General features: G+C 47.1%; 1 long non-coding RNA gene across 4 annotated transcripts; it reads right to left on the bottom strand.

Annotated features, from left to right (window-relative positions):
• Nucleotides 1-31,261: 31,261 nt before the first annotated feature.
• Nucleotides 31,262-67,261, bottom strand: LOC119153958. 4 transcript variants are annotated; one of them, XR_005106272.1, is made up of 6 exons: nt 48,000-48,242; nt 46,947-47,045; nt 39,723-39,897; nt 35,145-35,499; nt 33,485-33,650; nt 31,262-31,963 (listed from the first exon to the last, which is right to left on the bottom strand). It is a non-coding gene; the product is annotated as an uncharacterized LOC119153958 (long non-coding RNA). The 4 variants fall into 4 exon arrangements; XR_005106273.1 differs by having other exon boundaries at nt 33,532-33,650; XR_005106274.1 differs by lacking the exons at nt 46,947-47,045; nt 48,000-48,242 and adding an exon at nt 67,076-67,261.
• Nucleotides 67,262-72,089: the final 4,828 nt, after the last annotated feature.

Genomic DNA, 72,089 nt, shown 5'->3' with positions numbered 1-72,089 from the left:
TTCCTCCAGCTCCGAGGTGTGGAGTGTAACCTCTGGCTGAAGATCAGCACGAGGCCATCACATTTCACGCTACTGCAGATGTTTGCTGCGTAAATGTGTGCTCAGGGTCTTACAAAACATGGCTTTTGGGCTATAAGCTTTGGCAGTCTATTATACATGAACTGTGAGCTGGGGCTTCAGTCATACAGCATCACGCTGCTCTCTGCCTACATGCAGGAAAATCTAGAAATCCAGGGGAAGAAAGCATGCATCAGTATAACCTCACATCCCATCGGCGTGCAATGAAGAGGGCATTCAGGCTGGTCTGGAAGCATCTGTGTAGGCAGAAGTTGACTCATAGGGAAAAAGGGGTGGGAAGGAAGGGGGGCTGAGCTGGGAAACAATTTGTCACTTGCCAGAACATTTGTCCAACATCCCTTGTGGTGATACTGGAAGCCCAGTTTGGGAGGGGGTGGTGAAGTGACCCTCCATGACTGATGCTCGGCTCTCATTCCCACCACCCTCCTCCTCCAGAAGTGCAGTACAGACATGCGCGTGTCCTGCTCTGCACCCCTGGGATGTCTCAGGAGCCCCCTGAGAAGCAGCACTCTGGGAAGCTGTGCCCTAGCGGGAGTGTGGTTTGAGGGACAGCTTCCCAATCAGGAAGGCTGGTCGCTGGGACACGCCACCCCCCAGACCTTAGCGGTGCTACTTTGGGAATCGGGACGTCTGACACACACTCCACTGGCTGAATCATGGACAGCTTTTGGTTGTGTGCAGTATGTCTATTTATCTACCAGGAAGGGGGAAAATATTTATTTGGACTGATTTTGAAAAATCCTGGGCACCTGAACCCATAGGGCTTAGAGATCCACAAAACAGCTTTGCCTTTAGAAATTGTTCCACCAGGGGATGTCAGTCCTAGAGAAACTGATCCCTGTGCAGCCATGGTGTTCCTGTCGTACCACTTGAGCCTACAGACAACAAGCTGCTGAAGCTGCTGCTCCATTTTTATCCCAAGAACCCTAGGAACTGACAACCCATAAAGAACAACTAAAGCTTTTCCAGGAATAAAACACATTTGTGGTATTGCCTGCCTGCTTCTGGGGCTGTGCCTGGCACTGCAATGAGCTATGAATGCATGGAGAAAGGGGGTCTCTTTTCTGTACCTATATCACCAGGATGGCAGCAGCACTCCCTGTGCATCATGTGCTGCTAGCTATCCAGAAATACCATCAGACCATATAGGTGTCCCACCAAGAAGCACACACATGGTGTGATGCCTCTGAACACAAACCTCCAGAGGTAGGGAGGGAAGGCAGCCAGGGATGTGGAAAGGTCAGAGCTTCCCAGGGGTTCCCTCCATCCGCTCCCTTCTTGTGGTGGGATGGCAAAGGAACAGGAAAGTCATAGCCACGGAAGTACAGCAGCAGGATGAGACAGGCCTGGAGAGTCACAACTTGGCATGTATTTCCCATACGGTGGCACCATGTGGTGACTCTACCTTGCCACAAGGTTGGTGTGACAAGACTGCCTGTGCATTTTCTACTGATGTGTTTAAAGAGGGGAGAAACCAACCTGACTACAGCAGGGAGACCACTGGAGAGCTATTCGCGCATTTTGGCAATACCCCAACATCATTCCCAAAGGCAGGTTAAGTATCTGCTCCCCTTTCCCAAGGCCTGGCCAAGCCCTCTCCTGAAGGTGGCCTGGAGCCGCACAGAGCTCCTTGCAGGGGCCACGAGCAGAGGTGTGAGTCCTCCCTGCCTAGGGCAGACCTACAGTAAGTTTGGGACAAGGAAGATTTCCCTGTGGGATCGCACTCTGTTTGACACAGGTTAGACCATCGTTTCCAGAGGGCTGAGCTTGACCTCTTTGTCTCTTTGACTTTGGACCTTCTTTGCCCTTTCCATGCTGCAGCTTTAAGCCCAGAGAGATGTGACGGTGTGTCTGCTTCATGCTGGCCGTCCATCCTGGCGTGGCGTAGGCGGCTCTATTTTAAGATAATTCCCAGGTAAAAAAAAAACCAACATCCCAGGTGAGAGGTAGATGCATCTGCTTCTGCTGCTCTTGCTGCGGGGACAGAAACCTCAAAAGGGAGATGGCGTGGAGAGCAGGGGGCAATCCCTTCCCGCAATTAACACTCACCTTTCTACTATTTAGATAGGCCCCAGGGGCTGGGGCTGGAAGGTGTTGTGAGGCTCAGCCTCCTCCCTACAGGCTTACTCCTTAACAAGAGGGCATTGTCCGTGCCTGTGGGAAGCCTGGCCTCATGATGCTGAGCAGGACAAAGGCTTGATTTACCCGGTGAAAGAGCTGGAAACGGGAAGGGGCCGGAGGCAGCCAAAGCCCTGCTCTCCCTGTCTAAGAGACTTTGAATTTTGATGCCATAGGGTGACCAGCTGTGGGCACAAGTGACTGGGGCTCCAGGCTGCCTGCCTTCAGCAGGAAGCGCCCTGGGACAGTGTGGAAGTGGGAGGTGTCGGAGCCTCATTGCTCCCATCCTCTCCGTTTCCCATAGCATAAATAAACAAAAGAAGCATTCCAGATACTTCGCAGCCAGACACCAATAGTCATTTTGCATTTCACTTGACATTTCACTTAATGCCTCCTTCATTGCACATTCACCGTAGTGCACAAGAGTTAAAAATGGGGCCTGATGTTTGGAAAAGCCACCTGTGATGGTTTAGATTGGATATTAGGAAAAATTTCTTTACGGAAAGGGTGGTCAAGCATCGGAACAGGCCACCCAGGGAGGTGGTGGAATCACCATCCCTGGAAGTGTTCAGAAAATGTGTAGATGCTTAGGGACATGGCTTAGCGATGGGCTTGGCGGATCTTGGTCAATGATTGGACCTGATGATTTTAAAGGTCTTTTCCAACCTGAATGATTCTATGGTTCTGTGATAATGGTCTGCCTGTTTCAGAGGACAACACACAGTTTGTTACTCTTTCCAAATGGTTTCTGTACTCCAAAACCTCCTGCCTCCTGCCACGCAGTGAGATAACCAAGACAGGAATTACAGGGGACACTAAAACATCCCTCTGAATGCAGGCAAGGACCTGCAGCAAGAGAGGAGGGATCCCATGCCCAAAGCCATCAGATACATGTGACCAAACACAGGACTGTCTCTTCCAGGACAAGCCATGCCAGTCAGTGACAGCAGCAAGACTCTTTGACTGCCCTCCTGGAGGACAGAAAGGACCCCTTGCTCCACCACCTTTGACTTAAAAGAGTCAAAAAGGATCCATATGAAGAAAATAAGGGGAAAATTGTGGCATTGTCTGAGGGAAGGTGGGAACAGATCACTTTGAACATCTTCAGAGAGGGCGTAGCTCAGGGCAGGCAGTGATGGGGACCATGCAGGCATCTCACCCGGAGCGAGTTTCAAAACTGTTGTGAGAAAAGCCTTCCTCCAGCCATCAATGGGGCAGCTTTCTAGCTCTCCAGATGATGACTTGGGCAGGTTGATCCTGCCATCCTCCAGGCTGCTGTCTCTGGACACAGACACACAGACATGCAAAAAACGTCCCACAGCCAAAAGAAAAAAATCCCACTGCAAATCCAAATGCCAAAGCACTTAATTTGGGCCAGGATTTAGCACCCACTGTTTTTCACAGCAGGTAATTTTATCCATTTATGCAGCTTCCATTTTTGCCTGCAAATTCAGGACTTGGGTAGAAAGCATTTCTCCAGTCCGGTCATGACTGGCAGGATCATTAGAATACATATTTATTGCTGTGTATTGTAGCTGTCAGCCTAAATCAGATCATTTTGGACACCCTGGGAGAAGCTGCAGTGAGTGTCTGTCACATTGGCTACCATGCAGACGTGGTGCAGGGAGGCAGGAGGTGATGTGACATGCTGAGCTCAGTGCAGAAGGAGGTGGCCGCACAGCCAGAAATAAACCCTGTCTTGTGGTGGACGCTCATTAAATACTTTGCTGCAAATGATTCCCTCCTCCCCTTCCAGGCAATTCAGGCACCCACGTCAGCTGGAAACTAGATGAATGATTGACATGAGTTTTGACCCTGAGATCTGGTATTGTGAGGCATTATGAGTGCATTGCTGTCACATCAAATACCATCCCATTAACTGTTCGGTAAGCACAGGTCAGTGGGAGACGAAGCCCATCAGCAAGCAGTGACAGTGTTGATATCTCCTTGCTGTTACATGCTAATAGCTCCAGCTTGTAACTTTAGTCTCATTACCACACTGCAAAAACATCCATCCAGGTATGGGAATTCTCTCTTTCAGCTCCTTTTTTCTTCTCTTTTTAGATCAGAGTTCAAGAAAGGATACAGAAGTAGAGAGAGATTTGATGTCAGATTTTGGTTACAGCAGGCTTTTGTGTATGTGATTAATTGCAAGGTTGTTTTAGCTGAAACATGCATCACAAAGAATTTATAGAAACAACTGTAATTAAACTCATATTGAGGCATTTTCTCTTGCTTTCACACAGAACTGGATTGCATCTGTACAGCAAGCTGTCAGCCAGCTTATTCTGCAGAAATGAAAAAGATGCTCTTGCTGTGGGCCTGACTTATGAAAGTTCCTCCTAACAATGCAATCCCAGCTTGAATAGCTTACATAGTGCCTATTCCTGAAAAGGGATTTTTCTATTTCTGTTTCTTCCTTCAGTGGGGGATTCCCTCTTAATTAGCTGCAGAAGAAACATTGCAACAGAATTGGAGGCTGAAAGGGATGAGAGTGTGGAGGTCAATTATTTCAAGAAAGAAGAGTTATTCCTCACCAGCCGCTGCAAAATATTTTGTCCAGCACTTCCCTGGAGAAGATAAGTTGCAATTCTATGTAAAATTCTGCAGAATTACTAGAATTTGAACTTGAAATGCTCTCAGCCATCTGGCCTGCTTCCACTGCACATGGTGGATGAGACCAGCACAAAAAGGCAGCAATGGGAAGCAAAAGCCAACCAAGTTCACGTGAAAAATGGGACTCACATTTTCAGTAGCAAGGCTGATTTAACCACTGGAACAAACTACCAAAGGAAGTGGTGGAGTTTCCTTCTCTTGATGTCTCCAAATAAAAAGAAATGCTCTGGTCAAGTGGTCGTTACAGGGTTTGGCTCAGGAATTGCTGGATCAGATCGTCACGCCTTAAAACCGATGAAAGCACTTGCATGATGTGAAGATGCAGGGATCACATGGCTGTCCCATGTTCAGACACGCTGCTTGAAACCTATTAGCAACTCCCTGTATTGTAGCTACAAATAAGCCGTATTTGTAATGGTTCAGACTGGCCCTTTTATCGCTGTGACACGAGTAGGCAGGAGGGTGCATCCTTTGATGGGTAAGCGAGTGCGCTCTCCTGGGAAAGCAGCTATTTTACAGGTATATAAGTGTTTAAAAGCTGACAAGGACGTCTTCCTGCGCGTTTGCAGCACCAACCCTAAACTAAATCAATAGTTTTAAGATAAACTCACAACGTGTCATCAAAGCAACTGGTATTTGCAACAGCAAGTGAAAAAAAGGTGTATGGGAAGGGAACACCATGCTTTCACACTGAATCCACGCAGAGATCAAAGTGCTTACAGAATGGGAATAGAGAAGGAAAAAGATGCCATCCTGCAGAGCTGGGGGGGAGCAGAGGTGCCTTGGGTGATCAAGTGAGGGGCTGGAGGCAGGGATCCCTGATCCCCAGGCCAGGGTCTGCACCAAGCAGCACAGTGGGACGGTGTCACTAGCCCTCTTCTAGGAGGGAGCCGATCTCCCCAGCCCTCATGGTGGGAATGGCGGTCCCCGAAGCCACCGCTCAGTCAGGATCCAACTCACTATGGCCACTGTCACCTCAAAGGACAATGCTCACACACAGCTGACCCAACAGACTTGAAAAATGCTTCCAGTCTCAGCATGTCTGAACAACGGAGGATTTGTCCGTGGTGGGTCCCTATCAGCATGGTTCCCCTTGGTCTGCTGCGGTAGGTAGACCTGGGGCTCTGCAGCCCCAGGGCCCAAGCACAAGGAGTGCAGCTCAGACCCTTGGGCAATACAGAAAAACAGGAAGAAAGCCGGGTATTTATACCTGTGGTGGCTACAGCCCACTCGACAATAGCAGCTGTTAAAACAGTCTTCGAAGTACAGCCCTGCTTCGGCCCAGACCAGGGACCACCTTGCCCTTATGGGGAGATCATGCTCTTCAACTTCGCATCTGGTGTGAAGAGCATTCAGATGTGAGAGTCTGCAAGTCTCCTGCGTTTCCATGCATAGAGAGATCACCAGTGCACTATTAACCGACTCTGGATTAATTGTCCATTTCTTCAAATGATTTGGGTTGACACAACGTAAGATCCTTCAGCAAGTTGTCCTCCACTGAGTAGGAGAAGCTCTGCCATACTAGAGACAAACAGAAAGCTCAACAGGGTTACTTACACTTGCACTTCCAATTAAGCCTTAGCCAGCAAGTGGGATAAAGGGGTAACTTTGCTTTGACCAGTACTCTCCCAAAGGTCAGCAGTGTGCCTTGTGCCTTGGAGATCCCTGAGCAGGTGGATAGGATGGATGTGGTGAACCCCAGGTGGGCCTGCCATTGACCTCCTCATCAGAGGGATGGTACAGCCTGTCACCTCGGGCAGCTGCCATGCTCACACCCCCATGCTGGCAGCAGAACACCTCCATGGCCCTGCTTCCTTCATCTCTCTTCAACGGCCAACCTCCGCACCGGCATCCTGGGAGAGGTAATGCACACGCTGAATCTGCCCAGAATGGAAGCACATGGCCCCTGCCCCAGGGCCACCACGCTCTGTGTCACCTGGCCGGTCAGCAGCAGAGCTTGTGACTTGCTGCAGCTGCACGCTGAGTACGGGGGGGAAACATGTCCCCGAGGGGAGCAGCATGCGGGTCCAGTTCAGGCCGTGACTGATACTTCAGTTACCTTTGATTTCACTCAAGCAAATTCAGAAGGATTTAATTGTTCATCAAGTGCTCAGCATTGCTTCAAGAGCTGTATCAGCCTCCCAGGCCATATCTGGGCTTGTTTGCAAACACCAACCCTTCCCACTTTAACCCAGGGTGCCTGTCAGCAGGGGAGACGTGCCCTCCTGGGCAGGGGAAATGCTTCGCTTTCCCCAAGGCTGCAGCTTGCAGGAAGGCTGGAGGTCGAACAGTATATACAGGTCATGCTTCCCGCATTTCTTCCCCATGCGCAGGAGGAGAGACAAATGCACTCTGCCATCCGCTGGGGAAGAACCGGAGTAGCTCAGCCTGCAGAGATCCAGGGTGCTCACACCACGGGAAGCCCTAGCAGGGCATGAGAGCAGAGGCAGCAGCCTCAAGCACATATACTTGAACTGGCTAAACATGCTTGGGAAGATTTCTTCAGCATGTAGTCTGTACCGGGCCTCATCGAGAGCGGGGTCTCAAGTGTGCTAATGAAAACTGTCTCCAAACAAAGGCAATCTCCAGGACATCTCCCTGCCGAGGGTTCCCTGGACCCCCTCCCCACGTGCTGCTGCACAGCCCACCTAACTAGCTGCTCTCCTGCTCCCCACTATAGACCATCGAGCAATTGCTTGCCCAGTGTAACAGCAGCAAGACATTACCATGGATGTGGGCATCTTCTGATGCAATTTAATTGCTGGAAACAATGCGGAAGTTTTCCCTATAAATTCAGGGAGTTTCCAGGGATCACATGCATTTTAGAGCTCTCCAGCGGGCTCTCCTTACAGTTTGTGAGCACAGAATGAAACACTGCAAGTAGTGGAAAGAGAGGCAGAGAGGCAGTGCCAGAGATAACGAGATAAGAAAAGCAGGGTGTCATCATCCACCTGATCCTGCAATCGTTATCTTGGATGGCAATTCCCATTACTTTCATCAGGATCTCAGGCAAGAGCAGGAATGCCGGATCTGGCCCAGCGTGTGTGATGATATCAGTGGTTCATTGTCACAGAGCTGGAAATTACTGCCAGCATGTTAACATCCCCTGCCACCCACGCTTTTATTCTATAACATCACACGCTCTGGGAAGTGCTTGCTGCTGCTGCACTGCTCGAAACACCATGGCCATAAAGCTTTGGTGACGGGTCCCCAGCTTTGGATTTCCTCCTGCCATTCAAGCCACTTTGAGCTCCTACCAAACCAAGCTATAGGGCCCATGTGTGCCAAAAGCCCACGGCAGGTTCAGCAGCCAGAGGCGTGGGGAGGGGAGATTAGTCAGCAGGCAGAGTGGCTGGGCTCCCCAGCCTGCTGATTTGTTTGTCTGATTTCAAGCGTGATGCAATCCGACAGCGGCACAAGGTTGCAGGGGTTTCATTATACACCCACTTGCCACCTACATTTTGTGCCCCTGACCTGCTGAGGTGCAGCACACCTGCAGCACCGACAAACATCAGCAGGTTTGGGAGCATTTGACACCCACAGCTGTATCTCTTGGTGCTATGCAGATCTGTAGTCAGACAGTCAGATTGCACTTTTTTATAAAAAATAAGAAGCAGGAAAGAGCTTGCATCTTCTATCACTGTTCATACCTGGGCTTTATATCTCTCAAGGCAGAGGAGAATTGGTTCTTGCTCTCCCTCCCCTGAGGGGTCACAGCGCTTGCTGGGAAGTGACCCGCGGGACCAGGCTCTGGTTGTGTGTGCACATGGGACACACACACACAGAGGATGAGCCTGTGCATCACCGGTTTTGCTGTTGCAGCTCAGACCTTGAAACGTTCCACACACCTATTTATTGTCAGGGACTGCCAGCCCCTCGGCTCCTGGGATTTTGCCTCTGTTTCCAGTGAGAAGAGCTGTGGTACCATGGCTGGTGCAGACACAGGATTCCCAGCGAGCATGGTGAGCGTGACAGGGAGCCGTGCATGCTGCTCCCCTCCCCAGCTTTCAGCAATGCTCCCGGTGACTCTGCAGCAAGCAGGTAGCTCTCAACAACAAAGTGAGGAGGAAAGGACATAGCCTGATTGAATTTGCTTGTGGTCAACAGCAAACTTGACCTCTCACGACTACTCTTCATATGGTAATCTACCCTTACTTTTCTCCCCCGCCCTCCCTGAGGTGGACTCTCTCCTGGATCTGATAAGAGCCTCACCCTCATTAGGACAATTAATTAGCTGGAGAAACACAGCACTAAAGAACCCAAAACCCAAATAAGCTTTACATACCCTTCCAGTGATTCTGGTGTCAGGCTTTGCTGAGACTCGTGTTTTTCTGCTGTGCATGTGACTCTCCACTGCTGCTCCCCTCCCCTGCCCGCTGATCCTCCATGGATATACCTAAAAACAAGGGTGAGAAGTGATATTGCTTTAGGCCTTCTCATTAAAGCACAGTTGAAAGGGCAGAGCAATGCCCATCAAAGCCATGTCCCTCCAAGGAGCTCTCCCTCCCAAAGCTGCGTGCAGAACTGAGAAGTTTTGGGCCCCTTTGCACTACAGTTGTAGCTCTGCTGGGCGCTCTGCTGGGCAGCACTGGGACCAGTAAGCACAGCCTGCCCGTCTCCCAGGTGGTCTAGCCTTCTGTGTGCCCCAGTTTTGTAAAGAATGAAATCAGGGGAGTGAAACCACAGATGAGTCAACACTTACGAGCCTTATAGGACCCAGGGGAGGTGAACTGAGGACTTGACCCTGAAAGCAGATATGACAGGGCAAACAAGTGGCTGCCTTGGCAGAGCAAGGGGCAGGCTGGCAGGGGACAACTCCATCACCTGGAGACTGGCAGACTGAGATGAATGGAACACTGGCTCTTGGAGCTGGAAGAATGTGGTAGGTCAACAGAACCTGGAAATAAGTACAAAGCCATGGGTGGCCTTTCAAATTTGGCACCCAAAATGAACAACAAAGCAAAGTCAACAAGCTCCTGGGGGTACCTGGTTTCCAGGCAGCTGGGTCTACAAACTCATACTGCACTCAAAGGCACTCTAAGATGCTAATTCAGCTCAGTGCTGTGCGAACACTGCAGGGTTCGGGTAGCGAAAGGTTCTGGAAACTGAATCCCACCATGTGCTTTGCAGCAGGAGGAAGCAAACCCACAGCTGCAGCTCTCGGTCTGCCAGGGTCTTGGAGGGGCACCTCGCACTGCCCCTCCATGTGCACATGATGGCAGGGTGCCTGGGCAGGGTGGATGGGGGACATGGAGCGGCAGTTCTCCACCAAATCCTGCCTACCACCTAAAGATATTCTGCTATCCATGCAGCTCCAGGTCCAAGAGCCATCCTGCAGTCGCAAATCCTGCCGTGCAGCATGTGGCTGCTCAGCTCCCTCCTCACCCTCAGCAGGAGCACAGCCAGCAGCGTGCTGTTCAATAACCCAGAGGAGGATTACAGCCACTTCAGAGGAGGTTTTCCCTGGAGACTCACAGTAGACTGAATTCGTTATACGTTTCCCGTTTGGTGAGTCCTTGGTGCTCTTCCACGCTGAGAGGTTACGGCCACCCCCTGACCACAGTGCTGCCAGCAGCCCAAAATCCAAAGATAAGTTGGTCTCATGTGAACTACCCCAAGGACCCCACTTGCTGGGGTGCTGATGGAGGGATCAGGTGGGGACAGACCCCCCACAGACAGGGAGGTGCAGGAGGGACATGGCTGGCTTTTTCCCACTGGCAGCTGATGTCCTGTTTCCTGTTTCAAGGCTGTTTTAATACCCCTGAGGCAAACTAGAAAGGGGGATGATGTTTCAGCCCACATCCCTGTGTACATGGGAAGCCCTAATTCATGCCAGTGCTGCACTGAATGATGCCCTTCCTCCACATCCCAGTCGCTCCATGGCTGCTGGTGGGCTTTGGCAGCTGCTTCTTGCAGTGGGGGCTTCCTCCCTTCGGTGCCCCCGCGTTACCCCCACGCACGGCGCCGAGGGCGGGCAGCCAGGTCCGTGAGCTGCAAACACTCACCCTGGCCCGCCGTGCTGCCCCGTGGCTCTAATTGGCAGCAGATGAAGCCAGACTATTTCCTGAGAGACAAGAGTTTTAACAATCCCTAAAGCCTCTTAGGCAGCAGCAATATCCTAAATGGGAGCTTTATTCCCCGCACCGCTCAACAGAGCCTGTATTCAGACATGAAATGCTGAAATACTCACCCAGGAGCCCTGCTTGGGATGGAAAGCTTCCCCGCAGGCCTGGGGTGTTCCGGATCACCCCCGGGGAACCGCGGAAAGCACTCTCATGCTGATGAGCTGTAAGGGCCAGGGGGAACGGGATGCCCCAGACCAGAAAGCTCCGTGCTGGATTCAGAGCCCCCCTCAAGCTCTGGATCCCAAACCCTGCTGAGCCTCCCTGCTCACAGGGCCACCAGCTTTGGTGTCCCGACCCATCTCCTGCGCAGGGAGGCAGTGGCACATGGACATGCCTAGTGCTGGTGGTGAAACCCAAGAGTGCACCCTTGGTGCACCAGGACATTTTGCTTTCTGGGAAGCCAGAGGCTTCCCTACACTTGCAAACCAGGAAGAGGGAAGTCAAAGCACTCTACTTATACCCCATCTCGTGCACAGGAGCAGAGGGCATGTTGTTGATGGGGGCAGCAGGAATGAATCTGGGTTCGCTGCAGCTACCTCCTCCCAGCTTCGTGTACCTCCCGGCCAGGGATGCACAGCCCCTGCCGCCGAAGGGCAAGGGAGCCAGCAGCTGCCAAGGGCTCACGTGAGCTCACAGCATTCCTCTAGAAGCTCCTCTAATCTCAGTGACCTGAGTGGGCGGATGGCAGCCAGCTGCCATCACTGCATCCTAAGCAGACCTCGCTGCAAAGCCAAGGCAGTGTTACCACTGGGGGAGTTAAAAGGGGGGGGGGGGGGGATGGGGGGGTGGAGGAGGGGAAAAAATAAAAGAAAGAAAAAAAAGTTGCCTGGCCAGTCTAACTGCATTTAGTTGATCTGATTTCAGGCGTCTGCTAAGACACAGCATCCCTCTTTATCATAATCAGCTTACTGCACAAGGACAGCGTTAACTAGGCTTTACTGGATTAAACCCTGCCAACTAATTCATAGTACCTACCCAACCAGCACAAGTGAGCTGAGTCTCTGTGCTTTGTTTAAAACTTTTTGGCTGTCATTTAAAAAAGGGTAACACCTGTGGAAGGTGGAAGGGTACAAAGGCTCTATTGATCTGTCAGCATTACAAGCAATCCCACAATGAAAAAGCATGGGGAAATAAAAAGGCTCATGGTTCAAGTGCAGGCAGAGTAAGAGCTGAAAAAGCACTGAGCACAAACTGTGTCTTGACAGGTTCCCTCTCATACAAACTGCTCAAGGCTCTATCTGAAATCAGCTGCAATATGGCTTAGCATCAGCTGAAAAATTCAGACTAAACTGGAATTGCAGATAAAACACATTAAACCAGCCTGGAGGTTCTAATATAGATGGGTATGTTGAGGGGCTAGGGGGTAAAGTAATGCAATATTTACTTTAAAAGTCCCAAAGAGCAAATGATAACTGCAGTGGAGCCACATCATATAATACTGGTGTAAGCAAAAGTGGAATTTCACCAGTTCTACAAAAGGAAATGTTAAAATAAAGCTATGGTTACAGAAAACCCATAAGAGAAATCCTTGCACTGGAGTATGGTTGGAAACCCTCAGCATCCATGACAACACTCTGGGGCAAACACAAGTCCCTCTGCCCCCTGGGCCACGGGGCATCACACATGCTGTAACTTCTCATCTAAGACTCGTCTATCTGGAGTCCCTATAAAGCGCAAGACATCTGATATGAATATTTAAGGTGCTCCCTGTGAATGTGATTTCTCTATAAAGAACTGCTCCACATCACAGTAAACTTCTGCTGGTCATTTCTCCAAGGACTCCTAGGACCATTTGAGATAAGTTTCCAAACAGGACCAGCCATTCCTAAGTGCTAGGAATCCTTGCTTAGAAGAAAACCAACACATCCTAATCCAGATGCCTTCCTACCATGATACACATGAGTAATATCTCATCCATCCTCCTCAGGGAAGCAGTGGACAGATCGTGAAGCAGAAGGGGCTGCAGCCTTACCAGCAAGTTGTTCAGAGCCGTGATGAACTCCACTGCCCAGCCCTCCCATCATCACATCTCCACCTGTACATGGTGTTTTACCCCCAGTACTCTTGTTGCTGCAGGGTTCTGGGACCCTGTATTTAAACACAAAATCCCAGGAACCCAGCTGGCAGGATCTGACTCAGAGTTTTTGATTAGCTTGTGAGGTGCTCTCCAAGCCCAGCTCCTGTGGTTCTACAGGTTACCTCAGAGCAGCTGCTTTGCTTAAAGATGAATGCAAACCATGTCCCCTGAAGGTGTCGACATAAGAAGGAAACAAGATTCCCAGTGTATTCTCTTTGCATGGAAATCCCACACTGGGGGACAAGGAGAAATGGGTTGACTCAGGATTTTTGCATGTTTGAGGTTGGCAGAGCCGATATTTGTGCATTGACACATTAGATAATCAAACACAGAGTCAGGTGTTGGCTTCTCCTTCCTCCATTCAGTCCTCCACCTCCTAAAACAGGGGATGACCTTTGATTTCCCAGTGACACCCGCATCCTTATATAAAGATAGGAGCCGCTCCTCACTGGGGTGGACAAGGAGCTACTGCAGCTGCCCTGGGTTGGCTATGGCTCCTACCCACACGCTGTAACACAATACCTGGTGACTCCTCTTCGATGGGCCCTGCTCCCTATACCACAGAAGTCCCCAGATCCTGGAAAAGAGAAGCGGATGTAGATGAGCTAGAGCAAACCAGCAAAAATATAGGCCCAGGAATGTATTAACCTACTCTAAGGACCTGCAAGATGGCAAAAGGCTTCCTGCATCAGCCATCCCTCTTTAGCCAGCTGAGCCCTTACAGTGGTCAGTGGTGCTTGCCTTGGTCCAGGCACCCCCCAGAAGGGGGTGTAGGAAATAGTAAATGAAGGACCATGACCAGGCGTTAAGCCCGACACTGTACCGACTGCATTAACCCAAACTGGCAAGTTGCACATTCCTGGCTGAATCCCTTGGCAAGGGTTGCCAGCCGGCCGGCTCGAGGACCGAGCGTTTATCATCCAGCTTCCACTCTGTTTGGTGGGACTCTGTCCTGGCAGATAAAGCACATTTGCTGCCACCTCCCTGTTTATGCTGCTGCTTAATTTGCACATGAGCAATGTGTTGAGGTAAAGCCTCCAACTGCTTCCCTTAGCAGCAGCCAAGCAGCCTTTGCTGTGGTTGAAAGGAACAGGGAGGGGATGTGACAGGGCTGGAGCAGGAGGTGGAAGGCACCAACCCCAAATATTTTTTCTCTCCCACCCACTCATGCTACTGCTGGCACGTTTATTCCTGCAAGCACTGATGCCTTATGACTCAAGCAACACAAAACAGACCTGGCTCCTCTGTAACACCCACATCAAGGACTCCCTCCTACAGGAAAGCCAGTCCATGTGTTAGGCCTTTACAACAACACTCCTCTCTCAGTCCTTGAGTCCTCAAATGCGTCACTGACACCTCTGCTGCCAGCATGGGCAGTGGGGTCTTATCAGCTGGGGCAAAGCAGCTGCGGGGGAGTTGGTCCTGACACCCCCAGGAGGATGCATCCTGCTCTCCAGCCCTCCTGCAGCAGCAGCAAAGGGCTACGGTACAACCAGCTCTCGGTAGCCTGCAAAACTATACCTGGGAGGCTTCCAGGACTTAGGACACAGTGACGGGGAGCTGCAGGGCAGGCAGCATAAAGGTCCAAACAATTAATTTTTTTCCCTCTCTCACTTGCCAGTTATAGTCTTCTTCCCACTCTGCATCTCAGTTTCCCCATCCGTACAAAGGGGCCAGTGATGCTCAGAGCACAAACCACGCTGTGTTGGCAAAGTGCTTCTTCTGGAAAGCTCGAGCACAGCACAGGAGACAGTTAACTGCGCTTCAAAAGTTGTACATGATACTCAGTGCTTAATGTGCATGGAAAATGTGGACTTTTTGTACTGGGGCACTGTAAAGTCACACCCTGCTGACAGATCTCCTGTATGCACTGGTACTACAGAGGTGTGGGAAGGATTCATCACCTAGACATGCAAGAGGCTGTGGATTGTTATGATTAATCTTTCTCTGTTATATGCAGGTACTAAGGGACTCTAGCCTTTGGCCAGACTGGCAGGAAGCCAGATACTGGATAAACACAGACCCAAAAGACCATTTCTGTCTCAAGGCATTTATAACTTCAGATGCTCAACAGGAATCTTATATGCAGCAGTGGAAAATCCGAAAGGAAGGTGTAGTAGTTACATGTGAATGTGGGAAATGTTGTGAGCTATTGCCAAGTCAGCTTTGCATACTGCGGTGAAGAATCTGGGGGGGGATAAAGCTAATGATAGTTTGTAATGACTATGTAGGAAGCATTCAGCATCCATCCGAAGCTGGGGCTATGTACTCCAGGATTCCCAGGGTATTCAGAATATAAAGCACTAGGTCACCCTTCAGTGAACCCTGGTTAACATCTACCTCTTGCAGAACATGCTCAGCCAGGCCATCTGCCCTCCCACCACGCCAGGCAGCCCTGAGCTAAGCACAGAGCCACCCTTGCCACCCAGGAGGCTGCTGACGGAGAAGGCAGACACCTCAAGGGGCAGCTTTGCAGCTGCACTGATTTAACAGCTGGCTGCTTCCCCCCAGCCCCGGCACAGTGCAAATACAGAGCCACCCCCTGCACAGCGGAGCAAAATGAACCGAACTCTTCTTAGCCCACACGACATAGCAGATGGACAAAGATGTGCCCTACACGCCCCTGCCAGCTCCAGTTCACACCAGCAGCACGTGAACCACACTGGTAAACCAGACAGCTACCTACCAGAAATAAATATTATGCACAGCCGTGAAACTGTACGGATGGAAAGCTCCTGTTTCCTCTGTGGCACTGTCTGGGATCGTTCCAGCAGCAGACACACCAGAGATCAGTTGTTGTTAGGTTGGTTTTAGTGTACACTCTTCAAAAAATCCCTTAATTACATCCTAAATTAGACTATAGATCGGAGGGCTTAAAACCAGGAAAATTCAAACCACTTTTGCTTCTCAGTTGAAGAGGAACTCTTGAAAATCTCTTAGACTATAAAAAAAACCATCCCAGAAACAGTGTCCACCTTTCACCCTCTGTTTCCTTGCATGGCATTTCAGGTGTTCAGGTACTGATTCCCTCTCCTGTTGTACGGGGCTTTCCCAGGACTGAGCAGGCAAGCTCAAAATCCAGTCAATCACTGGTCTGAGCTTTCCAAAATTTCTTACAAGGCAATGATTCATGAGAATAATTCTTTTACCTGGTGAATAATCTTTGCAGGGAAGATAGACTGGCTGTCAGGAGACCTGTGCTTTGCTCCTGAATCTGCTTGTGACTTGGTATAATTTTCATCTTCCTGTCAGCAAGTCACTTTTTACTTCTCCACTTCTGTTATGTTTCCTTAATTTTTCTTTTTAGGTGGGTAAAATCGTCTCATGCTATCTCCTCCATAATGGGGCTGGGCTGTGGTTCCTGGAAACTGCTGCGCTGTTTTCCCTTTTCAAATGAAAGGGGGAACTGGGACTGCAATTTAATGTCCCTCCCTTTAAAATGTCACAAAGCCTCTTAATTTGCCTCCTTTGAGGGTGCTATTTTTGTATCATAAAATAATCTAGTGAGAGGATAAGTCAGTAAAAGTTATTACTAAACTCAGAGGGATGTGGTGCTGTAATGGCTCAGAAAGGCTGTGTCAGATCATTTGTCCCCAGAGCAAGGGACCGAACCTCTTCTGAGTGAAGATTTTAGCAGTGCTCTGAACATCCTCTGTTCAGAGGAAACCCTGTTCATTAATATCTTACACAACATAAAAGCCTTTTGCTTTTCTTTTGGTGGGGTGGAGAACAAAAGTTATTCCAGTTACATAAGCAGGATCCCAAGATAGCTATTTTTTCCATAAGGAAATATGTGAGTTGAAGGCTTTTATTTTTAATACAGAAGGAGCTGTATTGGACTATCTAACAGAATACAACATGAAAACAGCCACCCTGGGAGACACCAAAGATCTCTTTTACCCAGTATCCCGTCTCCAGCGGTTGCCCACAGCAGATGCCTAAGGGAAAAGTGTGAGGCTGAGCAGGTGGCAAAGCTTACCCAGCACGCTCTCCCCTTCTGTGGCCAAAAGGTTTCCCAAGCCAGAGATGCTGTGCTTACAGCTAAACACCCTGGATAGATTTTTTTTTTTTTTTTTTTTTTGTCCTGCACCTATATCCCTGCAGGCCCTGGGCTGGTGTGATGCATCTTGCAGGAGGCAGGAGCATGAAGGCTGAGATTCTGTGCGAGCCCAGGACCACTCCTCCCATCCCTGAGATGCTGTTCAGCCTCTGCTGTGATAAATGCCCCTCTCACATCTGTCCCCAACCTTCTGACCTGAGCAAGTGTCCAATAACCATAAATCATCTGAGATCTCCCTTCCTGAGGGTCTCCCCCTTCAGCCACTACCTTCAATGGCGACTGAAATAGGTCAATGCAGAGAAACTAATGAAAATCCCTCCCTTCATTAACAGTTGCTTATGATCTTGGCTCATCCTGAGTCATGACATAACTCTACCTGGTAACCCACATATTGTACACAGGATATGTTTGCGCTGCAATCAAAGAAATAATTATTGAGATGTTTACTGCAACCAGACATTATATAATACTTGTGGCTAGTCTTACTGGCTACATTGGTCACATAATTTAATATCTCCATGCTGATAACATAAGAGTAACAGGAAACAAACAAGCAAAAAAAAGTGCAGAAATCCAGTCAACAAAAACCCCTTCAAACGAGTTTGCACTGACGTTGCTTTTCTGCCTCATAACTTCCTCCTGTATATCTCACCAGAGAATCTGGAGCATTCCCTGGGACCATCTCTGACCAGATCGCCAAAACATTCAGGCACAGACAGCCAGAACAGGCTGTCTGCTCAGGGTTTTGAGAGCACTTGACTTTTTCAGGTTAAGAATATGATACAGAAATTTTAGCCATGGGCTGAGTTCCCAAGAAGCCATGTCATTAGGGTGGGATCCTTCGCCCATGCCTGTTCGTTATTTAGGACTTTGGTCTTTCCCAGTTACCTAAGCCCCTAAGCTAAGGTACCTCCAAAGAATGCCTTAAACTATCTTAAGATGGCAGATAAGAGGATCAGGGCTTTTATAGGTGCTTCTGCCCTTTAACTACAGGAAGAATTATACAACTAGTTTACTCTTCATGTTTGGGCGATTAATACCAGGTGAGAGGAATTTCATTACTAGGCACTCACATTTGTGTGCTAAATGTGACTTAAATACTGAGGAGTTCTGCTTCCAGTTAACAGGACTTTGGTTTTAAGCTGCTGTTGGAAATAGCCCTCTAAACACGTGTTAACTGTGTCTGCAAGGCGGGGTGGGAGGCAGCAGAGCAACGTTCCCTCCCTAGCTCTGCCCAGGAGCTCTGTGTGTATTTCAGCAAACTGCGTGAACACCTGATGCCTTATGTACGTCCTCACGCAGCACCGAGCTTCCTCTCTCCAGCTCGGTCACTAGCAGGTGGCAAGTCCTCATCAGGAAGGGTTTCTGCAGGGAGTCCTGCTGCAACTGCTGGCCATGCTACAGGAGCTCTGACCGAGCACACAGCTTCTCAGAACACCTCAGGAGGTCTCTCAAGGCCTCAAACCCCACTCAAAGCAAGGATAATTTTGTAGTTTTGGGGGTCTTCTACAGCTAAGTTTTGAGTATCGATGGCAATTGCACAGCCCCTCCAGACCCCCGTCCTGGTGCCTGACCACCCGCGCTGCACAGGACACCTGCATCTGCTCCAGAGGCTGCCCTGATGCGCGCAGCTCTGCCTCAGTGATGCTTGGCCACCATCAGCTCCCTGAATAAGACCATTCCATATCCCTCTGTTTAAACACCTAATTATATCAAGGCCTACATGATGAGTGAAAAGCGTTGGGCAGATTGAAAGCATCATGTTCCATCTTTTGCCCATCAGAGCACCCTGTGAAAACACTCTACCTGCTAATTATGGGTACGCACACGGGCCCGCTGGGTTTGGTTTTGCCACGTTATTACAATGTTGTACCTGGCAGGGTGAGCCTAGAGGTCAGGGCTGCTGATCGGTAAACAGGAACAAAACTCGGAAATCTTGAAGACAACTGTAAAGCGGAGTTTTTCCACTCAAAGTTTGATCTATTATTGTAATGAATGTTGCATCCTGCAACAGGAAGGTAGAAAAATAACAGGAAGGATTCCAAGGAGAAGAGGACAAACCTGCAGTCAGAGCGAGCTGGGCAAAGAAAGTCTTTGCAAGCTTCATCAGCTTTGACTGAAAAACAGCTTTCAGCTCAGCCTGCATAATATGATTTGTGCACTGTTCAGAGCAATCATTAGACGAGGTAGTTATCTGACTCTGCTATGGATTATGCTACAGGTGCAAGGTCTGGAATCCTACATAATTGCTGCATAGATCTAGATTTAGCTTATCATCATTTTTTACGTTAGCTTTCAAAAGAACAGAAAGAGCTTTGCAATTGCCCTGCGCTTAGCTGTGAAGCCAGAGTCACCCTCTCAGCGATCCCCGGTCAGGGCATTATTGCCAGGCTGCAGGCTGGCAAGCCCCGAGAAAGGGATGCACAGCTCACAGGGACGGGCAGCGCTGCATTCAGGTGCAACAACTGGGCAGCCAGGTCCAGTAGCCTGAAGAAGAAAATAAGCCAAGAAACAGATAAGGACCACTTACTGGCTACTCCTCTGAGTACACATGGGGCACCTTCCCCTCGGGAAGTCTCCTGACCCCCTTATGACCAGACCCAGGTGGAAAGTGGTGCACGGAGAGGCGAAAGGGTTTGCCTGAGGTTGTGCAGAAGGAGGTAGTGGCAGGGATGGTACCGCACCTACATCGTGCGAGCCCCTGTCCCAGGCTTTAGCCACAAACACATCCACATGATGTAGTTAGGCTGTCTTGGCAAGGGGAGATGAGTTTTGTTTAGGAGCTTCTAGGAAAGCCATGCCCTTGAGGCTTGCTTAGGGAAGTAAATCCCAGGAAGTTACTTTACAGCAGCCTGCGCTGGTGCTGCTTGCAGCCCCTGCAAGGGACACACGTCCCTGGTGCTCAGCCAGGCTCTCCGGCCATGCCCCAGCTTTGCCAGCACTGCCCCGGCACAGCTCAGTACCCACAGCCGTGCCAAATCCTGCCCGCCGCTGCTCGGGGCAGTGTGTCACAGCATCCCACTAACCATGGCTCACCTGGCCTGGCAGAGTGACCCACACCAGTCTAATCTGTAAGTTGTTCAAGCCTAACGCAATCCCCACTGGGACGGCTAGTAATTAACGCTGCACTAACCACTGTCGGGGTGGGGTGCAGGGTGGAACAACTGGGTGAACAAATAAAACCAGGACACTGAAACCAGGCTGGTGCCCTTCTAGCCATGTCACCTCTGCAGGCAGTAGCCTGCTTTCCCCATCGGGATCCATGGGCACCCCGAGATCGCAGCCCTGATGGGGGTGGCTCACGCGAGCTGGGCACGCTGATGTGCAGGAGGGCTGACGCGGTGCAATGCAGATAAACGCTGTGGTGCTGCGCCTTTTAGCGGGAACCAGCCTCAGCAGCCAACAAGGGGGAGCAGTGGAGGTTATTGCTGTGGCCCCGCTGCTGGGTTTGCTCTTACCTGGTGGGAGTGAAGCATCCGCTGCCCAGCTGAGCTTTGTGCTCTGAGTTTAGGTGATTCCCTGATCCTCTGACAGCGATGGCGTACACTTCACCCAGGCTCTTTCAAAGGGATTCCCCGTTTTGCTCCATATACATGGGAGAAATCAGGCACACAAGATTTTTTTTTGTCATTGTTGTATAACCCATCCACCTTTAGGACAATATTTTTGTCTCTTTTTTTAGGAAGGAGGGTGAAAAACCTCTACTCAGGGGCAATCAGGACTATCTTCCCTCAGGAAATCCTCTGATTAGAGGCTGAAATTTCATATTCGTTTACTTGTCTGATTATTTGCTGTGACGTAACGAGGACTTAACCTTTGCTGCAGGGAGGAGACTTCCCCAAGAAGCCAACCAGCTCTTCTGCCTTGAAATATGTATCACCTGTTACCAGATGTAAGGCCTGAATCCAGCTGGAGACTTTTTCCAGGTCTTTTTTCCAGGCAGAAATCCCTGCCTCACTAGGCTTACAATTTAGGACAAAAAGACAACAGATGGATACAGACAGACAGGTGCCTTAGGAAGTACCAAGGGGCACTAAGAATCACTAGGCTAGTTGTAGAGCGTTAGAGGCACCTTGGGAGAGAAGTCATGTACTCTAGTTTAAGGGGTTAACAACCGTGTAATGGGATTGCCAGCTGAGGCAGGCAGGACCTGGCATCCTAGGCGGGAGACAGAGATGAGGGAGGGTGGGGGTGCACCCCAAGAACGAGCCTGAGCAGTCTGTGTTCCATGTGGTAAAGAAAGCAGCAGGGGAAGGAGTCACAGAGAAGACTGGTGTGATGAAAGCAGTGGGCTCTGACCCACTCCCTGGCAGCAGCATCAGCATCATTTGCAACCAGCTTTGTATATTTTCTTGCTCTGGGAGAGCCAACAGCCCATCCACCAGAGACTGAAATTACTTGGTAGCCTCTTCAGTGACTGACCACTTTGTCTTTTCCAGTGTCACTGAGAGTGGGAGAGCCAGGGGCAGCAGGGACCTGAGTAAATCTGTTTCTTTTCTCAACAAGGTAAATCCATCACATTTCTGCAACAAACTGCAGTCAGGCCAAAATCTTCTTGGGGAGCACAAACCCCATCCCAGCCAGACTGATGGCTGCTGTGTTGGCAGGACTCTGAGCCTGCCCTTCTTCATCCCTTGCTCACCTAGTCCTCCTCTCCCTCCCCATCCTGCCAGGAGAGCAGCTTGGCTCCTCGCCATGCCCTGCCTGCTCAGTGCTGGAGGAGAGCTGACTCTGCGCAGGAGCCGCTGTGATGAGCTGAGCGCTCATTTCCATTTTCACTGCAGATAAGGTCTCTCACAAAGCAGCATTAAACATGGCAACAGGCATATATTAAATGACTTTAAGTTCATCTTACATGTAGAGGCCTAAGGAGCCTCTTGTTTCCTCCGTAAATAATTAGGGGGAGTTTGCTGACATCTCACTTGGCTGCTCATGGCTGCAGCGGGAACTGCTCCTGCATTTCCACCCCAGAGCGCTCGGGGCATGGGGAGCAGAGAGCCAGAAGGGCTCAGAGGCATCACTTAGCACAACAGTATTTGCAAAGACAAAGCCAGGTTTCCTGTTGCTGTGGCAGTTCAGAAAGTGTTTGACTTATGGGAGGAAGGGGAAGGAGACCTACCCTTTCTGCCCTCCACAGCCACCCAGCTGGGCTTTGAAGGGACAGGGCTGTGACGTGTTGCGATGTACCAGGCGGGTACCTGTGGGTGCAGGGAAGCCACGTATGATCAGCCTGGCCGCAGAGGACCTGCTGCAGTGCATGTGCCTGGACAGCTTGCCATGGCTTGCTGTGCAGAGGAGCCAGCCCCACTGCTTGCTAAGGGAGCAGGACAACCTCTCCCAGTCTGGGTTATGCTGTTACCACCAGCACGAACCCACCCCTCTGCCACCCCTCCGTGCCACACTCACCTTAACTCTGCCTGTTTCCCAGGCCCTTGCAGAAGTTACGAGGAAGGGAGCATTTGAGTGTCCAAAGCACCCCCCTCACACAAAGCCCCCCTTGGCTCGCTCGTCCCTGTGCTGATCAGCTGTCACATTTACGTGGGGCATTTGTCGGTAACGATCCATCAGCTCGTCTCTGCTCAGCTCACCCAGACACCTGCTCCATGGCTCTCTGCAACCAGTGATGGTGAAAAGCCAAATCAATGCCCCATAGAAACATCCAAAACTGCATTCCCATCCATCCACTGCCCCAAACCCTCTCCCCCTCCCCTCTGTTTTCAGAAAGGGAACATTTTAAAGACTGATTCTCTTACAAGGAGCCCTGAGCAGGAGCAGGGAACAGGTCATACTCATCAGAGTTTCCCTGGCTTGGCTGCCATTCCCTAGCCAAACACACATCCATGGGCACTTGTAAACAGCTCAGAGATATCTGGAAATGCTGAATGTCAATGAATTGATGCTGGTCAGTTTGATGGCCAAGTGTACTGGAAAAAGAGCTTCAGCACATGTTTTGGCTTTTAGGTGTTCCCTTCATGTTTGTAGATGCTTTGACATTTAAATCAGGTTTTCCACTGGCTATGTAGAGCTTATTTCCCCCCCCTCAAATTACATTAAAAAAAAAAAATAAAACCCCTTTTCACTTTAAAGACAACAAAGTTCACCTTTTCAACCTTGCCAGGAAATCAGATATAAATGACCTGAGATGCAGCCTGGTTGCCAGTTAAGGCTGTCAGCAGATGTCACTTGCAACAGAATATTGCCTTGGTTCACAGGCTATCATGTCACCTGTCTTACACATCCCCTGCTTTACTGACACCACTGTGGTTTTCTGAGGGGCAGAGTAATGTATGCAGGACCTTGTGTAGGTGCTGGGCAAAAAGCAGTGGTGGTTCATCAGTGCTGGCTCTTCCCCTGCTGCTGCTCCTCAGGCAATACCAGAAGCTGCTGTTGGCAGTTGAGCAGCCCATTTCTTCTTCAAAAGCCCGTATTTTAGGAGTCCCAAAATGCAGAGGATTGGGGAGGGAGGCTGGGGGTGTCAACTCAGCCTTGAGAGCCTGAGAAAAACAGAGATGTCAGAGAAGACCAGGAGAAATGATCATGTTAGAAGGAATGTGGTGCTGGCACCAAATTTGTGTTTGTGTGCACCAAACTGTTCCCTCTGAATCCAAAACCACGGTGGGATGGGAGAGCCTGGGTTTATACCATAGGGCACACAGCTTCCCAAATGACTAAGTCTTTCTGATTACAATTTGTCGTCTTGTAAAAGGAAAAATATTTCTAGATTACCTACAGAATTAGTTATTGTCCTGTTGCTGCTCCAGCAATACATTTTTTGTGAAGTAAGCAACAGCCCTGAGCAGCAGCTCTGAGAGCCTGGAGCAGAAATCAAAACAAAATATCATCAAGAAGAGTACTCAGTTCTTTAAAGCACTAATGTTGCTCCCTGGGGAAGAGTATTCTCCTGTAATGAAAACCGTATTGCTTACGTTTTTATGGCTGCATAACTCATTTTGTTTGAGGTTAACTCACCTCTGATGCCTGTATGATGGGAGGGAGTAGAAATACTTCCTCCCCAGAATGAGAGTTGGCTGCAGACATTCCTAAAGCGGTTGGTTGTTTTCTGTACTGCTGGTCAGGATTTGCCTGAGATCATGGCAGAGAAATGAAGCCCTGGGCAGGTGAGAATGCTCCACGGCATCTCTGCACAAGCTCTGCTGTTTTACACCTCCTGCATTGAGACACCAAGGCTTCATGGTCCTTAGCCCACAGGTACTACCACAAATTTCAAGGATTCACCAAGGAACAGAAGTCCCCATGGGAAGTCCTAACAGCTGTGGTGCTATCACGACCTCCTGCCCATACAAACACCTGCTCCTTTAATGAAAAAGCAAATCTCTTCTTGTTGAGCAAGAAAACCCTTTGGCTGCAGTTTCCAAAGAGCAGGCTCTGAAGATTGGTGGTGAAAGGCTGGAGGTGGATCCAGCAGCACTTCGAGAGGGCCAGACATGGACAGCAGCAGCTAAGAAGTATCATCGTGTCTTAGACAAAAGTTTGATATACAGAACCATCAAAACCCAGCACACCCCTTTCTCTTACACCTCCTCTCCCTTCCTGTACACTCAATGTAAGGTCAGAAAAGTTGGAGGACATCTAAGATAACCCGTTGGATGTCCTCTGAATTCCTTCTTTCATTCAAAAAACCAATCCGTACTGGTAACGTGCACTGATGATGCAAGTGACAAGCTGCCGTTTTGAGCAACCTATACATTTTGCTAGAAAATCTAGCAAATTTCCAAACACTGCCCTGGAGGCTCTTGTGCAGCCCTTGACAAAAGAGGCAGGGCATGTTCTTACATTGTCTGAAGACTCCAGGGCTATGGAAACATATGAAAAGCGATATGTTAGCAAAACATTGCGCCATTCACACATTAGGGGCCAGGCTAGCTGGCTAGCACCTACTCAGGGCCGGGTCACACAGAAATAGTCCACCCTGTGCTCCAGCAAGTTCTTGCCAAACCCCAGCCACCCCACTGCAACGGCATGAAGATTTCAGTGAGAAGATGGGCTTCCTTGCCACTGTCGAGCAAGATTCTGCACTGAAAACTTCCACCCAGGCAGGGAACTGTAAATGAACTATGGGAACACGGTGATTTTTATAGCAGGGAGTTGTACCTGTGTCGGGGACCCGCTGCCCCTAGGGCAGCCAACCTGTCTAGTCGATGTAGCCAGGCATCCTGTCTGACAGTGCCCCATAACAGATGCCTAGGGAACACGTAAATGCCAGGAAAGCCTGTAGTGACACTTCCCCAGAAAAAACAGGGACTTCCTGGACCAAAGATACTATCTCGGTATTCAATAGTTCTCAGCGGATTTTTCATTCACCGCTGTGTGCAAGACAAATAGTGTGAAAAAGCATCTTCTATTGTTCTACAAACTGCTACTTGGTGTTTTAATCTGATTGTCCCTAGTATAATGACTGCTCCCTCATTGCCATCCCCGTGCCACCCCAGACGTGACAGGCCCTGGAGCCCTATCTGAGCTGGTTGGACCTCAGCTACCTGGCCCTTTGTACAGTAGCTGCTCTGAGCATTCTCCTTACCTTCACCAGTTCTGCTGTAAGTCAACAAATGACACACCAAAACCTTCATAACTGTGGTGTATCTCAGCAGCAAGGGGAGAGATGGCTCCAGGAGTGACTCAGGCCCAAGGTGACAGTGGCTTCCCAGGGCTCCTTCTGTTGTGTTACAAGTCAGGATTGCCCTGGCCAGTCCCCTTACAAGAAAACTGGACTTAAATATAGAAGGTGGTAAACAGACGGACCAGGAGAAATGCTTCTTTGTCCTTCTGTGTTCTGAAAGCTGGCAGACTGTGGAAGAAGCCCCCCAAGGAAGTCAAGGGAGGACCATGGCTGGTATTGTCTTGCACCAGGTGCACAAAGCAGGAGGGAATACGCTATAGATCAACGCTTCTCAAACAGTTTTTGCTAAGGCTGTGCACTAAATTCTGTGTTGCCACATACACCACTGAATACCGAGAATGTTTGTCTATGACAACTGCAAATGAGGTCTCTGATAGTGACACTCACGAAGGTCAAACTCTAAAAAGACCTACCAATTTTCTACCATTATGACTGAAAGAGTCAGATCAAGTCACCAATGTCTGAAATTATAGATGGCCCCAAGCATCACCCACAAGAGAAGAGCCCTGCCTGTTGTAGCTATGGCAATACATGATTCAGATGCAGGTAACCATCTTTTGTTTCTTCTGACTTTGGTCAGGCCATAAAAACATTGAGTCAGGTTTGAAATCAGCATAACCTCTTGCCGTCTTTTTTTAGTGAGTGGAGATACAATCACTCAGCACCAGAATGATGACACAGAAATCTGCAAACAATCGAAAATGCAATAATAAATTGATACTGGAGCCACCTCCTAAAACTGATAACTGCTTAGTCATTTCTCTCTCCACCTCCTACGATCAGCCCCACCGCTGCTATCCCTTCCATGGCTTCTTTCCCTGGGACATCCCTAACATGATCTAAAAACACCTGGCTGTGCTCTCAGGAAACTGCAGTAACAGGGGAGAGCATGTCTTGTTGCTGAGCCCACTGTGCGTATGCAAGTGTTATTTTTAAACTGTTGTGCAAAAGGATGCGGTTCCTACCATCTAGAGCGTGTCTGAGCTTCTGTGAGACAAGGCTTTGCCTTTCAAAAGGCAGAAAATGCGGCATGTGCTGTGGCTGTTGCTGTGGCAATACCCATGTGCAGTGAATGCTGTAGCATTAAGTCACATTAAATAATCACACAGCTACAACACAAATTAAACTAGCCCTGAGCAGATGTTACTTAGACGGCAGACGTGTTCTTAAACTAAATGTTATCTTGCCAATATTGCTATGAGGAGGCCGAGTATGCTGTCAATCTCAGTTTGCCAGAGACTGACCTAGCTGCTCGCTCTCCTGCTCTGCGTGGCTGGGGGACACGCCACCAGCTGAATCATCTAGACCCAGAAGAACGGGGCTTCTGCTTGTGCTAGCACGGAGGACCTGACTGTGCTCCCCATGCTCATCCTGTTGTGTCAGTAGACAAAGTTGGGGCACCCACATTTACAGGCTTGAACTTTATGGATGGGGAGGAAAAGGATGAAGGGAGTGAAGGTGCAACAGGCACAGATGTTACAACACAGAAAATGAGGCATGGACACATTGTCTGCGCTGTTCCCCTCCCAGGGAATGCCATATTGCGAATCTGCAGCGAGCGCTGACCTCCATCTCATGGCACATGCGCTATACTGCTTGGTTCTCTGCACAGGTCATGATTCCCCTATTGCCTCTGGAGCACAGCTTGCAGAGGGGACCAAGACTGCTCAGTGTCTTGTCTGCACAGACCTGGAAGCATCCTGAGCAGCCGAGGATGGATCCTCTCTGGGGGTGAGTGGCTCTGGCTGAGCTACTGCTGCATCGGGCTGTTAGAGCAAGGGGCCTGCTGGGATAGATGGAGAAAGAGGACACGTTCCCTCTTTGGAGGCATTTGGAGGCTTGTTTGTAAGCCAGCCATTGCCCTTTGGATGTTCTGTCTCCTTAGGCTTCAAGCCTAGCCACCCACCCTGCGTCTCCATCACACAGACACTGACAAGGCAACTTGTATCAAAGAGGGCATGGTAAACCCTGGCAGCTATTTGTCCCCTAGACCCCACTGCTCATGCCCTGCTCATTCCTGCAGCAAACTTGCTGATGTAAGGACCCCCCCCACCACTACAGAAACACAGGTGATGTCAGTCCATGGCTTTGTTCATCATGAAAAATCAGCATATGTGAAAAGTAGTCACTTCTATTAAAGACGTGAAAATGTAGTTTTGGCAACTTTGGATGGCTTTCCAATGACTTTGGCAGGTGGCAGCTCCCACTGAAGGATGCAAACAAATTTTCAGAGGAGCTCAAGTCCATCTGAGACACAAAGGGGCCCTTCTCTCACCTACACATGCCCATTTCAGAGCCTTGGCTGAGTGCCTTTGCTCATTACCTCTTCTCACTGCCCTGCAAAGGCAGACCGTTGCCGAAACCAGAGATTGTTTCCTCTCCTCAGGTTTCAATGTAATTTTGGAATATGTTCCTGCTGGGAAGGATAAATCCTAATCTGCCTCCAACAAGAATCTTCACTACAAAAAACGGGGGTTTTGGTTCAGTCCAGGGTACGGATGGATACAGGGCCCAACAGTGAAACTAGAATGAAACTGCTGCTGATCCAAGGTCTTTTGACCCCTCTCACCCCTTCCTGACTTTCTTGAATGAGGGAGAACACTCACTTTGAAACCCGCCAAGTTGCTTTTTGTGGGGAAAAAAATAAATCCCCCCTCCCCCCAACTATGTCAGTATCAGTGAAGGAAGTTTAAGTGTTAAGTTTTAACAATCTCATTTAGATTCATTTTCTTTTAACTTTAAAATGCTTTTCCTGCATTGATGTATTTTTACTGTGAGAGAGCGCTCTCTTCATATTTCCAGTTTATTTAAAAAAATACTTAATTCTCCCAATCTTTAATTTTTTTTTTCCATGAAAAGGAGATTTAAATTAGATTGCAATTAAATTTATTGCTGGTTAAAACAAAAGCAGATGTCAATGGAATGGAATCTGGTTTCTCTTTATCCCTACTCTAAACCATCTCATCAGAAGAAACCAAGGGAGCAAAACACATCAAGAATAGCTACCTGCAGAATATAGTCGGGCACATATTGTAGGAAATCAAGTGGCACCTCAGCCCAGGAAATCAAATGTGAGTAAGCAGCTGAGATTATCTATGAAAACAGGAATCCCCCAACAATATGCATACTGAGTTCTGTCAGTGGAGGATGATTAGCTGGAGATTTTGTTCACAGGCTGGCTGCCTCCAGCATTACTGTGAGTGCGTCTCCTGGCAGCTGACAATCCTCTGGGGTTTTCTGCCTTCATGGCAGGTGGTACAGAGCATCACAGTGCTCTGTTAACTATCCACACTCGACACTCATGGGCTTACCCAGACCCTTCCCTCCCAGAGCAGGACGCTGGTAGCTTCCTCAGTCCCCTCTCTCGCAGCGATCCTCCCATGTGAGCTCCATTTCATTTCAACCAGAAGCGTTTGGATTCGTGGGAGATGTCAAACCCCGATGTGGCCAGCCAGCTCCTTACCTTTAGGACATGCCTTGCTCTTGCTTTGCACATATCAGATGAAACCATCTATAATTCTCCCTGCAAAGGTCACCCAGTTGCACAGGCACTGCCTGAAGTGTGGGGACGGGGTGGGAGGGAGGGTGTTGTACCAATAAGGAAGGGAAACTCTTCCACAAAGGAAAAGCACTGGGCTCAAGACCTTGCACCCCTGACACTTCCTTCCCCAAGCTCACAAACATCTTCCTGTCACAGCGTTACTGGTCTCTCACCAGCTCTGCTCTCTTTCCTCTGAAGTACTCCCATGGTGTCCCTACCCAGCCATCTTATCTTGAATGGCATCTAAAAGCTCTTCCCTTCCCCTTCCCTTTCTCCTTCCCCTTCCCCTTCCCCTCAGCCTCTTCATTTCCAACACCACCTACTCTCTAACTTTGCATTTTCTCTGCTTAGCATGGGGATTCTCGGAGATGCCACACAATACATGACATGTCTTCACAGTGTGTGAGAGCCCAAAGGTGCCTCTGGTGTCACAGCTACGCAAGCAGGTGCTGGGATAAGGCACCAAGAACCAAACAAGTCAATCACCCATGTGTGTATATGCCTGTTGGTTTGCATCTTTGCTTAGTATTTTACAGGGAAAAAAGCAAACAGGCTGCCCCTTGCTAATGGTTCCTAAAAAGAGGCTTAAATCACCACCTGAGCCTGTCTCCTTCGCACCAGCACAGGCATTAGGTCATCAGCCTTGTCCTGCCAGTAATGGTTAACTGCCCACGAGCCCCTGCCAAAACAGGTTGGGGAGCTTTAGGAGCTAAATCCTCCACCAGGGTTTCAAACTAGTTTCACAAGACAGTTCAAAGCCTCAGCAGCTGGAACAGTGATACAGTGTCATGTGCTGCAGATGAAGTGCTAATACTTGTCCATAATGGATTTCCTGGGATGTGTTTCACGTTTCCTCCACCTGTTGCCCCTCTCTCATGGAGTCCTCCCTTCCCTGGGCTTTTGTGGGGGTTTTTGTGGGAGTTACATCATAACTCAAGATGTCTGTTTGTGGGGAAGCAGAGCTTGGTTGACCTCGCTTTTTCACCTTATCTTCTTGTCTCATCCCGATACGAGAGCTCAGCAGTTCCCAGGAGTGGGAGGCATGGTCTGGGGAGAAGGAAAACAGCCACAGCCTCCTCTAAGGCTGTTAAGCTACCCAGCTAATTAATGATTGCTGATCACGTTCTTAAAAGAAGTACAGTTAAAGGAGGACACACAGCATATATTTTCTTTGCCTTAAGAGATGGTTGTAAATTAATTTACATATCACAAAGAGGGATTATTTGGCTTGATATGTTATATAATTACCCAGACCAGCCGGTGGGGTAAATCACACCCAAAATTGAGCTCCTGCTCCACTGCACAGATGGGATCTCTCTCCCCATACCCACACGATCAGTCTTGGTCCTGATGTTTTTCTATGTACACAAAGTGGGTATCTTAAATGACATGACCTTCCTGCCAAATACATATGACCTGCTAAAAGTTTACACTTGCAAGGAGAGCAGAATAAAGGTCTGTACCGTATCTAAACAGGAATCCTTCCAAGCATGTGCTCTCAGACAGGCTTGGGGGTGTGGAAGAAAGGTTAAATGGTAGGAACTCAGGAAACCTGGGTCCTCTATTCTGCTTGGGCCACAAATTTCCCAAGAAAGTTTGGCTCCTGACCTCAATTTTTTCCCCTAAGAGCGCGAAAAGGTATCTGATGCTTTGTCCAAAGTGCCCATGTACCACTAAAAACTGTCTGGGATCCTAGGTCCTTAGATTAACTCAGAGTTTGGTACCTGAAACCATATGTAGTCACTTCAGACCAGATTAAAAACCAAACACACACATGTAAGTGATGTGACAAAGCATGTCTCTGGTCAAGTAAGGATCTAAACCCAGGGCTCTAGTTAATGGCCAACTTATTTCTAAAAGGGTCTGTCTGTGCCTACATTTCCCAAGCTATCAAGTGGTGTGAAAAGGACTCTGCCCTCTGACAGGCACGAAGCCAAGCTACACACGCTCAGATATTGCATTGATGTGTCCAGGACCAGGCACTGGTAGCAGTAACAAGAATCACAAATTAGTAATTAAAACTACTTTTAATAGCATAGTAAGCCACAGTACAAGCAGGGCCAAATCTCTTCCAAGTTCAGCTCCGTCACGGCCTGGGTTGCAGTAAGGGCTGCAATAGGAAGGCTTTGGGGACAATTCATTACGGCAGCCAGCAGTGAAATGCAAACAGAACTGGCTCCCACATCAGAGCTGAAGGCCAGCAGACTGCCGGATCACTTAGTCTGACCTCCTGCATGGTGTCAGCTTTAATCTGTCACCCAGTGTTTCCTCTCAAGCCTCACAGCTTGAGACTGACTAAAGCACAACCTCCAGAAAGTCTCAGCTTAATCGGCTGAAGGAGACCCTGCCACCGGCCCCAAAGGTCAGCCCCCCTTCCTGCGGGCGGGGAGGAGGCCTGGCTCAGGTCACCGCACTTGTCACTTGTCACCGGAGGTGGAGGAGGAGGCGAGTGCCTCCACTTTCCAGAGGAAGTCCCACGCTGGGTTTTGCAGCCTGGCTCACATCAGCACCTACGTCGTCTTTGTCACGGCGATGGCAGGGGAGATCCGCCAGCCAGGCGTGTGCAGAAGGCTCCCGACCACAGCATCCCGCATCCCGCAGCATCCCGCATCCCGCAGCATCCCGCAGCGTGGTCAAGGCAGCAGCGTGGCCAAGGCAGCACGGCTGGGACTGGTCCAGGAGGATGCACCCACTGCGTCAGACCCTGCGGCTGGTGGAGGGAAACCACATACAGCCCCCGTGAGAGAGGGGCAAGGAAGGCTGCACGCTTCTGTGGCAGGAAAGTGGTCTGTATGATACCACTGACTGATGGGGGGGCTGAGGAATCCGCCTGCCTTTCCTGGCAGCTCAGCACCCCCCTTGCCAGCACACTGCCTCCCCCTTTGGTTCCCCATCCCCAAAGCACTTTGCTGGGGCAGCTGCAAGCGGTGGTGGGGTCTTGCCCTGAAGCTGATCTGGGTTTGCACACACAAAATTCCATCCAAACCCAAACCAAAGCCTAGGTTTTTTTAGCAGGGCTATGTTCAACCCCAATGGCACAACAGAGGGTGAAATGACATGCCATGGTGGAGCTGCTGCGACCAAAAGTGGGAAATGCTCTTCCCCTTCCCACCCCTGCTCATCCCTCTCCCTATCGCTGCTCCTGGGAGAAGTTCCCATCCATCCTTTGTGCTGGCTTTGGGGCTCCTAAGACCTGTTTCAGCTCATTAATCCAGCAGCAAATGATCTGTTTTGACTTGCTAGGTTCTTTCTCTCACTGAGACACTCTGTGAACCCAGGTTAAACCACTCTTCGTAACGTCCTAAAAGAACCCTCCAGTGATTTCAGTGGTTGGGTTCACAGCACAGGCCACCCATGGCTGCCCTGTGTGGGGCAGGGGGACAGCACGCAGCGGGTGGGCAGGATGAGAGCAGGGCTCAGGGTGGGGGGACCCTCTCAAACCAGCTTCATCTCCAAAGGAAAACAGTGGAAACAGCAGCTGGACACAGCACCAGCTGTAATAATTCCAAACAAGGCTGCATGTTCTGCAGTAAATAAGGTGTGTTTGTTTTTTAACAACAGAATAAAACCAGCCAGACCTAGAAGAGCACAGACACAGCAAAGCAACCTGATTCCTAAAAGCCTGCTTAAATTATTCCTAAATGTGTGCATTTAGGTGCTGCATGTGGCTCTCCTGGTAAGTCAGTGATTCTGTCGCTATTTGACCCTAGGGACCTTTGCCAACCTCCAAATTTTCACCAAAACAGACCCCTTTTTCACTTCTAAGTCACTTCTGTGAAAGATCAGAGTCAATGGCGAAAATGCCTGAAAACCTTAATGTTTGAGAGTGGGGTTAAATAATTTGACAAAATTATCTACAGGGAGACTTGCAATGCTGGGAGAAAAGAGGACCTACATTTTCCACAGTTCCCAATGCAACAGTAACATACAGTTTTTCAGAAAGGTCAAGGATAAAGTTCAGACTGACAGTTCAATAACTGACCAGGCCCAGTGCTCTTCACAGCTTGCTCCAGCGGTGAAGTAGTACTGCACACACAGCTGGCATTTGTGCCCTGGCTGTTTTGCACAGAGGAAGCACCAACTGCCCCGATTTCCCTGCTCTGGTGCCCACAGATACCCTGTGGCCCAGCTCGGTTGCCAGAGCAATTACGTCTCCTAATCGTCTGATCATCTCTCTGCGTTATTTCTGAACTGGAGAGCTAAATGTACTCAGCCTTTACAACACATTCACCTGGTTGTCGTATCTCTGCTTGCCCCAGCAGAGCACGTGGCACACACCTGCACTGGAGCACTGCTAGCAGGAAGGCCTGGGCATGGGACCACCCTGGGGGTACCACGCTGGGATGCCCACCGATGCACATTTCAATCTGCTGTAGGTGCCTCCAGGCATTTGGTTTCTGAAAAAAAGGCTAAAATTAGCTGTCCAGGTGAAAGCCCTATTTTTCCACAGATCTTGGTAGTTGATTCTTACTTTGGCTTCTTCTGCACTACAGGGGTCCATTTGCCCTCCTCCCCCAAACACCACAATGCTTTCTCCATTATGAAGCTGAAACCCCTCTGCGAAACCCTGGTGTTAAGTGCGCTTTAGTTCCATTGATAATTACTGAATAATTAAAAGATAAACCTAAAGAATGTTGAGTACTTCTTTCTCCTTCCTCTCCCTCCCAATTTTACAACACATTGATAAGATAATTAGCAATCATTTAACATCTGATTTTTGTGTTTATTGTTGCTGTTGCTGTAATATTTTTGCCTTTTAAAATTCCAGTACTTGGCTTTTCAAAAGGTTGTGTGGGAGAGAAGTCTGCATCCTTGCCAGGGCCCCAAGGATACGCTTTATATCTGGACTACTTAAAATCTCCCTAGCTGTCAGGGCTTCTGTTGCAGCTTCCATAATTTCTGTTTTGTCATTGTGTATGACCTTAGTCCAGAAATGTCACTTTAAGACAAGAGTGGTACCGCTTTCTTTCTTTTCCTGTTGGAAAACTTTGTTTAGTAACTTTACTTCAAAGGTATCTTTCTGCATTTGAGAAGTGTGAACTGGGACCAAATTTCCTACATGAGTCAGACCAGAAAATTTCACCAAGTGGCTAATAACAAAATAAGAAGAGAGGATATAGGATGCACATTGCTGTGACTTTGAGGAGCTCCTGTTTGCGCTTTATTCTAAACACTGGGAAACAGGTTTCCAAGTGCCTGGGCACTGCAGCAACAGCACTCTTCACCCTGCTGCTGCAGAGCATGCCTGGAGTGGTGCTGAACATGATTTGCTGTTCTGAAGGTGCCTTAATGCAAAACAAGAGTATGTTGAGAATCAGCATCTATATATACACCAGACATCAACAGCAAACGCAAGTGTTCAGGCATGATCCTGTCTGAATTCTGTGCTGGGGTGCCCACCTGTCAGTGTCATACTTAGATCATCTGATGACTCACTGAGGTCTTCTTCACACAACAATACCAACTGTCTTTAAGCTCTGTGACGGTCTTTGCTGACGCAGCCACTGCCCAGATGTCTTGGAGACAGACTGCATCGCAGAAAAGCTGCAGAAACTCCAACACCCCCCCTCAAAAACCTGACTGAAAGTCATCTAAAAGCTTGGTACAAGCACAGAGCCTTCCCAGGAATCCGTTCAGGACAGCAATCCTTCTCAGGAGGATTACACTAAACCACTTACTCAGCTATACCAGACTTCATGGCACAGCGCTGTGCTAATCCTCAGAAGACAAACACCTCATGCGATGGGAAGTCACTGTGGTGTAAGTACTCGCATGTAATAAAACCTGCAGTGAAATGATGCTACCAATGCGTTCGTTACAAAGTCCTGTTATGGGGATCAGTCCTACCGCTGCCGCTCAGGTAGACCTGTTAACTAAGGGGGTCGACTTACATTTGAACAAGCTGCCATCAGACACCCGCAGAAGACCAGCTCAGGAACTTTTTGTTTTTGAAACAGATCCTTCTCTATCTATGCATGGCCAGCATTCACAGAAGTCCTCCACTGCTGTCACTTATTGGCATGTGACGATCTGAAGAGTCCCAGCTATGATGTCCCCAGTGGCGCTGCCCAGGTGATGCAGAGATCCAGTCCCTCTTCATCGTAGTGGGGAGGACTCATGCTGTTCCCCCAGCCAAGCCTGAAAAATCTCACCTTTCATTTTATTATTCAAAACATTTTCAGTTTTGCGGAGGAGGGTTTGCTGATATTTCAGAAATGAGAAGACAACTGCTTCGTGATCTTGTAACTAGGGAGCAAACGAGAGCTTGTTAGAAAATGGGAAAGGATTGCGGGGGAGTTGCACTTTTCCCACCTAACTCCTGTGGTTTTTTGCATTACAATTCAGTAGCTTAAACAAGGCTTCTACTAAAGATCTTGTGATGTATTTTCCAGGAAGCCCATTTTCTCGGGAGTCATAGCAATACCTAAGACCCTCAAGAGTTAATACCAAAAGTAAAAGCACGGGTTTCTAGTTCATAGGACTAAAAAATGTGGGGACTAGGAAGCCTCAAAATTTAGAGCCAGGTCACCCATCAAAAACAACGCACCCTGAAATCTCAGCTTTTTGTTGTTGTTTTTGGAGGGTGTAGCTAAGGGCTTTTTATTGCTTGTGCTTTAACTCCCAAGCACAGTGAGCAGTGTTACTGTGAGTACTAATCAGTTTCCCTGCATGCTGCCTTGGGAAAGAAAACCAGAAATGGTTGTCCCATGTGGGATAAATCAGCATGTACCTCTAAAGATAATGCTTCCTGGTCCGTATATTGTAAGGCCAGACACAAGCATAAAATTCCTGTAGCCATTCTGGTCGAGCTGCGGTTGAGGTATCCAAGTGCTAGCAGACCAGAGAGCCTGCCCACTTCTCCTGCTAACATCAGTGCTTTGCCTGAGCAGCAGTCACAGGGCTCTTTCTCAGGCAGTGGCATCTCCTCCAGGGAAATCCCACTCAACTCTGTATCCTGTTCCTTGCCAAGTGCTGGGTTTTGCTTTGCAGTCCCTCCATCAGCTGAGGGGCCAGCACTTTTGCTGGACCCATTTGGTCCCTTTCAGCTGGGCATAAGGCAGAGTAACAAATAAATATGCAGATGACATTTTGTGCTAGAATTTAGAGTCTCCTTTCCTCCCCCTTCTCTCAGCATTTTGTATGGAGAAAAGCTGTCAAAGATAGGTACTAGAATCTGGTCACTCCATCCAGCATGTATGGCTCTTTTCTGTTGTAATATTGCTACATTTCATCTACTCAGGGGCTTTGGAAGAACAGGGTGCCTAAAATACTTATTTACACTTGTGGAGCAACAAAAATAAAGTTAAAACCCCAGCTGTAAACAGTTCTCTATGAAGTTTGCTATTGATGCTGCATGTGCTCTTTGCTAGGGAGTTATTTTCCTCTTAAGGGAAGTGTAAGAGAAGCACAAGGCCTGTTAAAGAAACCTTTTGTATCCAACTGTTAAATTGTCTGGGATTTCTCCTAGTGACAAAGCTGCACTAGACTGGTTACAAACTCCATTATAAGGAGACAATTGTGAAGAGTCACCTTGAAAGTAATTAATCTTATCTAAGTCTTTAATTGTAAATGCATGAAATTATAATATGTGAAGCTTAAGGGCGCTTAATTTGCTGCTGAATATTGGCAATAGGCTAGGATTTTTGTCACCTTACTGATCTGTGTTTACACAACACCACCGAGCAGACAGGCTTAAGGAAAGGATCACATTTCCTTTGATAAGGGATATGCCAACTATCTCCTAACAGCCTGACAACAGGGAGGAAGGGAATGAACTTGCTCCCTTCGATTCAGAGGTGTGGGCTGTGCACAGGTCTCCATCCCATTTAAGACAGAAGATTTGCAGGCAATATCCTCCTCTCTGATCTTCTCCCTCAAGAATATCTGGAGGGTGAGAGCCCATCCGAGCAGAGGAGACATGGGTGCCATCTTTTCCTTAGCCCTGGCCACACCTAGCCGTGTTCCTCCCTTCCTCCAGAAGGCAAGCGTATAGGGAATTAATCACCTTTTCCTCATAGCATTACCTCTTTCCCAGCTGTTTCCCAAACTGACTCGCTTTCCAGCCACACTAATGCTAGTGTTGGCTCGAAGGAGGGAGCAAGACCACAGCAACCCTGACTTACATCCACATGCAGTTGCTGTGATGCTGCATGTCCCGTTGCTGTGTCTGTTAAGGCTGTGCCCATTTCAGGTACCCAGATGCCCCAGGACAGATATGAGGAGCTCCTCAGGAGGAAGGGTCTCATTGCCTTACGTGCTTGCATGAGCCAAGTACACTGCAAGCGGCCCAGAAATACACAACAGAAGCCATCGTTGCTCTGGCTAGCAAACTACGTGCAGAGAGCCAGCCAGTCATTTTTAACTGAACAGTGGGGAGGACCTGCAGTGTAAGCCCATTCATCCACACACACATTCTCCCTCTCCCCCCTCCCTCTCCCAAGAATGTAAATGCCACATCTTTTGTATTTCTTAAAATATCCCTTGTTAACATAATGAAGCCATTGACAGTAACCTCAAGTCAGCATCCTACTGCAGTTCTGACAGTTCAGCAGCATCCTCACTGCTCCAAGGAATTGGAAAACACAAGCAGTGCGGAAAACACAAACATCAATGTGCAAAACAAACACATCTGATGTATCAAAGCAGCAAAAAAAGCCTCCAGAGGCTGCAGGGAAAGCACCAATTTGTTGGGGAGAGCAAACCCAGGGGACATAATGAGCTGGTGAGGCACGGTTCAGCTTCTGGGGATTCAGAAGGTAATTAAAGAAGGCAGAAGTCAGCAGAACAGCATATTACACCGTGACTTTGTTAAAGTCATCAGCACTTACCCCCTACTGAGAAGTCTTCTTTCCCTCTCCCCCCGCCCCCGGCACATTTTATTACCAAAACCCAGGGTGATATCACATAAATAGAGAAGTTAATTTTTAAACTTTCTCAAAATGCAACTTGGAATCTTAGACTTTCTGTGCGGGAAATGCATAGAGGAAATAAAAGAAAATCAAGTAAGAAGGTTCTGAGTCAGACAGTGAAATGAAGTGAAACTTCAGCTGCAAAACTTCATGGATTTGTATGGCTGGGGGAGCCCACAGCAGCATTTTGGTCTCTTGCCAGCATAGGCAGCAGCACGAAACCCACCACCATAGGGTTAGATCAGTTCGTATCGGCCACAAGCTCTGCTGAAAGCAGACCTGATACCTGGCGACTATACAGCTCTGTCCTGAGTTCAAAACAAGTGTTTATTTTAAACATCAATAAAACAAATACCTGTCTACAGTTGCTTGCCACAATATACCGATTGGAATGGAATATACCCGACACTGAAGAGTACGCAAGGCTAAAGGGCTGCTTTCAAGCTAGTATGGTTGTATACTTCCACATTTTAAGGTCCTTGGAGATGGAGCTTTGGTAGGAGACCTGTTCTCTCTCATTTGCTTTTTCATTTTCACTCATAGCTAAATATCCTGGCCAAAACTGGACAAAAGCCCATCGTTATGAGAAGGAGTGATGTCATGGCGTTTCTGAGCAGGCAGGGTACTTGGGCATTGCAGCAGTGTGTTGCCATTACTGCAGTAACCAGAATATTAGGAGACTTTTCCAGAACGATGCAATAAAGAGAACAGCAGGCTTCCCTATGCTGCTTTCCAAGGCCAGCACCACATGGCCCAATACATCATCCCAGATGAGGCCAGACCCTCTTTGCAAGCCTACACTTCCAGAAAAAAGATCAAAGCTGTGGGAGTACTTTTATATATAGACAGAACTGCCTCACTCCATTCTGCTGCATGAGAGAGGGTCTTTGTTGGAGAATTGCTTTTATGTCAAGAGAGTAACCTTCCACTGCCTCCACCCCATTCCCAGCCACGCTGACCTTCGTTACACCTTGACTCTTTCAGCCCATCTGGCTATAAATTAGGACAGACAGGTTACACCCTTTTCTTTTCCTGCAACGCACACGAACATCTCAGCAGTGCTGTTGGCACATAAAAGCTTTTGCCCTTTCTGTTTCCCTCCCTAGATAATGAGCCATCTATTAAGGAGGCAAATGCAGTTTTAGCTGGTGATATCTTATGTAATTATGTGGGTGAACAACACAGACAGAGAGAACAGAAGGTGGTGGAAACCAAGAAAAGCCAAACAGGCAGAATTTCCAGAGCCTCCAAGAACTGTAATGTCACCAGGGCTCTTCCCCTTTGTTATATCCCACCACTCCAAAAAAAGGTTTGCTCCCCACAACTCCAAAGCAGTTTTCTCCTGCACCTGTACCGTATCAGAATAATTTTAAATGATCCTCAAAGTCCAGCCTATCCCACCAGCGTCACATTCTCACATCAACCAGCTTAGGACAGCTGGACATCAACCAGTCCAGTCTTAGACCTCAAATCCCAGAGGAACAGGGGCTTGTCTGAGATCTATGTGTCTCATCAATCTCCCACTCTTAACTGTCAGCCAAATAATAACTTTCCACTCACTTGATTTCTTTGGTATAATGTCCACCATGTGTTTGCGTGCTGTTCCTTAGCTTGTGCCTATATTCACCTGGACTTCCAGATGCACTCTGGTCAAAACTGGTGCGACCAAGGCTTCCACCCTTACTCGGCCAGGAAATATTGCAGAGGCAGTCTTCTGAACAGGAAAACAGTAATCCTGGTAACAAACACAGAACAAGCGTATAAGAAACACAAGAAGTTACAACATTTTTCAGAGCTAGGGAAGTACGAATAGAATGAACATTCACAGTTGGCAGCTGGATTTGGGTCCCAAACATTGCTTTGCCTCAGTGCAGAACTGTGATTTGCTCTAGATGTGGGTGCAAATTTACCCCAAGTCTTATATTTCTGAGGGTAACTGTAAGTTTGGCCTCGGGATGAAAAGAAAAGGTTTTGGGTTAAGTTTTGGGCAAACTGCTACTGATCTTACCACTTTGTTATTTTTACTCCACTTACTCATCCATCCCTACCCTAAAACTGACATAAGCTTGGCTCCCAGTCCACTCCTGTGAGATCCACTTGTAGCTGCCAGCCCTGCATGCACACACACATTAAATCTTACCTAATGAATAATTACCAGGGGCCTGGGACATTTCATTCGCCTGATAACAGCACACACCTCGGGGAATGAAATAACGTTTCGAGGCTGGACACAAATGCACGTAACACAGAGATGTCACAGTTTTCCCTACATGACAGTCATTGCAAAGCCCAGACACAACATGAGGAAACAGGTAGGAGAAAAAGTGTCCTATGGGGCTGTACTCTGTGTATTAACCTGGGAACAGGCATTTTTTCCTTGGAAGATTTTATAATTTAGGACAACAGTGCATAGATGAGATGAAGTATTGCTATCCTCACCTCACAGATTGGAAATAGATGCACAGAGATGAGAAATTATTTGCACAAGATTGCGCAAGAACTCGGTGGCAGAGCCACAGACCCTTCCTCCTTTGCACCCATTTCTCGACGCTTTAACTACAACATTTTCCCTCTTTCTAGTTGTGTGTGAACCAAAGAAAGTTCAGAGTGGGGATTTTTGCACAGCAGGAGCACCCAGACTTTCAAACGGAAGCTGGAAATCCTGCATGGATGTGCTGTCTTAGGTCTGGGGCTATGTCCTGGGGCACCCAGCCCCAAGAAAATAGGTGCTTTCCTGGGATGTTCACTCCAGAGAGCTGTTACACTGCCTCCTCTTCTGCAGCAGGAGCGGATACGATCACCTGCCCATTACATAGCCACAGCCTTTACATCCAGTCTGGCTGTCTTCCTCGTTTTTATTTCATGGTGCTGAAAAATATCTGGCTGATGGCACTGGACTCCACTTACCAACATGCTGGAGTGATGCGACCTCTCCTTCACCTCGCCCAGCCAATGCAGGTGCACCAGGATGTCCTGGGACCAGCTTGAGGGCTAGGGAGGCAGTTTGGTTTCCATTGTACACTCCCGTAACAGCCTCTCAGACAAAAATGCAAAGAAAAGGCTGCCAAGTGGAAGAGGGCAGGGAGGCAGGCGCACACTTGTCTAACCGGATTTGCAGTGACCCCGCGTTGCTCACCCACAGGCCAACAAGCACTCTGCTGCTGGTACAGGGTTGGTTTCCCTCCTGCCAAATGGACCTAGTCTTGTGCTGGTAACAGATTTGCATCCAGTAACACGCTGTAGTCTTTGCTTCTAATTTCTTGCATGGCTGACTCCTTCGCCCACCGTGTTAGAAGGCAATCTGAGTGCAAAATGTGAAAAAGCATCATGCAGGAGGCAGAATGATACTGGGGAAAATAGCACAGGATCCTGTTAATAAAGACTACATGGGAAGGAGCATTCAGAGAAGGTACTGAATTAATGTTATGGACAGCTTTAACTTTGGATGCAATGTAAATAGGTACACAGAATACAGCAGTGAATATGTTTTCCAATCTCTAAAAGGCATAGTCTATAAATAGACTTAAGTCTACTAAAATATCTTTTAAGACCCATGAAAGCATTCAGTAAAGACATCAAATCGTATTTATCCCTCAAACTCATCACAAAATGGCTACAGCCTTTCCCTTTTTTTCTCCCCCCTTTGAAAAACAATAGGAAACAAACTGGTTTATCTTCCCGTACCTGCTGTAAATACCTCTATGGCAAGGTAATTGCTAAGTGCATTGTGTTGAACAATTCGTTACTTTGTTAGAGGAACATTTGTCATGCCTTTTGGAGATGGCAGAAGATAATTGTCCTGTGACCTTTGGAAAATGAAATCAGTGGCATTACTCAGAAGCCAAAGTCGAGAAGTTTAAAAACAGATTTAAGAAGGGTTCCCATGCCTCCTGAAAAAGACACAATCTGCACTCCCACCGAAGCCAAGCTAGCCTGTTCCAGCTCTTTTAGACCATTAATGATTTGTGCCTAACTAGCACTCAGGGTAGGTGATTCACCCATGCAAGCGCTGCAGGGCTCCCTGTCCTGTGCACAGCCCAGCTCTCCTCATTGCAGCAGTACAGGACACAACACCGTGGGCTGCCCGTACTGGAGAGAAGATCATGAGCTCGATTGTGTGCTACAAACAAAAGGAGAGCCATTATCAGACGCTGCCTTGCCAGGCTGCATAAAAAAAACGCCTCTGCAAATTGCATAATGCCCCTGGATGTTCCCAGCAGTGCCATGGCAGGCCCACGGGGCTGGCGCTCGGACAGGGAGGAAGCCGGATCTCCTCCCTCCCTCCCTCCCAGCATGGGAAAGCTCAGGAGAGCTGTTGTGCAGGCAATCCCCCCCCTCACTTATCTCCTGGGAAAGAGCTGTGCGGCTCTGGAGTGACGTCTGATGCACAGAGTTGTGGTCACGGATCAGAGGGAGCCTGGCACGGCAGCAAGATGCAGCACCGAGCTTTGGGGAGCACCGGGCAGGGGAAACAGGAGAGATGCCACATTCATTCTCCTTGTGTGTCTACCACGTCCCTGTCCCTCAGCCTGCGCTCGTCTTGTTCACTGAGACAGCGTACCCCAGTACGATCAGTCCCTCTGTATTACGATGGGAAACTGACTGAAGGACAGGCAAGCACTAAATACAAAGCCTGTGTCGACTGAAGACCCTGTCTCACACTCGGCATGGAAGAGGGGTCGTCTAACAACACAGTAAGGCCGATGCGATACCTTGTTCTTTGCTGTTCAGGAGTCGGATGACTGTGCCTGCACCAAGGAGGGACGGGAAGGAAAGCACAGCTTGGGCAGAGGGAGGGGGCTGCTCAGCTGCCTCAGAGGGACTGTCAAAATGCAGCGTGCGGCTGAAATCTCCAAGGGGCACAAAATTCCCAACGGAATGCCAAATGCCAACATTACCAGCCAATGCTGAGTGGGCAAGATTTCACCATGAGCGACTGTGACTGTGATAAGCAGTGTGTGTGACCTACCTGGCTTCATCTCACTTGCCTGACAGTCCATATGCTTGGAATGCCTCCTTCTCCTTCTCCTCCTCCTCCTCCTCCTCCTCCTCCTCCTCCTCCTCCTCCTCCTCTGCTGTTACTGGTGGCACCAGGGATTTATGAGGCAGCAGGGAGCATTTCCTAATATTGGTTGGGTGTAACTTTCCAGCATGACTGATGGTGCTATTAAATGTGGCAAAGGGAAGAGCACAAGTGGGAAGGCAAGAGAGAGTACTTCAAACCCTGAAGATGAACGATAAGTGATATTAAATAGTTCTATGTATGCAAAATAAATGTTTGAAGCTTGCAAGGCTATTGTTACAGACATTGCTGGCTTATTAGAAAAGGGGAAAGCTATTTGGAAAAGCGGTGCCTATGTAGAAAAAATGATATCTATGTAAACAAGACAGAAAGGAGCTGGGACTTAATGGAGTTAGAGTTGCAGGAGAGTTTTAAATTAAAGACTAAGGGTAAGGGAGAGGTATGGAAGAACACACAGTTTGGATGAAGCTGTCAGATCTCTCTGTTAAGAAAAAGGATAGGACAGAAGGCAATGAAGATAAGTGGTAGCTAGCCCACAACCACATTTAAAACCCTCTCTGTACAAATGGCAGCGATCTGAAAATGAAGGAAGATGAACTAGAATGTCTGGCTGCAAATAGGGATATTGACAACACACGTATCTGGGAAACTTTCTAGAAAGAACCAATTAGTAAAATACTATTATACCAGGTTTAAACAGTATAAATGTCATAACAGTTCATGCCAGGGAGGGAAAGACAATTAAGTGACTCAAGTTCTCAGAAGATCTACATAGATTGAATGTACCAAATTAAATGTTTACCTTTAAAAAGGAGAATCACATAAAAGTGAGGAAATTTCTTGAAATCAGCAGCTAAAACCAGTAAAGCACTTGTTGATGATATAAGATTGTTTAAAGACACTCTACAGCAGGCTCAGCATCAAAGAGAAAATATTCAAAGGAAAAGAAAAAGTAAGCCAACATGATTAAACCATGTAACACTTCTGAGATGTAAAAATTCTTAAAAAAATAGGGAGTAAAGAAAGATGGAAAAGAACATAAAGTCTGACAAAGTGGATGTGAAACTACAATAAAGTACAAGAAAATGAAAAGCAACTTGCTAAATGTGTAAAACGTAATGATAAGACTTTTCCTAGCACAGCAAAAGCGGGAGGCTGCCAGAGAGCTCGTGGGGTCCACGGATGATCCATATGTAAAAGGAGCACTTGAGAGAGACAGGCCATAGTAGAAAATCAAAACTAACTCATTGTGTTAGTGTTCCCGGTGGAACTCCCACGCTGGATCACTCATTACGGAGGATCAGTCTTTGGGGGTAGTTTCATGACATCTTCAACAGGACCAGGCTGAGGCCTCCCTTCTCCTTGGTCAGGGTCTCCTGCCCCGTTCCTTGTGTCAGCGCTGGTCATTGCCTAATCGCATGGTGAGCCAGCTCAGGCAGTGAAGGCAGACCAAGGGTATGGGTGATACTGCACGCAGCCTGGGATGCCAGGTAGCAGAGAGAGGCTCCAGCAGCAGGGACTCCCTGCCTTGGTGTCATGAATTACCAGCTTTCCCAGGGAGAAGTTTGATGTGGGACTTCCAAGACTGGGGGATGCAGAAGGAAAAGCCGTCAGCTGGAAGCTCAGCCCAGCACACAACAAAAATACATTCTGAAGGAGCTGTGGGAGAGGCTGAGACCTTGGATATTAATCTAAATATGTTTCTGGGTCTTCTCCTTGCCAGAAAATGAGCATGTGTTGGAGGAACCCTAGGACTATGCCATAGACACATCTGGGTCCCCTGCTGCACCCAGGAGCCAACTGCTCACCCCGCTGAGCGCAGAGCCAGCGCAGCCCATCAGGTTCCTCACCACACTGTGTCTGGGGAGCACCCAGCTGGCAAGGAGGGGTGATGTCTTGAGGATGCCAATATGACATTTCTGAGCTGTGTGGTTCAGAGACAAAGCGGGTGGATGTCAGTCAGCCCGCTGAGGCGATTCATGGCAGCTGCTAAGGGCTGGTATTCTTTACCTGACACAGAACTGACACAAAGCAAAACATTCACTCCATGCCTCATTGAACTCCTACATAAATAAGGAGAAGACCCACCTCATGAGGTTGCTTCAAGAATTGATATGGCCAAAGCTTTGAGATTCTTAAATGCAGGCACAAATTATTTAAACAGCTTTTAAGCAGTTCTCTTTAAATGTGAAACAGACATGGTTACGTCAAGGTCCTTTCAATTGGATATGTGACCAAGATGAAAGTGAGGGTCTGGAGCTGATCATCTTCAAAGTGGAAGCACCTGGGGTGGCTGCTCTGTGAGGATGCCAAGCACTGCACAGGCACTGGAAATTCAAAACATTCCAGCTGGTGATTTGTTACACCAATCTTTTTCATCTAAGCTAGATCAGGCTGTGAATCAACATGGCACAGACTTCCTGCGATGGACAGAACCATGCTGCAGTCATTTAAAGCAGAGACATGCAAAAGTTGTATCCTTTTCCTTTCTGAGCATTTCTGCTTATCCAATAATTAAGCAATTTAAAGCTCCCAGTTTTCCCATAAACATTTGCCACGAGCAGTTACGTTTAGCCATGTCTCGGCAGGTCTTAGTTCCATGAGCAGATTTTTTATGATAATTTCTGTTTTTTTCACGGTAGCTCTCCAAGACTGTATTTGGAACCACGTTGTGCTATCTGAGGGAGAGAGACTTTGTACTTTTTCCAGACACAAGAATAGCTTTCTCTGAAACCAAGCACAGCCAGAAATGCAAATAAATGACTGTCACAGTATCTGACATGGTAACACTAATTAAAACAAAATCAAATGAAGATAACGAGTCTTTGATGATTGCCTCTTTTCCTTAAATTTGGTAATTTGGAATTTCCTAGCCACGTGGATCTTCCAAAATGAATATTCAAGTGTTCCTTTTCCTCTCCAAGTGTCAGCATGCTCTATCTGAGGGCACTAGAGACTTTTCAGGGAGGTGTGGTTGGAAACACTGTCTCCTATCTGTCCCAGCCAAGCTCCTGAGTCACGCTGGTACAGAGGGCAGGAGAGGTCGGTGTTCGGATTCTTCTGAGTGAAGCTGGAAATCTTGGCAAATGCTTTGGATGTGCTTGGTGCTTTACTCCTAACATCCCTCCTGAAACATCACACAGTCCAGGCATGCCATATGGCCCAACAAACAAGCTTAAGGTTTAGGTTGTTGCTGCTTTTTCAATCAGACCTTAGGTCACCATCCATTAGGCCTTAGGCACTTTGAAGCTCATGCATGTAATTAAATCCAGTTAAATAAAAGATAAAATCCATCTTGTCTTTATACTGTCTTGAATGCTGACCTGAAATAAGCCGATGTTGTGTTTGCACTTTTCAGCACTCCACAGTGGAGATCAAACACATCCCATTTCTCATGTTGGGATTAATAAGTGACTCCCAGCTAATTGAACCTCTCAGCTTCCATGATACCAACACATCCAACACTCTCATTTCCAAATATTTTAGCCACTTTTGTGGTTGCCATTACTGTGGTCTCTGGTCAGCGTCATAGTCTTGAATGCATATATACCCATCACATCTCTGTGACTGACAGCTGCTCTTTTACCAACAGTACAGATGGACATCTCTGGGCCAGAGAACAGAACATGTCCCACGCTATGACAGACACCTTCCAGCTCCTTGGAGCTCAGCAGGCAGCACAATCACTGCACCAACTTTTCTCTCCCGTTTTGTTTCAAAAGGCACCGGCCAAATCCCACTGGCATCTACAAGCATCTTACCATGGACTTCACAGACCTTCTACTGACTTCAGCAAACTTGGCTCGAACGTAATTGCTCCTGCCAGCCTTCCTGTGCTCCTGGACTTCGCAGGGCAACTGCTAAGGACAGAAATAAATCCTTTGTTTACTCTGGTAACTGGAGAGCTGCTTTAACCTCTGGCTAAAAACAGGTGCCTTTTCCTATCAGGTTTATGAGTCACTCATCCCAGGAAAGACTAGTGAACTTGGAAAGCCCAGGGCTCACTGAACAACAGGAAAGGATGACTTTTTAATTGAGTGGTGGCAAATTTCATCATCTGGTTTTCCTGGGTGGCTTTTTTCTTTTTATGTTATGTTAAGTCATTGGTTTAACACAGCTCAGGCTTGTTCCTCGCAAATTCCTTTTCTGTGTGGTATTTCAGCATCATATCCAGTTTGGGATGGAAAACACTACTGGTGTTAGACTCTTACGGGAAACAGCAGGTGTAATGTGTGACTACATAAAGAGTACAGGCAATTAATACATCTGTAATAGATTTTGTGCTTGGTCTAGAATAGTCAGACCTTTTAGCACAGGGACTTGTATTTCTTTTTTGCTTTTTTTTTTCTTTTTCTCCTTTTTTTCCTTTCTTCCTTTCTTTTTTTTTTTTTTTTATGTGAAGTCAAAGTGCTCACTTTCTACAGAGCTGTTTTCAGAGAAAACCACATTGCTTCTCACATACTGTCTGGCCAGGAACAGCTAAGGAATTCTTAAAAGGTGACCTTCAAAGGTGACTTCTTTTTGAAGAATTAAAAAAACCCAACCTGCAATACCTTTCCTCTCCAATATTAACACTAGAAATTCAGGTCTTATCACCCTGTTTTTCCACAACTGAAGAGTTATGACAACATCCTGAGAAGCTGCTCTGGGGGTATTTCTCCACTGTACAGTTAACTCATATTCTGATCCAAATTAAAATCAGTGGCTCTTGTAATACACAGAGGACAAACCTCTGACTGGACCAGGGTGTGCTCCCAGTCCAGACCAGCTTACCTGGCTGGCTGTAGAGGGCAGAACCTGGGACTGGACCTTACCTGTTTTGCACTGTGACTGCAGACAGGAAAATGAAATAAAAATCACTTGAATTGTGGTGGTTCTCCAGTGCATGTTCTTTAGCTCTCCTATGGCAGCCAAGGGGCTGCAAAAAAATCGTACAGCCTTTAAACACCAGAAAAGTCTGGCTTGGTGACCAGATACACACAGATTAGCACAGCATCAGCAAGGTCATAGGAGTACAGGCAGATCTGTGCTTGTAATTGGGCTGGGTCAACTATGCAGTGAAAACAAAGCTTGGTAGGGGAACTGATTTTTGTGTAAAATCTCTGATAGTTTTGCTAGCACCTCACTAAGTTAAGCAGAAGTCACCTGGTCTCTGCGTGGCAGAGATGTTCAAAAGAGCCCTCTCCTCATGTCTGTGTCCTTTGTGGAAGATCAGTGCATAAATGGTGAAGAGAAGGCTTGACATTCTTGGCACTGCAAACGAAGCAGATAACTGTATCTTTGGTGTAATGGAGGAAAACATATATAAACCCTCCTCAACAGAGCTATACAGAGGAACATGTGCAAAGTATCTCCCCCTTGACAAAAATCAAAGGCTTTCTACATTGTTTGATATAATAAACCACAAATATTTCCAGTTCCTGCCTATACCCACCCTGTTCCCTGTACCCCCTGCCCTGCACCGCTTTAGGTTGCTTTGAATGACACTGGCACTACTTACAAAACCAGCAGAAAGTAAATTACCCACATGTATTATTGCAGGGTTAATTTTTAACCTCTTCCAGCTGCACAGTCAGCTGGCTTGGTGAGACTGTTCCTGCAACCAGTGATCAAGTGACAGCTTTCCATTCCTGTCATGCATGGTTTGGAGGATTCCGAACAGAGTGCTGCAGAGTTGCACCACATCCTGAGCCCACACCACGACCAAAGAACAGGGCCAAAGGGCTGCAGAAGCCACATGTGCCCAGAAGGCTGCAGGGATGGACATAAGAGAGAAGATGAGATGAGTGAGACACATGCATCTGAGAAAAGTGATGTTAATTTGGGTCACTATGAGACTTAGAGGTCTACAGGAAGGGTATCAGTATCACAGCCAGTGCCTATTCACCGTGACCAGCACTGTGTTAACAGGCCTATGGGGAGCAGAGCACTGGCCAGTATCTGTCCACGAGCTCTCGGGGGGCCACAGACCACAGACTTGGTGGAGCAGACAGCAGCACACACTATATACTCGCTCCTTGCTGTCAAAGAGAGGATCTGCAAAGCATAACTAAACCCTGGTGGGCTACCTACCTGAACCAGTTGTTGCTTGGCTCCCGCAGGGACCCACAGCCTCACAGCTGTAGCAGCACAGAGACTGCCACCCACCCAGCTAGGGAGAGGCATGGGGATGAGCATCACGTGGGGCCCCACAACATGGGGCGAGCCCAGACTGAAAGGTTCCTGCTCCTCTCTGCCACATCCTGCAGCTGCAGTGCCCAGCCATATGCTCCAGCTGAACCAGCTTGCTAGCCCCCTGAGACACCCAGCTCAGAAAAATGTGAAACAAAGAATACAGAAAAATATAAAAGAGATGAGCAGATCATTTCTAGCATAGCAAATTTAACCTACTCATCCAAAGCATTCAAGGAGCACCAGAGCCGTTGTAAATGGTGGGAGAAGGTGGCAAGGAGCAGGATTGTGGGGGAAATAAGATTTTCTCTCTGGTGATGGGTAGCCACTAAAATGCCTTGCACCATGGCAAGAGTGAGACCTTCGGGCTACGTTGAGGGAACGGCTGCTTGAAACTGCAGATGTCCAAGCTGAAGCAAGACAGGGAGTGTCTGCCTGGCTCCTTCCTTCAGCAGTACCCTGTGTGTCCACGGCCACAGGGCTGCACCAGGACTAGTGCTGGCATGGGGCAGAACAGTCCTACACCAGAGGCAACTGCCTGTGTGGTTATGGCAGGAGTCTAACAGCAACAAGAAAGAAAGATTTACATCTTGCTGAGAAACGTACTATAAAGTCTGCGAAGCTCTGTCAAGCCTCTTCCTGGAGCTACATCCAAGGACTTTTCAACTGAAAAGCTATTTTCTGCTTTTAAATTGAAGAAAAGGTATGACCAGCTCTGTGAAACACCCCTAACTGAGGAAAGCCCCAAGTGCAAATACTTTCCTATAGGCATAGTTTGGAATAGAATAGGATCAGAAAGGCATATGAAAAAACAACCAGGTTGGTGATGCCTGCACAGGCACCGAAGCCTCAGCCTCCAGCCCCGCTTCCAGTGGCCAAGCTTATGCATGAGAGTAACCCTCCCAGCTAGATAAGGCTGCAAGGGGAGATTTTAGCAATTAACCTGCCTAAACAACAGTCCCAGCACCGCTAGCCCAAACTGTGTGAGAAGTCAAGAGCAAAATTCAGTAGAGTGGGTGAAACACAAGTGGTGAGGGAACCATGCTCAGACATAAAAGTGACCATCTACTTAAAAATAATTATTCTGATCTCAGCTGTCCTTAATACCACTAGTAAGAAAGCTGGTTATGTTAGGCTTTTACTAAAAAAAAAAAAAAAAAGTACTACTATTACTGAAAATACCTCTACCTCTGTGACAATCCAATCAAGGCTTCTCAACTGTCCTCCACACTCCTGAGCCCTACAGGATTAGACCACCTTTAGGGCAGCCAGTGCAACATGCTATGCAAGCACAAACACAATTATTTCTAGTTGTCTGCTTTGGGACCACTGTACTGAGAAGGCAGATCAGCCTGCTCTGAGTCTGTCCACCACAGAGGACGTAAATCAGGTGTGAGAATCCACTTCTGCTTCCATCACCCTCCCTGTTAAGCCAGCACCATCTCTCCTAATGGCAGAGAAAAGGGTACTGGTCAAAAGCGGGGTGAAAGACAATTTTTCTGCCCTGTCAGCATTACAGGTTGGAAGCACCAGAGAATGGGAAGGTGATGGTTTGGTATGTTTTCATAGCAGAGAGGGGAAGCATGTCAATAATACAGAAAAATGTGCCCTGTAGCTCTCATGGTACCAGTGCTATATCATGTGTGCACTTCTGGGCCACCTAATAATAGCAGAATATTGGTAAACAGAGGGCTGGGACTAGGGTGAAGAGTGAGTGGGGAAAACGATGACGACAAAGGAAAAGCTGTTAGGGGAGGAGGCAGGAATATGAGAATATTAGGAGCACATAGTTAGCTCCACTATCAGCAAGGTGAAGGACATAAGTGGGCAGGCTGGCCAAGGTGACAGCCTGGCTGCAGTGGGGTGGGTACGGAGTGTTCATCACAAGGGAGGGGATACGTCAGGTGAGGGATTGCAGTCTGCTGGGACGCAATGGCTTTTGTTTCTACACTGCTCAGTTTAACCCAAATCAGCCCAAAACAGTGCAGCCCCATGCACCCATCAGCTGCTGGGCTGCAATGCAGACCAACCTGATGCTCTGTGGTCCAGCCTCCAGCAGACAGAGAGAGAGAAAACAGTTTTCTCACTGTCACATGCCACCCTCTGCCCCCAACTCTGCATGATAGCCAGGGCCAGGCTTTTACACATATTGATTTAATGGGATTCTCCACCGTTTGCAGGATCTGGTCCTTCAGAGGTCCGCAGGGTGAGGCCATGACATAAGGCAGGACTTTGCAGTGAGAAAGAGAAAATCAGTGATGGGGAATCCGCTTCCCCCCACCCCGCCCCCAACGCAGGAGAAGCAGCATGCCCTCTCTGCATGCCTGTAAGTGCTTCTTCCTAGGAAGTAAATTGCTAGTAAATAAACCAACACGTATCTCAAGGCTTGGTTTGGTTTTTCCCAATCTTGTCAAGTGCTTGGCAGCTATGAAAAGGGATGGGAAGATATAGTTTTGGTAAGGAGTTAATGAAACTTCGTAGTTCTTGTTTACGTGTCAGGCTTTGAGAAGCCAGAACGGAGCCCAGGCTGTGTCCAGCCATCAGCTGGCCACGAGCAAGCTGTGACTTAACCACCACAGGGGAGAGTGAGCTGGAAAAAATCCCTCATGGATTCCCAAAACAGCTACTGGCTGATCTGGTCCTGAGGTGACTAATAACAAATTGGACTGATTTGACACTCTGTGGCTTTACTGGAAAGTTAACTTTTTTCTTTTTTTTGTCATCCCCACAGCATAAAAAAGCTCCTTCCCCTTGCTGGGTTCCAGGGAAACACAGAGGAAGCTCAAATAAAGTAACAATTTACTTTGATGCTGTAAATGTTACAGCAATGCTTATTTGGGAATTGGGAAATTTCATTTGGTCTGTGCTAAAATGTCCTAACTAAATTGTGTTCAGATCTAGCATCAATAAGAGGCCCCACAATAAAGAGGGCCAAGAGCAGAGAACAAAAACACACATTGAAAAAGAGAAGTTTAAGCCAGTCTCTCTTAAAACATAGTATGAGCTGGGCCTCAGCGCACCTTGCTCTTGTTCAGTTTTGCTAATTATCCTTCCTGGGTCAGTTCGTTGTTTGCTTGGCTTTAAAATATTATTTCCCTGGTCTCTGGTTGAAACTTACTAGGCCTGCTCTCCAGGCTTCTCAGAAGCATTATCAGCCTTCAAAACCTCCTGCATTCCTCCTTCGTGCTCCTGTTCCTGCATCCCATCATCCTCGCCAGCCCAGAGGTATCAATTAGAGGATGATCCCAGGGCACTCACACAATGCCATCAAAAAGCCACTGTGTCACCTCCTCACACCACTTCCTCAGCACTCGTTCCTATGATTCCCATGTTGCTGGAAGGGAGAGGCATGAAAACAAACGTGACCTGTGCTTCTCCAGGACACAGTCCCAGCAGCTCTTTCTGTCAAATTAGCAAAAGGAACTGGCAGAAAGGAGCCTGTTATTCTGGTTCTGCTGACCACCTGATGACAGAAGCAATTAATCCCAAATGAAAATAAAAATGTTATGAAATGCATAAGTCAGTTGTCCTTAAAAAAAAATTGCAAGCAGAAAACTGCATTTTTCTTTCCTTAGTAACAAGTTTGGAAACAGAAATAAATTTGTCAGTTGAATCATCTGGAGGTGCTTAGTCTGCAGGTTTCTCGAAACAACACACAGGATGAGATTTTTAAAAGTTGGAGAAGGATATAACCAAGTTGTCCCCTTCTTCCCCTTTTCTAAGCATCCTTACTTGCATTATCAGCAGAGGTACAGAAAACATAACAGAGGGAATTCAAGAAGCTCATAAATGTTACTTTTTTCTATCAAGTTCTGAGTTTTCCAACATGAGACTTTTCAAGTGGGATGAAGAGAAATTTCTATGTTTTTCTTAAGAAACAAATAAACAAAGAAGCCACCCACAAAGCATAACACCAGAAGTCATCCAAGTCGTGGTTTCAAAGTGAGCATTTCGCGTAAACCTAATGTCTAGTTTTGTGAAATTGCTCCTGAGAAAAGCTCTAAGCCTCAAATGTAACTTCTTCAGACCTGAAGTTCTAAGGATTCATACTGCTTTGGGGCATTTGCATTTTCCTCCTCCCTCACTTCTTACTTTGCTACAACAAACATTTCAGGGAAGTGTTTAAGTGCAAGTAAAAATCTGCTTGCAGTGCTGACTTTAATTTTCAAGTACACAGTATTGAATAGGGAGGGCAGGAGAATCTGTCTTGATTTTTTTGTGGCTTTGTCCTGAATCACAAAGACCAGATGGGTAATTTCAAGCAGAATGACTTTTATATCTGAACGGGAAACACACAGAACAAATGACAGCAAAAGTCAAGCCTCCTGTGTAGCAGGTACCTTCTACGGCACTCCTCAGAATGAAACATGAAAAGCACCCCTGCCCCTGCAGACCTCTCAGGGATGGACAGCTTCAAAGCACTGCAACACCTTTTTAGAAGACGCTTCATTTACACCGAATTTATAAAACTGTCTATTCCTTCACAGATGATAAAGGATGGATGCACAGTGAAAAGCAAAGCTCTTTTTCACTCTGTTAGTAGAAACGTGGCCAATTCTTTTCTTACTGTGCAGAGACTCTTGTGTGCATGTACTTTGTGTGCAAATAAGACAGTGCAACATTATTCTGACTTGGTCTTTATCTCTTGCCAAATGGCTGTAACAAAGAATAAACATTTCTGAGTGTATCTTGCTCCGCTCTTGAGTACTTCTTCCCATCCCTTTGCTATGACTTACTTAAACAATTATTTCGACACTTATACAATCCTGATGCGAACTGACTCACCTATACTGATTAAACCATTGCAAAGGGATTATCTCCATTTAATCCTTGTTGTCCTATAGATACAAATTAGAGCAGCATTTGAAATGCACACAAGTGCTCTCAACCTTTGTGTTTAACTTCGTCTTCTTGCTTTTGACTGTCTGTGGCCTCCCTTGCCTTGCCGAATATGTTCCTATTGCTTCTTTTTCCCAAACTCAGACATCACACCCACACCTATACAAGTAATCTCTTCTTGAACTGTGCCACTCCATATTCCCTTCTCCATCTGTGTTTGCTCTTTGACCAGCTCTACAGACTCCACCACCCTTTCAATGTGCAAATACCCCTGCGTATCTCACACACTGAACCCCGGCTGGGTTTGTGCATATCCCTTCAGCATAGCCTGAAGAGCATCCCCGCTCCACAAGCTGCTGCTCTGCTGAACACCCACTCCAGTCAGGGCATAGAGAGGAAACAATCAGCCCACAATGGCAAGGCCTCTTCTGAGTTAAAATTTCTTGCAAATTTACATATTTAGGAAATAGAGACAAGCTTGAAGCTGTATGACATGGCCCCCTCTTCTGTAGCTCTTCCTCTTTAATGTGTTATATGTCATGTATTAGCTTACAAACTCTTTGCTCCTATTATTTGCCCGTAATAAATTTCCACATGCTTACTGGGTATATCTGAAGGATGTAAGCTGCACAACAGCATCCTTGTGATTGCTTGAAACCATCGGGTCTAATGCTCCCAGACTTCTCTAAGCCTGGAAGTAAACAACCTCTCTATGGCACCACCCCATGCTCCACCCACCAACTCTACTTTCCAAAAATAATGGGCAGTGAGTGAAAATGAAAGGGTTAATTTCTTTCTGTCTCTGGTTAACCTTTCCAGGCTATTCAGTTTCCTTTCAGACTCCAGCCCATCAGAGGCATGCAAGTTGAGGGATAGAATTACGCACTGGGCATGTTTCCTGTACTTAGTGGGTGGATAGAGCACAACTTCCGTACTAATAATGTCAAGGTAATTAGGACATCCTGCAAAACCTGTAACAGGGAAGAAATAACTATTGTTTATTGTCATTTTCCATTGTTGAGGTGTTGGGCTCCCCTCACAACTCTTCTTGTCTTTCGTTTTGAGCCCATCTCTACATTTGCAGAGACACAACTGAGCCAAATACAAGAATCCCAGGATTTGCAATATGGACTTGGGTTAAAATCTTTTTCTTTTTTTTCCAGCCCCACCAGTCCTCCCAGCCCTGTCTAAGGGCCTGTAGCAATCAGTGAAACCAGCACCTCTGTCCCTCACATAAGCCTCTGAGCCACCGGGCTGCAGAAGCCCATCTCTGGCTCAGCAGTGAATTAGTTTATGCAGTGTGACACACTTCCAACAAGATGGATCAAGAGCACCTCTCACACACCTCCTTCTTCCACAAAGCAGACTCTAGTCTGATGGTTAGGAGAACCCTTGGGCAGATGAGGCAGAGCTCTAGAAAGGCATCTCCCCTCTTGAGAAGAGCCCAGTGTGCAACAGCTGCTTACTGGAGTCACTTCTGGCTCTGCTGGGAAGAAATGCTTCTTGTTCAGCCTTCAAAAGAAAAGGCACCAGCACGGACCTTCAAGCATCATGAAGCCCAGCAGCCTCCTCCCAGGCCACAGGAGCCACAGAATGGGGTAAGATTTAAATAATTATGCTCAGTGTTTCGTACTGGCTCCCTTAAAAAGCTCCTTTCTTTGATGTATGCTTTGGTGGATGCCATCTAGAGGAGTGGAGCTCTTCTTTTGCCCTTTGGGAAGCCAGATTTTGGAGAGAAGCAACACACTTTCCTTGGGGCCAGTGAACATAGCTGGAAAAAATGTAAACAAGCTGGTAACTGAACCTTTTTTTAGATCTCTGTTTCACAAGATTTTTAGCAGCAGACAACTAACGCTACAGGTTTGCTATGAGCTGCCTCTCCCCTCACTAAAAATATACCAAGGATGATACAGTTGCATGGGCACAATACTGGGAACCAGTTGGACGTGCAGCCCAGGGCTGCACATTCACTGAGGGGGATGGATGAGAAATGAGACAACTGCGAGGCAACACGCAAGCCTCTCAAAAAGAAAAAAGATCCTTCGCTGGTCTTTTCGGGTTGCAGCCATCGCAGCCTGCGCCTGCACACAGATGCCAGCACCACCTGTCCCATATCAGAGGGAGCACCTCCATGGTCAGGTGCAGACAGCTCAGCCTGGCTGGAGAGCTGGGGCCTGCTGGGCTCCAAAGCCATTTAGATGCATTAGCAAGGACCATCTCTTAAGCCTTGGCGAGGGAACGTGACTGTGCAGACATACTCTTGACTGGGGCCGCTAGGTACTAATTCGTGCGTGTGCTGCCCAGCTAAACGGGCTTTATGTCCATAATGGAACACAGATAATGATCTGTTACATTATTGCTCTTCCCTTTCTAAGGTTTCCTGGCTGCTGGCTGCTGATGTTCATAAGCACTTCAAGGAAACCAACACCGACTTTTCCTCAGGTGGAGGTTTTCAGGATGCTGTATGTCTCTTGTTTGCTCTGCCAAACATATTTCTGAGAGTCATGGTTTTGCATACATTGCAAGCACAGCCTGCATCAATATCCTGGGGGGAATTGTGATTCTAATTAATGACGGAGTCCTCCTAAAGGTGTCTCTATTAAGCTTGTACATAAGGGTATTCTGCTAGGAAATTTCCCTTCCCTCTCACATGGCACAAGCTGTTGCCATCTGCAAAAGATATTGACAACAATGCTGAGCCTAAATTGTTAAGTGTACTGCTGCCGGGCTTGTGGGGAGATCCACATGTTGTACAAACCCTGTCTGAAGGGGCTTGTGTGTAATGAAATTCTGCACTTGCTTTTCAGAACTGCCAGGTTTTCACACTGCACTTGCGACTGTCATCAAATTCAGCCTGTAAAAGAAAACTATGCATTTCAGATGTGAGGGAGAGGCAGAGAAAACGGATCTCAGGTCCTGAAATAATTAAAGATGATTCTGAAAGAGTTTGAAAAAATGAAATTGTGAAAGTAAGTTACAGCATAAGTCAACAGAAGACTGCTAGCAATCAGAAGGTCATGGTTGTCTGTAACAATACTTTTAACCCTATAAAATAACACCTGTGTCTGAAGGCTGCTCTCCACTCAAAATTTACTAGCATAATCATACTGCTAAGAACACGCTCTGTTTGGACACACTTCTTTCGAAATAAGAATGTTCATATAGGCTGGAAATATGGGTGTAACATAAAGTATAATTATTCTGGTAAACTTCCCTTCCCTAAGGAAAAAAACCACCTTGTCTGGTTCATTGTGTGCACTGATTTTAGAAGCAACAACTGACCCACAGATGAAAGAGCACACCCACCCAAAAGACAGGTCCCACAGCCCACGTGCTTCCCTATCTGCCAGGCTAGAATCAAAAAGCTGAGACTTACAGAAAAATCCACCTTTCCACAAAAGTCTGGAAGGAGGAGGTTGGTGGCTGAAGTGACTAAGTAACAGCAATGCCTTTGGTCTAGCTCACTGTTTCCTCTTCACTGCTACAACGTGGGAACGAAGCTGTGGGATAACTGGGGGTGGGAGAGCTGCAATGGTTGGTCTGGGCAGTGCCTTTCCCTCAGAGACTGGGAATTTCGTACACAAAGCAGCCTGTGCCTCTCAGCCTCCTGGAGGAGTGCGGGCCAGCAGAGGTTAACAATTGACCCTAACCCTTCTGTGTGGGAGTGGGTTGAACTGAGGCAGAGGCAGCAGAAATTCCTGCTGACGGGTCCAGAAGGGTCACCTAGTGATAGGCTTCAGCTCTACCCAAACTCTGAAGAATGTCCCCGCTTGCCAGTCTCGCTAGGCCACTGAAAAGGTGGGGATTTCATGGGACTGCTCAGCTGCAGGACTTTCCACTCGGTTTTCTTCTGAAAAGGAAGATCCCAGCCACTGGACTTGGACACTGTAATCCTGAAGGTCGTCCTGTGAGCAGCCCATGAGCATTCCCTGCCTCAGCGCTTTGCTCAACCCAGCCTGCAGTGACACAGGTTTTATGGGTTTCAACCACTTCCTTCGCAACGCTGCCTCAGATATCCCACGAGGAATGCCATTTCCTTTTGCTAAGCTTTTCATGCCATTCCTAGTCATGCCCAAGTAGCTATTCTCCTGTCTGACTTACTCAGCCTTTGAAGACACACAGCTCCTAAGAGATGCAGGTGCTAGAAAGTGCTCTTAGGAGTCCAGCATTAGGACATGGACAGTTAACTGCTGCAGGCCTTCAAGTCCTGAGCAAATCCTCTAGTGACTATTAACAGCAATGAAAGAAATTCTGCCTTTTGCCCTAGAGACTCTCTGGTATTTTTGAAAGCAAGCAGAGCTGCCAGGCCAGAGTCAGTTCTGCTCATTGACTGCCTTCTGTTCCTCTTCCTCCCTCGGTCAGCTTTCTAACAGAGACAAGCAGCTGCCCAAGCCTCGGAGTTCTTCAGATGTTGATCTAAACAGTGCCCAGAGCTGTGTCTGCCCACAGGAACTTGGTGATGTCAGATAGGTATAAGGAAGAGCTTCTGGTGGAGGGAGTTTGAAGCAGCTCTGCTGTCTGCCCACAGCTGCTGGAAAACAGTGGGGCAGGACACAGTGGGCAAAAGCCTACAAAATAATACTAGTCAGAGTCACTTTGAAGAAAATGTTGTGAATTTACCAGTTCAAACTCTTCAGGAGAGAGATGTATCACCAGAGAGCCACACAGCAGGCTACAGACATCACCCAGCTCTCAGGGAGGAAGCAAATTCCTTTCACAATGTGGTGCTGTGCAACCAGCACATCTGTATCTGGGCACAAGCATCATGTCAGGAAAGAGCATCCAGAAGGGATCACTGGTGACAAGCAAAGACACTGAGACACCTTGCAAAGACCCTTCTTTAGAGACCATCTCACATTTTGCATGGTTTTATAAAATCCTGAATGGAGCATGTTGCCTCACATGAAGCTGTCTGATGGAGAAGAGCAGCTGGAGCACTCAGAAACTACATGGGGGCCTCACTGTGTGGCTGAGGCCAGTGTAGATAACCTGTGCTGGAGTTCCACTGCCAGATGGCATTGGGACTTTCATCAGGCAATCAAAGGTCACAAAATACACGTACATATTTTAAAACAATCATTTGACACTCTCAGAATAGAGGTGAAGAGTCTTCTTTACACACTTACTACAGCTTTGCATACCGCCAGGTGGTAAGAAAACCTTAAAAGTGCTCTCCTCATAAAAGCAACCACAGAAGAAATATTTCTGATCTCAGTTATCAGTCCGCAAACATCATAGAGTTCAGACATTGCTTATGAGACACCCTGGGTGTCAGGAGTGAGGTAAGTCTACCAATTCCACTAAATCATGCCTCCTGGTTCTTCAAAGAAAACAGCAGTCGCCCTAAAGACACATTGCTCACTTTCATTGGCATTTTTCATGAAGAAGAGAAGCAGAGCCATTCCCCATCAGGTGACCCTGTAAGGGACATCCTGTACAGCCATGCTAACAGACCCCTACCCAAGCTCAGCAGACACCTTGAATGATCATGAACGCCACAGGTGCCTCATCCCAGGTCCAAGTGCTTCGAGGATACAGCAGATGGCAGAGATTCTCCCTGCAGCTCTGAAGTCACGTCTGCACTGAAAAGCAGTGTCAGCTGTTCTTTTTCCTTCCTTCCCCCTAAAACAATCCTTCGACCTGACTCTCAAGCAGCCCCACTCCCCTCGGGACCCAGGGATGTCCCAGGGCCACCTAGCCAGCCTGCCTGAGAAACACACAGCAGCACCCGGAGCGCGAAAACCAGCGCAGGCGTCGTCCCTAAAAGCACAAACCTCTCCCCACCAAACCCTTCACCCAAGGTCGCACTGCCAGCTCTGCTCCTGACGTACACCTTGCCTCGGCACGGCTGCCAAAGGCCTCTTGAATTAAGTCGGCCAATAAGTTTAGTGATACCTGGAGGTTGCGTTTCATATGCCTCTGCTCCCAAAAGAAAAAAGCTAACAGGGGAGCTGTCGTGGCTTTGACTAACTTTTGTTTTGAGTTTCGTAGTTCCTTTGAATGAGAAGCAAGAAGTGAAACCTTAGGGTGAGGGTGCAGTGTAAATCCCCAGATAGATCTAATCAGATGAAGACTAGAGTCTTTGTTCAGCTCCATAACGTGGCTTGACCTACACCAAAGCAGGACCTTAGTGAGAGGGAAGACTTTGCAAACAACTCCAAGCATGAAACCCAGCCAGCACTTGGAGGTAGGACGGCTGTGACATGCATAGAAGGAGAACCAGTGCTAACACGGACCAGTAGCTTTCATTAAAGGATCTGGTTTTGTGATCAGCTAAAGCCAGTCTGAGTCCGCTTCCTCCTTGCCGTACATTGCCACCAGCTCTCCCATGTGGGCACTGGTCATCACAGCGTCAGGTGCATTGCCAGACTGGCCGGCTGATCTGGATCAAAACCAAAATCCTGAAAAGTCTTCGGACAGGTAGGAGCTAATCCTTCTCCCCATCCCAAGTGCCAGCACCAACAAGGGAAGTGGCAGGAAGCTGCAGCCAGATGTTCAGGGGAGGACAGGACTGCTTCTTTCAGCCACAGTGCAAACCTGAAGCATAAATCCATGCACCTAGCACTCTAGAGAAATCACGTAATTCGTAACAGCTAGGTAGAGTACATGCCCCGTGTCCCACTGAGTATGCTTAACTCAGAGGTGAACTTTCATGTGAAACATTAGAAGATGACAGAGGAAACCAGAAACTGAACTGCAGTAGGAACATAATAGTACCGCCTGTAAGGTGACAAGTCTGAAGGCTGACCTTCTTTACTGAAAGTTCATTCTGCATCCATCACACAGAATAATCAAAATAGATATTTGCTTCATGAATTGCAAACCAACCTGCTTTGTGTGCACTGAGGATCCCCAGCGTTGATACAAATTGAGAAAAAATTCCAAAGTGGAATGGTTTACTTTAAAAAATTAACCAAGTCAATATTACTGGGGGGTTAATATTATATATATACACACATATATATAAATACAAATATACATAAAAAATAAGCAAATCAGTACACTACACAATTCCTTCTAGCCTCACGTGGGTAAAGACCATTAAATTTTAGTGGAAGAAGTTCTGTGACAGCAGATTTTTCCTTTATAGCAAACACTATGGTGGATGTCAGTGCAGGCAGTTCTATAAAGCTGGGCTGATGTGAAGCTCTGACGATCCTAGGAATGAGTTTCTGAGATTATGGATTTGTGAATGCCTAATTTTGGAGAAGGTGGGAGTGGTACCCTTATTCCACTCATCTGAGCAATGTCAAATAATCTCGTGAGTGTTCTGTACTTCTGAAAAGAATTACCAGCCTCAAGTTGGTCCGCCTTGGTTCACCGGTCACCAGAAACTGGCCACAGAAGACTGTAGCTTAAAGCTACAAGTTGAAACGAGACATGTATTTGCTTCCCAAATGAGCAGTTCATCCTCTTTAGAAGGGAAATCTGCAAAGGAAACACAACAGCTACTTCCTCCTGCATTTTGAAATCATAAAGAAACACCGTAAGCACTCAGTTTAGAGGCTTGAGCCTGATGTCTTCTACTTATGGGGTTCCCTGTCCAGCAACACAAGTACCAGCTGAACGTGGGGTGTTCTTTTAGCAGATACCTCAACCCTGATGGAACGATGTCTCCCAGCAGAGACTTCGCCATTCAGACATTTCCCCCCAAGCCTCCAGCACAGACGCCAGCCAGTACAAAGGGCACAGGCGGTTCCTGGCAGTGTGGAAATGCAGCTCCCAACCGCCAAGTCATGGGAGAGTGACTTGAAACGGCCAGCTTTGCTTGTCCCTAGGGCCACAATTTCCTCACTGCAGCATGGGGATGAGACTGCTTTTGCCAAACCTCTCTCTAGAGAGACAAGGTAACAGTTCAACTTTCACCCGTTGTCCGGTTCACCCCATCCAGAAGACTCACTGGACTGGCAAAAAACAATGGCGTGATATTACTTACTTGCATTATAACCCATCACACATTTAAGAATTTGGCCTTTTGATTTGTAGATTTTTTTGCATTTTCATTTGAAAGGATTTTAGTGCAATTTGGAATCTGTGCTTTCTCAAGCAGTGGAAAAGCAAAAGGCTCAAAGCTTTAGTCCAGGCCTGTCTCCAGGCCAGAACTTGGTGAGGAAACCACTGACAGGACCCAGTATTTCCAGTTTTTCAGATCTAAATGCTGAGAACAAACCTTCCTTCCTTCCTCCCCAGTGTTACATGAACTTTCATACAGCTGCTTCAGCAGGCACAAAGGTGGCAACAGCTGAATTGCAGATTTGTCTGTGTCACTCCTGCATCACCTGTGCCTGCATTAACCACGGTAAGTCTGGACTCCTCATATCTGGATTTTCTAAATGAAAACAAGGATGTACTTTAAAAAAAATAAATCAAAACCAATGAAGTCAGAAGTCATTGAGCGTAGCACAAAGATAAGCAAGACAAAATTCTCTCTAAAAGCATGTTTTGAGGCTGAACGGTAGTGGATCACTTCTGTGTTATAAACCAGATAACGGGATCACAAATGGGGTTGCTTCTGAAAGTGATCAAAGTTCTTGCCATGGAAGAGAAGTACTGTACGCTGATTTTGCCAGGAACATTGAGTCAATCTGGTCTGCAACACCTAGAGAGCCAGGAAATCTCCCCTGGTCTTACCGACCTCCCCAAATCATCACTTGAGGTAGCAACATGGTAAATGAAGGAGTGATTTGGTGTCACCCAATGAATCTGGTAGAAGTTTATTTAGGAGGCACTTACTCACAAGTAGGCTATGTCAGAGCAAGTCTGTTAGAGCCAGTTATTTGGAAGTTACTAAGAAAGTCACTGAGCTGATGCAGAGAAGGGCTGATATTTGGGCAGATTCTCTCTGTTTAGCAAAGAGAGATACAGAAGACTTGGCCTGGCAGCAGCTTTTTCTATATAATAACATCACAGCAACAAGAAATGCATGCTGTTTTCCAGCACTGAATTTCTAATTCTGGCATCTTGCTTCCCTCAAACAATTTTTGTTGTGTATGTAGCTGCACTAAAGCATTATTACCTTTTGAAAGCCTGGTTTGCAGCTTTCTGTGCTAGTCGAACACAAGCAGTGTTTTGGCTTTGTAAAGAGTAGTATATTATTGCTCCATCGTGGGGGAAAATCAAGAAATCAAAGAGGAGTTACAGAGAGAGAAAAGGAGGAAATATAAGTCTGTAGCTTGTTATGGACTCGATGGAGATGCTCTGCAGTTTTTGTCAGTAGCCCTACAGCTCTTATATAATATTTTTGGGCAATGGCCAGCTCAGACTCAGAGAACTGTTTTGATCAACGTTTTTTTTTGGAAAGTAGGAGAGGATTTGAATATATCTGATATCTATGGGTAATGGAACGAATAAGATGATGCAGTCAAAGCTGCAGCCCACATACACGGCTTCTAAATGTAATCCTTGAGAAAGGGATGTTATCAGCAACTCTTCCCTGGCTATGTATGGTTAAGAGTACAACTGAATGCTGTGATGGTTAAGAATCCTAAAACATACCCAGGGCACCCCTACACAGGGAGATAATACTTTGCATTAATCAGCTGCCCAGCACCACTGGAGGAGTCTCACCTGTACCCAGCAGAGAGGCACAGTTTGCAGAGGCGGAAGGGAACAAGCATTGTGTTATAGAAAAAATTCCTCTTACTAGAACAGCAGTATAGTCACAAGAAGCTTTGCAGCCCTTCTACTTAAAAACGAAACAGAAGCAACCCACTCACCTAATCAGCATAGTTACGCTAGTACCACATCTCCCTGCCACCTACAACAGGACACTAGGCTGGGTCAGAGAAGTACCCTCCCCCCAGGGAGACCTGTGATTTGACAAGCCAAACAAAGTATTTGGAAATTACTGGACAGCATGAATCCTGAGCTAAATGTATGCCACCCACCAGAGACAAAAATACCCCAGCATTACACAATACCTACAGCATTATTTATGGTGTACATATTTACCTAGGGGTAAAAGGGAATTTCTTCTATTGTGAAATATTTTTCTTGCTTCGAAGTTACCACTGTTCCAGTAAATGCTGAAAAGCCACTGGAGATGCCTCTGTTGATGCTCTACACTGTTAAACCTGCTCTGGTGTGGTAGCTGTCAGTGTGTGTAAAGGTGGTTACTCCCTTTGCCTGTCCATTCAGGCAAACCAAGCACATGGCACTGTAATTTTGGGCTTGTTGAGCAAATAACTGATTTGAATAGCCTGAAATCTGTCTCAAATGGCTGCCGCATCAGCATCAAATTATACTACTTCTATGATTGCAGGATACACCTAAAGCAACCAGCTGCTTTCTTGGATGGTCCCTTTCAACTGCACCTTCAAATCAATCCAGTGCACTTGCTGTCATTTCAGCTCCCACATTTGAAGCTGGTGTGCTGATATGTGTGTAGGGATGCAGTGTCATCAGTGACTCCTTGGCCCCTAAAAGTACCAGCTGACATCTGGAAAGAGAAAGGTACTCCTGGTGGCATTAAACCTTGAGACTACATCATGTGAACAAGAACAGCATCATAAACCCCTTTGTGCCTGTCTGGGGACTTGCGATTTCAATTTTTCATTTATGAGCTATGGCCAAATTTAGTTTCAACCTATGACATTCCTCTGTCATATTTGTTCCCATCTATATTCTTGGTTCATCCTAAATTAGCCTATGGCCCAATCTAGACTGTAACAGTCAAGGACACAATTACAACTTGTGTTGCAATCAGGTCTGGGAACAAATTATTTCCGTTTTGTGGTGTTGATGGGAACTGTGCCCATGAAAACTTGAACCCAGAGAAAGCCAGATGGTCCCATCAACTCCCTTGATAGCACAGAGGAGCAGTGCTGGCAGAGCTGCTTTTGCACTGTTTTGGTGGAGTATTATGAGAGCAAATTTCTTTCTCCATCCTTTAACTCAAGCTCACATACATTTTTGGTGGGAGGTACATCTGGCTCTCAAACTTATTGTTTCTCTGAGTGACAGTTGGCAGAGTTTGGCGGGTGATTTTCATGACAAAAAGGCTTTTGTTTGGTGCCCCTTTCTAGCTAGCAGATGAGAAGCAAAGACACACAGTAATATTCAATGAACACAGCACAGCTCTTTCCAGGAATATTCTCTTTTTTAGCCTTTGCTGCAACAAAAATAGCTTTTCCACTGAAGTATATATAAATATATATATATATAAATTGGTGTTACTCCTCCAGAATAAACATAGATATTTTATATTTTAGCCTATCTACTGGGAAGATTATTCAATGTGAACAGGCACCCCCAGAAGAACTCAGAAATGAACTGAACAGATTGAACTCAAGTCTCAACCTCAGATTCCCCTAACCAGTCTAGGCAAATTCAGCTCAGGTCTGAATCTTACAAATGTGAACCCAACAAACTTCCCCATACTGCTCTGAAATAGAGAACAACTGCCTGCATTGTATAAAATTATTTCAGTCTTGCATAGAAACCTGTTTGCCCAAGGTTACAAGAATATTCTGGCAGAGGCAAGAATAAAAACCTTGATTTTCTCCCAGTCTACCCTTTAGGCAACTGAAACCAAGCAAGTACCCTGGGGAAGGAGACAGGCAAGCACCGTGCCAAATTAGGAATAGAAGGGGAAGAAAATTAGATATTGTGACAGTACAAGTACTCTCTTCCTTATGGGAACTGTATCTCTAAGGCCCCTCCAACAGATGCTGGAGCTCAAAGAAAAGGCTGATCTTTGTTCTTGTACCTCGGAAGCACTGGGACCCCACAGACAAGCCGTAAAACCAGATCACCAACATTTCCCATCCCTTCATTAACATCCCAGGAGAGTTCACATCTGACACCAATTACTCCACTCATTCCAGATGGTTTTCAAATACATATCAGCAAATATTTAAGGTGTGTTTTCCCTTTTTAGCAACTGCTTTTCTCTACGGCTGAAAGAAATGCCCATTAATGAATGGATGAGCGAGGAACTCAACAGAGGAGTCAGAGGAGTGTGTGTAATTTGCTCCCACATATCGCTTCACAAATTGCTTCAAGACTTTAACTGTGAAACGATTCCTCAGCACATTAAACTGCACTAAAGCAAAGCGCAGTTCCAGGCTTTAGCTCCCCATTGGCGTCCCCTTGGGTCTCCCAGACTGCCAGGCCCAGCAGCTGGCAGCCACCACCCCAGGTTCTTCCATCATCTCTGGCTGGTGGCACCGCAGTGACTCCCCGTGCCTCCTTCCTTTGATTGCTGTACCCAGCTGTGATACAGGCTGTACTAAAGGGGCTTCGTCAGAAGGCCAGGTGAACAGAAGACGGCCTTCTCACCTTTCAAACCCAGGAAGGCAGGCTGCCCCCATGGCACACCTGGCTCTGCACTTCTGGGACAACCCAGCCATCAACTACAATCCATGAATCTTACTTTATGGTGGGGCCCTTGTGTGGCACCAGGCTGACTCCGCTGCCACCGCAGTCTGGAAGATTACTTTTTATTTTACCTCCCACTGAGAAAAGCTCCAAGAAATGACCAAGTAGCACCTGGCTGCTGAGAGGATGAGCAGGCTGGTAAACCTTAATAACACTGTGCTCACTCAGAAGCAGCCTTTGACAGAGGACTGACAGGCACTGACAGCACACTGGTTTTCTGAGTCTGAGTTTGGGAGAGGCTGAAGGTATGCATTGGGAGGAAACAAGTGTCTAAGTGTGGAGAAGGCATATGAACTGTCAGATACCATGCTGTCAGGTGAGTAATCAAGACTGTCCAGGGCTTGCCTGGATTACCACCATTGCAGCAGTGTCTAGAAACACTGGTCATGGGCTGAGCTGCTCCACACTCCTCAACATGGTGCAAACACAGAGCAAAGATTGTCCTTATGCAAAGAGCTTAGCAGAGGAAACCCCAACCCACAGCACCACCAAACCCACTCACCTCCAGTTACTGTCAATGCACTGGCTTATTCAGGTTAGGAAAAAAAAAAAATCTATCTGTAAAAGCCTGTTGGGATCTTCAGACAAGACCCAGAGCCCCTCCTACATGGCATCTGCAAGAAAAAATAGGTTATATTGCGTTGGCCTCTGAGGAAAAGTCCTCATAATAAAGCCTGGGTCTGCTTAACTTCGCAGGCATTAATACTGACAAGAGTTCAAGGTTCATCAGTCAAGCTAATTTGTTGAACATTACCCTGCTGTTGCTTATCTGGGATAATCTTTCCTGCTGGAGCAGGGCAGCAGCAGGCTAACATACTCGGTGCCCCTTTGCACAATCTAGTTTTACCTTCCAGCCAGTGCTCCTGCTCTGTTACAGCATCTCAGTTTAAAGGTGGCCACAAGGACAGAAAAACATGTATCGGTGTGTCCTTTTCCTTTCTTTTTCATGATGTGCCAAGGAGACAAAGAAGCCTCCTGTCATGACAAATACTGTACCTGTGCAGTTTCAGCAGCAGTACCAGAGGGCTATCATGGTAGGGTAAAACAGAGGGTTTAGGAGCAAAATGATTTTGAAAAGCCTCTGTGAAACTTGTTCTTGATAACGCTGATTTTAATTTATTTTCCCAATACACTCTTGGGAGAAAAAGTTGTGTGGGAGATATGCCTGCCTCTTCCATCAGGAGCTGAGAAAACTTTTACTCATCGATTCACTTGTGAAATCCTCCAGCAAAAACAACTGCCTGAAACCTTTCATAAACACAGAACGTGCAATATTAGAAGGAATCCAAAAATAACCCTTCCCTTGACAAAACCTTCAATGAAGGCAGAGTAAATTGTGAGACCAGACTGCTTTAGCAGGGAACTATCAATGGAATGGAGCAGAGGAAGGACTAAGGGACTGCATGTTTGCTGAAGCATATGGTTACCAATTTGCTGGACATATGTTGTATTCCCCACAGGGCACAGAAGGACTTTTGGATTAAAGGGTGTAAATCATTGGTTATCACCACAGAATTAAGTACTATTCTCAATCTATAGAGTCTAAATATACACCTTTTTCCTCCCCAGACATTTCTTCCTCTAGCTGCAGCTCAGAAAAATCTACCAATCACACTCTACATTGCTTTTAAGAAAGAAAATAAAAATACCTGTTCACACAGGCTTCCTTCCCTTTATAAGGATTGGGGTGGGGGGGTGGGCATGGAGGGACAGAAAAGGGCAGGGAGAAAGTAGAAAGATAGAAAAATGTCTTGGGGACATTTTGTCCCATAATTTCCAGAGGGAGCCATTGATCACAGATGTGTTTTTACACCACAGCAGCACCTAATTATTTTTCAGGACTGTTGCAATACATGTTTAGGAATCTCTGAATAATAGAACCATATGGTAACATTGTCAGAAGGAGAAAATAGGAACCCAGTAGGATGGGGGGGAGAAGGCATTAAAATGCACTGGCTGTAAATAGAAAACTATTTGTCAAACAAAGACTGAGGAAAAAGCAGGAATGTCATTTATTGAAGATAAAGATTTTCTTTGCATTCTTTGAAGAAGATTACAAGAGCCTTGTTCTTTGTTTCCCAGCCTTTTTTTTTACAATAATTCCCAGAACATCTGTCCTGTGAGACTGGGTACAGTGCTGTCACAAAATTTTTGGAAGACTGAAGAGGAGCTTGGACAGTTACTTTACACCAGGGCAAGAGACCTGGACATGACATGCATGGGTTGTTCTGGATGTGCCATCGGCTGTGTGAGGTCTGATGCTTCTGTGAAAACTTCTCCTGGTGTCCTGAAAGGTGCTGAAACAGGTACAGAAATATGGGAGGCTTTCCAGTGGAAGCTTTTCACTCGGGACAGTCTGTCTGGGCAGAGGTTGTCCAGGCATTCCTGGTGTCTCCAGCTTCACAACCATATGAACACAGACTTGAGGCACCCACACTTTTTGCTGAAGAAGTTAAGCCAGGACCTACTGAAAGGCTTGGCTCTCACGGGCACACCGAAAGAGCTCCTTTTAGGCTTAAGAACTTCCACCTCTGCCTGGAGTATCTCACAGAGAAACAGATGTGTGCAATGGCTAACACATATGGGAGGGGGTAGTCTGATATGTCCATGATTGTGTCAACTCTATTTTACATACCCTATAGTTACAGTTCACCCAGAGCACAGGACCTTCCGATGCTCCACACTTGCAGATGTGAGACATCCCAAATATCCAAAGTCCTCAAAATCCTCCTGGATAAAATGCTTGCTTAGAAAGAAGAGAGCTGCCTGAGGAAAACCCATGCCTGATAACTAGTAGGACTGTGCTGGAACTTCACCACAGCTGAGCTCCCTTCCTCCAACTTAATCTACATCCTTATTGGAAAGTGGGCAGGTCAGAGTTCAGCTTCAAAAGCAGCCTGGGCACTAATCTGCCTCACCAGATGGACAAGAAAATACACGCTGGAAGCACATGCGCACTGGCACAAGGACTCCTTGTCTAAGGGGTTACAGGATTGAGAGCCAAGGTAAATTTCCAGGATAAACCTACAACGCAGCACCAAACACAGGAGAGACACACACACGCAAGAGGAAGCTTTTTCTACCACGCAGCTTGAGGTGAAATGACTCCACATGCTACTCATCTGTGTGGGCGTTGCAGTGCAGGAAATCCACACAGATGAAATCAAGACATCAGAAGGTGACTGGGGCTGTGCAGGGTGGTGGAAGGAGCCTCTCCTGAACAAAAGGATGCCACTGCAGTGATCACAACGTCCCCAGCATGAGGCAGGGGCAGCTATAATTGTGCGAAGTGCTCTTTATTCATTACCGTTCCCTGAAGCTGTTCTTGATTGTGCCTCTCAAAAAAAACCTTCAGGGCCACTTCTTTCTTGTCCTCAGCAAGACGCAATTTCCTCTCTCCTCCTGGAGAGTACATTTAGTCATTCTGCAAGGGACCAACAAGTTTAACTGGCCCAATGAGCTAATTTTAGATCGTAATTCCTGACTTCACATTCACTTCAAATACACTTTATGAACAAGAAATACAAATGCTAGCAATTTGAGTCACATTTTTCCAAGGGGTCCAGAAATCCTCATTGCAGCTATGTTCTTTTGCATATATAAAGTCACAAATGATAATTGTCAATTATCTGCCTAATGTGCAGAGAGCACCAGGTAGCCTGATCTCCAGAGGGCATTCACTGCGATTACAGCCCATTGCAGGAACAAAATTGGAAACTGCTTCCCACGCACAGGCCTATAACATCAGTGAAAGGTTGGAAAGGGCAAGGAAATATGATGACCTGTCTTCCTCCCCTCAAAACCCCCCAAACCTAAAGAACCCAAACACAAGTCAAAAAACCTAAGTACCTAGCTTTTGACAAAACCAAAAATTACTGTCTATTAAAAAATAACTACAGATGACGTTAAGATATGTTGCCATCATCCTTGCTTAAATAAGTAAGTTTCAAAGAAGTAAGAACAAACTCTCCGTGCTTCTTTTATTTTCTGTAGCCAGCTATAAAGGAACTAGTCTAGGCACAGGTAGTAGTCTCCCTACACACGAGGAAACTCTCTACAGGCTGGTTTACTCTTCTAAGACTCAGCTTACTGTTGATGATTAAAGCAGCGTCATGTTTTGCATTGAACGTAAATCCCTCTGGATTGCCTCAGGTGCCAGCTAAGGAAGGTAGTGACCGTGTGTTAGCCAGGCCTAGACTCAACTGTTTCTCCCCCTCAAGACCCAGACCTATCGTTCTTACAAACACTTTCCAATTTGACATTTTCTGCTTTTGCTTACCATTGCCAGCTTACTCTCCCTGTCCCTTGTCTTTCTTTAGCAACTACCATTTCCTAGATTTCTCTTTTTCACAACGGTTTTGGGCTATGTTCTTCCCAGATTCTAGAAGTCTGCCCAACCCAAACCTCAATGTTAACTTCTGCCCAGGTTTTTAATTCTCCTAAATCAATTTGTGTTGTCTTTTGTCAACATTGGTTGTCACAAAACTGCTTCTATCTTGCCATGATCAACTTTTAGGTATTTTGTTAATCTTTTTTGCTCAGGGCAGAAGAGGAACATTTTACATTTCCAGCTTGGCACCAGAAGAGCCCGGCACGCTGCTCAAGGGCCATTGCATTGCACAGGAAATACATTCCCTATAAACATTCCTAAATGATAGAGTGAAAGTTGCAGGTGACAAACCAAACTCTTGTTTTCTTAGTGATTCATAAAGGATTTGCTTCTACAACAGACACCCAACATAACAATAATTACATGCCTAAATCCTCAACAGATGACACCACTGAGAAAGACTTCCCAGATGCATTTATCAGAAAAAGGTTCAAGTGATAGCTTCTGCTGCTGCTGTGTTTATATACCTGACCTAGAGACACTGCTTCCAAACTAAGATCAGAGTTTCGGTTTTCATGGCTCATTTCACCATTGACTTTTCACTTATTATTTAATGAGGGGATCACAGCAAGAGGGTGTTTTCTATGAATGACCATGGGAAGAAGAAGACCCAGAGCATCCTATAAAAAAAAAAAAACCAAAAGTGAATAAAGACTTGTTGCTTCAGACACAATGGGGCTATAAAAAACCAACACTGTAGAATGTATGAAGAGAAATTCATTGGGTATTTCATCTTCTTTAGGCTTCCCTATCTGCTTGCAGATCTATCTCTGAATGGTCAATATACACAAAATTGCTTTAAACTGTGCGGCTACAACACAAACACCTTAGATAAAATGTAAGGCTTCCTGAATGGACAGTAAGCCAGTCAGGGGAAGCTCTATTAATGATGATATGAATTTGACAACACTCATTTCTTAAAATCATGAAGATGACAAGTGGATTCAATCAATTCAGCCTGTAATCTTCTATTAACTGTCGTTGGCCTACACCAGCTATCAAAAATTTCTGGGCAAGAATAGCCTTCAAGGAGCTGAGGCTGAGCGTACACGCTCCCTTGGGATGATGGTCCTGGAGTCCAATCATCCCTGAACCCACTCTTGTCCAGAACCTTTTGTGGTCCAAG

Source organism: Falco rusticolus, chromosome 9 (assembly GCF_015220075.1).
Source record: "Falco rusticolus isolate bFalRus1 chromosome 9, bFalRus1.pri, whole genome shotgun sequence".
NCBI lineage: Eukaryota > Metazoa > Chordata > Aves > Falconiformes > Falconidae > Falco > Falco rusticolus.
Note: the sequence above shows the minus strand (reverse complement) of the source record. Positions and strands in the feature narration are given on the sequence as shown.